At 44.8% G+C, this 59,485-nt stretch overlaps 1 long non-coding RNA gene and 2 other non-coding genes across 4 annotated transcripts; 2 read left to right on the plus strand and 1 right to left on the minus strand.

Moving 5' to 3' along the window:
• The first annotated feature begins 41,754 nt into the window (after positions 1-41,754).
• Positions 41,755-41,954, plus strand: LOC114018530. The gene has a single exon (XR_003563834.1). It is a non-coding gene; the product is annotated as a U2 spliceosomal RNA (small nuclear RNA).
• An 8,008-nt stretch (positions 41,955-49,962) lies between these two features.
• Positions 49,963-50,035, minus strand: TRNAT-UGU. The gene has a single exon. It is a non-coding gene; the product is annotated as a tRNA-Thr (tRNA).
• Positions 50,036-50,470: 435 nt separating this feature from the next.
• LOC119566219 lies at positions 50,471-57,990 on the plus strand. Of its 2 annotated transcripts, none has more exons than XR_005225300.2 (4): positions 50,471-50,993; positions 52,954-53,016; positions 55,310-55,495; positions 57,359-57,990. It is a non-coding gene; the product is annotated as an uncharacterized LOC119566219 (long non-coding RNA). The 2 variants fall into 2 exon arrangements; XR_005225301.2 differs by having other exon boundaries at positions 52,957-53,016; positions 57,359-57,876.
• The last annotated feature ends 1,495 nt before the right edge of the window (positions 57,991-59,485 follow it).

Consider the following 59,485-nt stretch of genomic DNA (forward strand, 5'->3'; position numbering starts at 1 on the left):
GCCTGATTTGCTTCAGTCTACACTAAAAAAAGATAAATTGTGACCAGATACTTGACACAATTAATATTAACAAGGGATTAGGAATGCAAGCCAAAATATGGAAAGAACAGTTTAAAGAATATTTAGATGTATTCAAGTCACCAGGGCCTGATGAAATTCACCCTAAGGAATTTAAGGAACTAGCTGAAGCAATCTTGGAATTGTTAGTAATTATCTTTGAGAATCCAAGAAGGATAAGTGGGGTCCCAAAGGACTAGAGAAGGGCAAACATAGTTTATCTCTAAATGGGGGGGGGGGGTTTGAAGAGGACCACTCAGCGTAACTTCAATACTGAGAAAGATCCTGGAACAAATTATTAAAGAATCAATTTGGCAAACATCTAGACAGTAACAGAATGATAAGTAATAGCTAACATGGATTTTTCAAGAACATTTCATGCCAAACCAACCTAATTTCCTTCTTTGACAGGGTTACTGTTCTAATAAATAAGGTGAAGCTAAACAAATGATATACTGATTTTTAGTAAAGCTTTTGACACAATCCTATGTGACATTCTCATAAGCAAATTAGGGAAATATGGTCTAGATTAAGTTACTATAAAGTGGGTGCAAAACTGGCGGAAAGACCACACTCAAAGAACTGATATCAATGGTTTGCTGTCAAACTGGGAGCGTATATCTAGTGGGTTACTGCAGGGGTCAGTCCTGTGTCCAATACTATTTAATATTTTCATTAAGGACTTGGATAATGGAGTGAAAACCATGCTTATAAAATTTGTCGATAACATCAAGCTAGAAAGGGTTGCAAGCACTTTGGAGGACAGGATTAGAATTCAAAATGACCTCAACAAGTTAGAGAATTGATCTGAAATCAACAAGATGAAATTCAATAAAGACAAGTGCAAAGTATTTCATCTAGGAAGCACAAGTCAAATGCATAAACTACAAAATGGGCTACATAACTGGCTAGGTAATATCTTGGGGTCATAATGGATCACAAATTGAATATGTCAGCATTGTGATGCAATTACTAAAAAGGCTAATATCATTCTGGGGTGTATTACCGGACTGTTGTATGTAAAACATGGGAGGTAACTGGACACAGTATTCCAGCTGAAGCCTCACCACAGCCGAGGTGAGGCCTCAGCTGGAGTACTGTGTTCAGTTCTGGGTGCCACACTTTAGGGAAGATGTGGACAAATTGGAGAGAGAGTTCAGAGGAGGGCAATAAAAATGATAAAAGTTTAGAAAACCTGACTGATGAGGAAAGGTTAAAAAAACTGGGCATGTTTAATCTTGAGAAAAGAAGACTGAAGGGGGAAACTGAAAATAGTCTTTGTATATGTGAAGGGCTGTTATAAAGAGGACAGGGATCAATTGTTCTATTCATTCACTGAAGGTAGATAAGAAGTAATGGGCTTAATCTGCAGCAATGATTATTTAGGTTAGATATTAGGAAAAAACTGTCTAACTATAAGATAGTTCCAAAGGAGGTTGTGGAATCACTATCATTGGAGGTTTTAAAAACAGGTTGGACAAACACCTTCTCAGGGATGGTCTAGGTTTACCTGGTCCTGCCAGGGGTCTTAAGGTCCCTTCCAGCCCTACATTTCTGATTCTGTAATTACAGTATTTCCAAATCCATCGTCAATTTGCTGTAAATTCTTAACAGCAGCTTCTACATCCTTTGCACAGAAACCAACCAACCAAACAAAATGAAACAGCCGAATGATCCTCTGAGTCTCTTTCTCTGACCATGGCCTATTCGAGATGCTTCAGGAGAAGGAAATTAAATTAAAAACACAAAATCAGACATACCTAGCCAATTGTACATAAGCAGGAATTTCTTTCTGACCCTAGCTGATCAGTTTATATCCTGAAACGTGAAGATCGATAACTCTAATTTTGATTCTACCTCCCCTAATAGCAGGCACTATTATTATTGATTTTAATGTCTTTTGAGCCTTACAGAGTTGTTTCCCTCACTAATATCTACAGTGGTGAGTTCTACAGATTAATTATATGTTGGATAAAAGTATTTATTTTTATCAGTTTTAAATGTGCTATCTATTAACAGTATGGTATACCTTTTAGTTTCTATATCACAGTGTGTGGTATTCTCTGATCAAGATTTTATTGATCGGAATTGGTTTAAATGGGCATAAATTGTTTCATTTTAACTCAGGATGGACCTAAACCAAAACTTCAGAACAAAAACTTCCCCAGATTTTGGTGGCATTGAAAATCCAAACTTGGATCTAGATTTTGCCAGTGCCTTCTGTCTTTATAATGGGCAAACCCAAATCTCTGCGTCTCAGCAATGCTGGGCATTCAAAATCCAGATTTTAACTTCTGAAGCTTGAGCCCCTTTCCGATTGTAACATAAATTGTATGTGCCCATTTAGTCAATGAGTCCAAATAAAAGTGCTCAGTCTTGAACACACATCAGAAGGTAGTGGCTAAGGCCACCCATGTACTTACTCACATTTCATCTAGGAGAATGAGGGTAGGGCCACAGATCAGTAATGCCACAGAAGCTGGCGGGTGAAGGAATGGAACCATAGCAGGTGGATAACAGGGGCATTTAAAGAATGGGTAGGAAGGACAAAATCATTGTCCTTGAGCAAATTCATCCCGAATGAATTTGTCCTCAGTTGCCTGATGTTGGAAATTTCTCTTACAAAGTAGAGAATAGAACAAAAATGATCAAAGTATGTGCAGCCTCTAGAGAGCTGAGGCTTCTACTAAAGAGAAATTGTCAATCGCTTTTCAAAATTCCATATAGTAATGGTATGTACTATGCACTAACAAGACAAGTGATATGACAGGGACTTTCCTAAGTGACATGCATCTAGGGTGACCAGATAGCAAGTGTGAAAAATCGAGACAGAGGTGGGGGGGGGGGGGTAATAGGTGTCTATATAAGAAAAAGCCCCAAGTATCGGGACTGTCCCTATAAAATTGGGACATCGGGTCAGAGCCGGATTAACTCTCCTTTGGGCCAGGGGCTATTAGATTTTGTGGGGCCCCTGGGGGTTTGGAGTGGGCTCAGGGCTGGGACAGGGGATTGGGATGCAGGAGGGGGTGCAGCTCCAGCTGCGGGGGTGGACTCTGGGGTGGAGCCAGGGGTGCAGGAGGAGGTTTGGAGTGCAGCCGCTCTGTGCGGTGCACGCTGCCAGTGCCCACAGGCGCCGCCCCCGCAGCTCCCATTGGCCACTCTACCTGGCCAATGGGAGCTGCAGAGCCAGTGCTGGGGGCAGGGCACAGAGATTCCCTGAACGCCCCTCACCTAGAGGCTGCAGGGGCACATTGGCGAGCCGGCACTCGTGGCTCCAGCCCTGGGGGGGGGGAGGGGGCGCCGAGACTCGGGGACTGGTGTGTGAAAAGCAGCAGGCCGCATCCTGCCAGCATGCCCTGGGCTGCAGCACCTAAAGCACCTGAATTAATCCAGCCCTGCATCTGGTCACACTACATGCATCTACAATAGCTATATATTTCTGGGTATTTACACTACACACCACCCACTGTACCGAAAGCATTTGCAGTATCCAAAGTTCAGTAGTTCTGAACATTCTCTGCTAAGACACAAGGACAAGGGACAAACAAGTACTTCCCATTCCCACTTTATCTTCTTAAATAGCCTCAGGTAAGTTTGCCCCACTGCCACATCTTCTGTAATGTCTACACAAGAGCGGGACCATATTTCACAGAGCTGAGAGCCATTTTAGGCTCCTGAGGAAAGTTTACTGCACAAGCTACACATTACACAGACTCTGCAGAAATAATTCTTTGACAATCAACAAATAAAAGAGCCCAATTCTGTAAGATGCTCATCGGCACTTCACAGGACCAGGTCCTAGATGCTATTTGATGATTAACAATTAATTTGTCTTTTCCCGACCTGCACTGAGCATGGTTAATTTACGCAGTGGTAAAAATGCTTGCACCTTGCCTACAGTAACACCCCAGAGGAAATGCAACAGTTTCCTGAGGATTGCCAGCATAGGAACAGTCTTTGGAGGCTGTTTAGAGGAGAAATCGTTGCACCTGAGGACATTACACAGCGACTCAGACTCCTAGGAGGGGGAACTCAAGTGCAGATTAAAATTGAGGTTCAAGGCATTTTCTCCCTGTATGATACCTGGCAAATTTCCAGAGAATGATATTCTCTAGCCCAGGCCTGCACAACATGCGGCCCCAGGGCGGCATGCGACTCCCGTGGGCTCACTGTGTGGCCCGCGGGGGGTGTAGGCAAGCGGCAGGGGGGAAGCCAATGGCTGGCCGGCCGGCGGGGGGTGAAGAGGCCAGTGACTGGGGGGCAGGTGAGCTGGTGGTGGGGGAAGGGGGCTGAGCAGGCGAGCCAGCGGCGGGAGGCGAGTCGGCGAGCTGGCGGGGTGAGGGGATGGCGAGCCAGGCGGGCAGTAGCGGCAATACCAGATTTACCATGGTGCCACTGGCGCCGGGCCCACAGGTCCAAAGGGGCCCCGGCCCGGCCCGCTCTTCTCCGTCCCCGCACTCTCTCCTGTTGGGGCAGAAGCTTGATGCTGCCGACAGCTGGGGCTCCTCCCCTGCCTCTTCCCCCCCGCGTGCTACGTTCCCTCCCCTCTCCCTGCCACCGCTTGCTGGGGGGGGGGGGAAGAGCGGAGCCTCAGCACGCTCGCTGCTCCGGGGAGGGAGAGGAGCGAGCGTGGCCTGGGGGAGGGGGCTGGAATCGGGGCATACCCCCTCCAGCCCCTGCCGTGAGCACCGCCACGCCCCCAGCCCTGATCCCTGCACCCCCCCCCCCCCCACACACACACACCTCCCCTGCCCTGACTCCTGCACACCCCTCCCCCCACCACATCTCCATCCCAATCCTGAGCACCAAACAGGAGATTCCCCAGGTCAGTGCTCCACACCCAGCCGGCGGGCAGGCGGGCTGGTGAAGAGGCCAGTGGCTAGGTGGCAGATGAGCTGGCAAGGGCGGAGGGGGGCTGAGGAGGCGAGCAGCAAGTCGGTGGCTAGAGGGGGGCATCCATTTTCAGTATTTTAAATTTTTTTGTTACTGTGTTGTACTTAAAGTACTGTACAGGATCTTTTCAGGGGGAATAAGGCAAAATGCCACATTTATTAATACTACATGTAATAATGATCTGGTCACCCTATGCACGCAGTTTCTTTCCCCCTCTATGGGCTTCCACACACCATCAGTGCCTTGTTAGTGTGCCATGCGCCGTGAGATATCTCTTCTCTGTGTGTGACTGAGTGTTTCCCTTGTGTGTGAATTTATTCAATACAATCTTGAGCTTCATAATGGATACCCTGAGTGAAAAGAAAAAATAGAATCAGAGCACAGAGTTTTCAACACTGAACGGACAAATAAATACTTAGGTACTGTTTCCAAAGACAAAATACTGTGCCTTGTGTGTTGCGAAACGTTAGCCGTTCCAAAAGACTACAACCTTCGGCGGCACTTTGAAACTAAACATCCCAATCTCACCAAATTGAACCCAAATGAAAAAAATAATTAAAGCAGCCAGTTTAGCGAAAAACCTTAGTGGAGAACAGCAAATTTTCGAGAAAGCGAACACTGAGAACGATACGGTTACTAAAATAAGCTTTCAAATTTCTAAGGAAATTGCTGCTGCTGGGAAATGCTTCACAGAAGGCGAATTTTTAAAAAAGTGTATGTTGATTGCTGTATCTGAGTTATGTCCAGAAAAAAGGGGAATATTTGAGAATGGCAGTCTATCACGCATGACTGTACAGAGAATAGCAGCTGACTTTTCTACGAATCTAAACGATCAGTTAAAGCAGAGAGTCAGTAAATTCTGCTTTTACTCCCTAGCTATGGATGAAAGCACTGATTTAAAAGACACCGCCCAACTTCTTATTTTTTATTACAGGTATTGATAAAAACTTTGAAATTACTGAAGAACTTTCTGGCATGTGCTCCATGACAGGTCACACAACCAGAAAAGAAATCTCCAGTGAAGTGATAAAGTACATGAATGATAAGTCGGGATTAGATTTCACAAACTTGGTGGCCATTTGTACTGATGGTGCTCCAGCTACGTGCAGAAAAAATGTTGGAGCGGTTACTCTTCTTGAAGAATTTATCGGGAGACAAATAACCAAACATCACTCCATTATATGTCAGCAGGTTTTTTGTAGCAAAGTCTTAAAATTTGAGCATGTAATGTCAGTGGTAGTTTCCATTGTAAACTACATCTGTTCTAGAGGACTAAAACATAGGACATTTTGAGCCTTTCTTGAAGGGGTAGACGCCAAGTGCAGCGACTTAATCTACCATACGGAAGTGAGGTGGCTGAGTCGAGGAAGAGTGCTCCAGTGTTTCGTTGCTTTGAAAGAGGAGGTAGCAAAATTCCTAGAAAATGGGCCAATAAAATTCCCAGAGCTTAAAAATGAGTCCTGGAATCAAGATCTCTTTTTCTTTTGTGATATTACAGCACACCTGAATGATCTCAACATTCAACTTCAGGGAAAAAATCATCTTATATTTCAAATGTGTGCAGCAGTGAAAGCTTTCAAAATGAAATTGAAACTTTTCAGAAGTCAGCTGTCAAAAGGCGAAATATGTCACTTTCCCACTTGTGCACAGCGTATTGCTCAGCACAAACACGCCAAGTTAGAAGAAAAATACACAAAGCACATTAATCTTTTGATTGAAGAATTTGATAGAAGACTTACTTTGTCTAAAGAAGACGACGTCCAGTTGAAGCTGACTGAAGATCCCTTTTCTGTGGATCCAGAGGAAGTGCCACTAGATTTGCAGTTGGAGGTTATTGAACTTCAATGTTTGGCAGTTTACCGAAATAAGCACAGAGAAAGCAGCCTGCAGGACTTCTACAAAAGTCTGGACAATGAAAAATACAAGACTCTTATTGAAGTTGCACTGAAAACGTTCAGCATTTTTGGAAGCACTTACATATGTGAACAAACATTTTCCATCATGAACATGAATAAAAACAAGCAACGTACTTCTCTGACTGACGACCATTTGGAAGACATTATGAAAATATCCACTTCAAATATGACCCCCGAATATGACAAGCTTGTTGCCGAAAAGAGATGTACTATCTCTCGTTAAATGTGCAAGGTAATTATGAAAAAGTACAAATGTTTTCTTTCAACGGAACAGATGTTTTTCATTTTTCCACGATCCATAAAAAAATTAAAATTAAAAAAGTTTGCTTTAACTGAAAAATTCTTAATAAAGTATTACTCCTCCCCCACACCTTCCTTTTCGGCCCACTGCTGTTTCAGCAGGGCAGCACTGGGGAAGGAGGGTTTGTTTTCATGGGGTGGGAGGGGTGTTGTTTCCACGGGGCCGGGCGGCGCTGGGGCGGAGGGGGGGGATGGTTTCGGCCCTCAGCTGTTTTCTCTGGAGTAATATGGCCCTTGCCGCTTTATGAGTTGTGCAGGCCTGCTCTAGCTGCTTGGAGTAAGACTAACAGCTTCTTAAAGGAGAACATGAAAGAGCGGCATTCAACAACTTAAAATAAAAATTAGAGGAAATATAGGGTATAAATCCAGGCACAGTGATGTCAACCCCACGCATAAAGCTAAATTGGAATATACCATTTCTTTTATAGGTTTGCAATATTTTCAAACAAACTTAATTGTGACTTTAGATTTCCAGCACCATATTTTATCTAGAGTTTAAAAACAGAAAATAGATTAAAGTCTTTAATATCAGCCCTAAATAGGATTTTAAAAGTTATTCCCTTTTGGGCAATAAATTTGCAGCAGTCTAGATATATATGCAGGATCTTTCAAAAACTGTCTGTGTGACAAAGTTCCAATCTGTGATGTGGGTTGTTTTTTTTGGTTGGGTTTTCCCCCCCCTCCCCCCTCAAAAAAGCTGACACTCAAGCTGCACAACATCTTGTCTTCCAGGATTTCTTGCTTAAAGATATCATTTTTATCATAATTATCTGGCACAGATGAGTGAAGGAAGTTTAAAAAAATCCTTTTTTGTTTTCCATTATCCTAGATTCTTATGTTTGTGATTAGTTTAACTTTCATTTTTTGTCCTCTGCTTTCAGAATTAACTCAGTTTTGGATGAAGATATATATCTTATTAGCTCTAGCCCTTTGGGGAATGCCTACAACAGCTGCAGCTGCCATTTCATTTCCCCTTAATACCCTTGTGTCCTAGAATCCAAATCAAACAAATGCGGATATCTCGTCCATCACACACGATGCATAATATTATTTTATATGTACTATACAGCCACGTATAATTCTCTGGAGAAGGCATTATTAGTAACTTTCAAAGAAACCATTAGAACAACAGTTTGTGCCTCAGTAATCCATGCTAGAGATAATGAAACTCCACACCAAACACTGATAAGTGATCTAAGATCTCATAAGCCTTCTTAACCCCGAACAGTGGAATATTAAAATGCTGCACAAACTGACAGTTGACATGTAGAGCCATCAGAAAAATGTATGTAAATCCTGCAGCTAATGACTCTGCATTAATTGAAGAGGTTTATATTTAATAACTTGCAGTGATTCAGTGTCTCATTATTCAGAAAACAAAAACATCCAACATTTCTGTTGAGAAGCAGCAGCTACAATATATTTAATCTCAGCTCTCTCCTGCCATGCACTGCACTCAAACCTGGGCAATGGACTTACCAACCTAATAATAGAAACCTCGGATATTGTTTATACTGTCCTTGTCTGGACAAGTCAGATTATATTTTTATAGTTTAGTTAGAGAAAAGAGACTAACATCTCATCTGTATTTAATTTTCCCCATCAGTGGCTGAAGGGTTGAAGATAAAATATTACAGAATAAAATCAAGCTGTTTTCTTGTCCTTGTCTGGTCTAGCTGGGAAGGAAAACTAGAAATTTCAGATTCTCTGGCTGATACTTTTTCCTTTGTTTGCTGTTTTTCTCCCCAATAACAGTGTGTCTCAGTGAAAGAGGGGACTATCCCCAGCATACTGGCTGAGGGAACTTAGTCAGCCAACCCCCATTAATATGTTGATATGTGGACAGAGTGGTAGGGCTCAAAGGCCACCATCCAGTTTTTGGCAAGTGCACATGCTTTGAGCACACAGATCAGTGTATGGTAAGGGAGGTTAAGTAAACAGCTGTGCTTTCCTTAGATACCTTAATACCATCTGTGCTTCCACTGCTTATTTGGCTGACTGTTTCAGATTCTATTTGGATAGAGAAGGACCCAAACCAAATCCCCAGATCACAATAAACCCCAACTTTGGAGGGCATTCAAAATTCCTGTCAGGACCCACATTTTCAAAGGCCTCATATATAAACCAAAATCAGAGCTCCCTAAAACTGAATCTGGACTTTATGATTTGGACCCATACATGAAAAGGAGGGGGAATTATGTGCGTTTACCCACCTAACATGCTGTTGTCAAACTTAATTCATTAAGCTATGCAACTGCAAAGTAGTATTATTTCCTTGGCAGATCTGGCTCAGTTCTACGGCTTTGTTATTATACATGTTAATTAAAAAACACTGAGGAAGTGCCCAGGTTCAAATGGTACAGAGATGGAAAGAAAATGGGCTCAATTCTTCACTACACCTGAGCTTTGCTCCTGATTTACACCAGTGTGAAATCAGATTCAGGCCCAAGAACTGAAAATACAATAAAAGCAAGCCACCGAGATGGTGAAATTGCTGATACAGCTGAAACGGTTACAGAATAATATGTTCTGTAAGAAAAAGAGGCACATTTAAACTTCACTTTCAAATACATTGGTGTCAAAAGCCTCTAAGTATACATTACTGTGAATCAAAAAGAATCGTTCATGAATCAAGAACTGCCAGATACATACACATATGATGGTTACGCTTGGTCAGTAGTTTGAGGATTTCAAATTTCTATGGGCTTTTGGTCTGGACAGGTGTGAATTTTATTGCTCATGAAAGGAAAATAATGTTTCCTGTTAATGCAGGGCCAGACTGTGACCCTTCCTGCATGCCCACACAGGGAAGTAAGGAGCCATAGGTGCCTCATGTGCCCCTGTGCTGGCTACATTCATCATAGGTAGTGGCTTCCCCAAGTGGGCAAGGAGCAGTCAGAACCTTGACTCTGTCCTACCAACGTGCTGGGTTGTGCTCACTGCACTAGGTACAGACCAGGTACAGGGTAGGTTTCCCTCCAGGCAGGGAGAAACCAGAAGCCAGAATGTGACTCCCAGTTGCAATCTGCTTCCTGGGCTGCTCCTGGGGCAGCGCAATAACATGCTGTTCCCTATGTCATGATCATGGCAAAGCCCCAACTGAGCCCCCAGCAAACAAGACAACATATGCAGCAGCAATGTGAGCTTCCTCACGCTGCCCGAGTGCTAATCTGGATGGGTTATCTTTAGGAATGAGAGGTGGCTGAATCTTTATGCCCATTCAGTCCTGGGTCTCTCCTCTGAGACTGCCAACAGAAGAACCAATTAGTGCCAGCTGTGGAAGTAGTATTTGTGATAAGGACCCCTGTCCACTGGGGACTGGACCACCAAACAGCCATCAGATGATAATGATTTTGGGTCACTGCTAACCCAGGCTAGAGTTAAAGCAGCAATCTAGAGGAGAAAGGCATGCATGGTCTTTTTTTCAGCAAAGTTTTATCCCCTTTGCCTCTGTAGTGCAGGGGTGCCCAACTTACAGCCTGCAGATGCACTACACAGCCCACCAGAGAATTTCATAAGGCCTGTGGCCTGCTTCACCACAGTATACTAACAGCCGGTTCATTAGCATTTTGTCATTATGCTTACCTTTATTTTATACAAGTGCATAAATAGACACTACTGTACATAGAAACAAGCTAACTAACTACATACGAAACAAGCTGAACTTAAAATATAAAATCAGTACAGATGACTTTAAATCTTATTAAAATAGGTAGAATCTGTTTGGCCCACACAAGGTTGTGCTTAGGTTTATGTGGCCCTCCTGTGTAAAAAAGCTGGGCACCACTGCTGTAGTGTAAGGGAATTCAGTAGTATCCTTTTAAATAATTTGGGAGCACTGTACTGTCCCTGTCTTCTGCTGCTGCAGTCACCAGAACCCTGCTAGAGCAGCAGCGTACACATATAGCTAGGCCTGTATCCTCGTATGAAGGTAGCTGTCCCAGGAAATCTGTAAGGATACTCAGTGCACACTGCCAGCTATCCAGCTCAGGATCACCCCATACTTCCCAGTTTTTGTGGCAATCCTACTAGCTGGGCATCTGTAGAGCTCCTGGGGGAAGTTAAAGCTTTCACTAAATCAGTGACACCCTAAGAGAAGGTGACAGTATAGACACTGCCTGTCCCTCCTGGACTGTGAATCTCCACCTGGGTGCAGTGCCCCTTCCTACAACAGTGGTAGTGAATCTAGTCCAGGGATCGGCAACCTTTGGCATGCAGTCCATCAGGGAAATCCGCTGGTGGGCCGGGACGGTTGTTTACCTGCAGCGTCCGCAGGTTCAGCCAATCGCAGCTCCCATTGGCTGCGGTTTGCCGTTCCAGGCCAATGGGGTCTGCAGGAAGCGGCAGCCAGCACAACCCTCGGCCCATGCTGCTTCCCACAGCCCCCTTTGGCCTGGAACAGCAAACTGTGGCCAGTGAGAGCTGCGATCGGCTAAACCTGCGGGCGCTGCAGGTAAACAAACTGTCCCAGTCTGCCAGGGGGCTTACCCTGATGGACCGCATGCCAAAGGTTGCCGATCCCTGATCTAGTCCATGTACTCTATGCCTGACTTGGATGCAAGTAACTATAAATGCCTGAAAATAATATGGTAATGTTTACATTGCCTTGGATTGAAGGCACAATGAACATTTATGAACATTAATGAACTAAGCTTCATAACACCTCTGTGAGTCAGGGAAGTCTTGTTAGTCCCAAATTCCAGATAAAGACACTTTGGCAGGAAAAAAAATTTGTGATTGTTCCAAGGCCACATAACTAGCCTGTGAAAAACCAGGAAGAAGACCCAGATTTCCTCATTTCCAGTCTTGGGCATTTCAGAATTGCTCTAAAATTGTATTCCTTAATTCTAACCATCTTTGTCCAAGTGCTAGTGCTTTTTCCTTGTCTCAGATTTTAATAGCGCACACAATGGTGATTGTAGACAAGGATTAGAAGGTCAATAATTTGAATAACATCAAGTCCACTTAAAACAGCAAAGTGAGCACTCAGAGCTCCTTTCAATCATCTAGCAGCATGTGAAATCAGGTAAACTGGCAATGTCCTCCAGTGTCACTAACAATTACTAACCCAGGGCCCTGACAAGGCTCACCAAATCGGAACACATTAAAATATAAAAGGTGGCTGCTGAGATTTCATTTGTGATAGACTGTGCAGACTTTTGATCAAGATCAGAGGTGGCTTCTCACCTCACCCTGAAATTCTACTCAAGATATTGTAAGAATGGAAATAAAATAGGATACATACAGGTACTATTTATTGTCAGTGTTGGTGGTTTGGGGATGTGTTGTAATAACCTCAAAATAATCTGAAGCATTTAGTGCTAGTTCTAGTGATGATTGTTGTGATGAATACACCTGTCTGACAGGGACTGGACTGAGTCCACCAAATTTGCACAGGTCACTGAACAAGCCAACAGATGACAATGAGTTTTACTCACCTAAACTGGAACTGAAGCAGTAATTTAGAGATGAAAAGATAATGATTCAGAGATGTACTCATGAGATGGTGTCAAACTAATGTACTCATGGCATGAAGTAGTGGAGTGTATGTAAGAAGCTAAGGGGATTCCGTTTTCTAGTCCCATCTCTGGGTCCTTGTCCCTGTTGCTCCCTATCAATGAAACAGCCTCATAATCCCCAGGGCAACAGGTCTCTAACTTTTCCTCATTCACATCCCAACTACAGACTACTTCTTCCATTGAATCCGCAAGCAAACACTTACAAACCTCAGTCAATTGACTTCTCCAAACAGAAATGGAAGAAAGAACATATTACAAATACATAAAATGTAACATTCCAGATTAATATTCCTCTGAGTCTCCCAGTGGGTCTAATTTATCATTGTCTCTTTTAAATCATAAACTATTAAAGGCAGAGGCTTGTCTTTATTTGTGACTTGTACATTGTTGCGAACATCACTGGTGCTTAACAAACAATAAGTAATCATTGGAATATTAATAAATCTAGTCACAGATAAGGCCAAAAACTGACAAAGGGGAATTCTGTATGGGGAATAAATGAGAATATGCCACAAATCTGCATTATGGGTAAAAGATCTACAATATTGACTAGAGAGGACAATTTTACTCTCAGCTGTATTTGCCAGCCTATGGTATGTGATGTTTTTATTATTTACCCAATGAATTATCTACTAATGAAGGAGCTGTATTTTTCCTTAGCAATATCTTTTTGGCCAAGGGTCTACTAAGACATTGTAATGGTACATCCATCTCAGGAATATAATCTTCTGCCTTACTTGAAATGAGCTTATTGCATTATTAGTATTATTATTTATTTGTTCTGATAGTATCTATAACATGCAAGGTGTTTTCCAAATGGAACAGAAGTCACAAGAGTTCACATGATAGATATGCAAAGTAAGTTAGGGAAACCAATAATTAAATACAGGAAATGGATGTGCAGTGCTTTCTGTAAAATATGCTCACATCCCAAGCAAGGAACTATTCTTTACATCAGAAATGACATATGGCACTTGCAAACAACTCTGTTTCATCCTGAATGGAAAAATGCCTGATGCAACGCAAGTTACTGCATCATGCCATGAAAAGCCGTTTCTGCTTAACAGAAACATGTTCACACTGGTTCCTGAGCTACATGGCAGGCCATAGGTGGCATATATAAAGGGAAAATCAAGTTTTAGGTTTAGCAGAGAAGAATAAAACATCACATGCCAACCATGTAAGAGACCAGTTACATTTTGCATGTAAAATACTTTGTAATTATATATAAGGCTGTGATTCTTTTACGGAAGTCAGGGATTCCATGACTTTCCATGACCTCCATGACTTCCACAGCGGCTGGTGTGGCTGACTTCAGAGCCATCCAAGCAGCTGCTGGAGCGATCTGGAGCCAGCTGATCCGGCGGTCCCAGGAGCCATCCACACCAGCCGTTGCTTGGAAGGCCCGGGGCCAGCTGGCTCTGGGAACTGCCAGAACAGCGGCTGGCTCCAGGAAGCACCTGAGCAGCAGGGGTCCCGGGGCGACTGAAGCAGCGGTCCCGAGGCTGCTGGAGCCGCAGCCTGGGACACCCAGAGGCCATCTGTAGAGTGGTCCTAGGGGGCAGCCAACCCCCAGCACTGGAACAGCGCCTCCCCAGAAGGGGCCCCCCTGAGCAGCAGCACCCCAGAAGTAGAGTTTTAGTCAGGAGTATTTATAGTAAAAGTCATGGACAGGTTACGGGCTGTGAATTGTTATTTATTGCCCATGACCGGTCCATGACTTTTACCAAAAATACCCGTAATTAAATCTTAGCCTTAGTCTTATAAGCCTTAGTCTTATAAACTTTATAAGCCTTAGTCTTATAAACATTAATGGTTTTAACCTCATATTACCTCTCTGAATAAGTATTATTAAAATGCCCAGTTTACAGATGGGGAAATGGGGCAAGAGATTAAATAACTCACTGTGTGTCACCAAGGAACTTTATGGCAGAGCTGGGACTAGAACCCAAATCTCTGGCCTGAGCTTTAACCACAAGACCATCCTTCCTCCCAGAAAGTCTCTCATAAGTAAAAGGCAGAATACTCCCAGCATATCTATTTCACTTATTTAAATAAAAGTCATTGCAGCAAAGGAGAAAAACACACCTTCTTCCTACCACTTGCTGCTTTTTATTTCAATTCCAACAATAATAGATTAAGAGCTAGTTATATGGCTATAGCCATCTGCCCGCTTTGTGTTCAGATCCGAAGATGCCTGTCTATCCCTGGAGTTAATTATAGGCCCTGCACAACTGAATTAAGTTTTATTCTGAATGCTTTAATTTATAATGTGTTGACGGTATTTCCTTATTTAAAACGTTCTGCTAGATTTCCTTCCGTGATTTCTAAGGACATTATAGCATAACAGCAGCAGGGTTCATACTTAGACCAAGAGCTTCAGCCCCTCATGTTTGCTGAAAAATCTTAGCACCACGTCCTTCCAACATCACCGCTTTCATAGCTATAGTTACTGTATTCAGTTCTTTCTACCATGTGCCACATTGTAGAAATAGCTCGTTTGAAATGCGCAGGCCTCCTACTCTGAACATTTTTGGCTGTCCTTGCGGAAATAAAGCTGTAAGTAATGTCTAGGCTGCTAGGCCACATGGCTGTCATTATCACTACATGAAACTAGCTAGAAAACACATCCCAGGCAGTGTTCCCTCTAAGCTGCGCAGCTGTGCAGAGTCAATCAAGTGCCATGCACTTGATTAGTAGAACCGTGCACATCTGGCAGCATCGTGGGTTCTGGTGCCCCTCCTCGCCGCTGCTCTGCTGCTCCTAGCCTGCCTTGGAGCCCCTGGCCAGCTGTTCCTGGGACCCTCCTGCTTGCCATGCAGAGTGTGGGGGGAGGAGGGATGTTGATGTCAGGGTGTCCCCCTTTCCCCATATATCCCCCACCCATGTACCCCACCTCTGCAGAGCGGGGGGGTGCAGGGACAGGGCTCAGAAGTTAGATGCAGTTGCTGCAGTCTGAACAAACCTTCAGACTGATGAGCGAGTGCCTCTCTGCTTAAAAAGACAGCACACCATCTCTCATACACTTTCCCAGCAGCTAGCACACACACACTGTCTCTCTTTCTCACACACGCACTCCCTCCATCTCTTTCACACTCACCTCCAAACACATACTTGTGTTAGTGTTGTTACTTCTTGGTACTTCCGGCAATGCACATATATTCTCTGTAATTTTATTCTTTCGAAGTAATGTTATTTTAGCATTTTGACTGGTTATGCATTTCATAATTTTATTTCTCTTACTCTTAAATTTAATTCTTTGAGTAGTGAGTTCTAAAACGCCTAACCTGTCCTGGCTATCATAACTTTTAAAAAAATATATATTATAGCTAGGTGTTTTTGTTTCTACTGGTGGTGCACATCACCTCGATATTGGTGCACATAAAATTCATTCCGCACATGGATGGAAAAAATTAGGAGGGAACATTGAGGGGAGTTCTCTTCTAAATGGACTGGGCTTGCTTCTACTGAATTTTTTCATCTCTGCAGCTCAAATTGTGCAGTGTAAAAAACATGCCTGGTGAAATGGAAGGAGGGTTTGGACAGGTGTCTGCAGCTTGATTATCTGGTATAATGGCAAAAAGAAAGTTGGACTTGCATTCAGACTCTCTCAGGTAAGTGATATGAGCCACATCTTTCCATTAGTCTTATTATAATTTTCACTACTATACTTTGGAATCTCTGGGTTCTGTAAAAGTCCATCAGACTGTCCTCTGAGCACCAATGGTTGTGATTCATCAATTATCTGGATTTCAAAGCTGGTTTAATATCTCTGCACTGAATAAACAAAATAAACTGTATGAAAGGTGTAGGAGAATAAGGGCCCAGTCTTATTCCTATTGAAGTCCATTGGACTGGATCAGCCACTTATATTTCTTATGAAAGTGCATTGTGAAGATATGTACATTTTCAGGAGGTCTCAGCCTCTTAGTTATGCAACACCATAGTTTTATAAGACAACAGTATTTAGCATTTTACATCTTCAATGCACTGTGCAAATATTACCTCAATAGCCCTCACAGATTTCGTGTTAGGTGGGTAGTATCATTATGCAGATAGAGAAACTGATGTAAAGAGATGTCAGCTGTCTCATTTTTAAATTAAGCTGCTGAACAAATGTAGCTTATTTGCTTCATGATTAAGATGTTTTTATTCCTTGTTTAAATATTACCTTATTTTGTTTCTCTTTCAAAGCTTCCAGAAATATTACAAGGTTTTTCCATTTAGAACCTGAGGTGAAGTACCTCATAAAAGCATTTGTAATACCTTCAAGACCACTTCTAAGGTGTCCATGAGCAGCAGAACTAAAGATATTAAATACTACTTTGCATATAATTAGCAACTTTCATCCATACAGCTCAAAGCACTTCACCAAGATGCATAAGTGCCATTATCCTCTTTTTACAGATAGAAAGAGGTGAAGTAACTTGCTGAGCAAGAGGCAAATGAAGCCCAGGTTTCCTGACTTCCAGCTCCCTGTTTAATCTACTAGGTATGAGCTGCCAGGTTTGAGTCCAGATCTGGCTCACAAGTTTGGGCATATTCAGAAGACTTTGAAGTTTAAAGTCTTTGTTGTTTAGATTTAAATATGCAACTAGTACCTAAAAAGCCACCCTTTACGTTGGTACCATTAATACTGCTCTCTGTTAAGCCTAAGTACATTTGAGGATTTCTAACACAAGTATCTCAACACAGCACATCCACAGGAGTGTTTTTTTAAATACAATTCTTTGAATACAAGAGATCGTGTTGTGAAGCTTTTAACTTATGATCTACCTGTTTGTCTGGTCCAGATTTAATGATCTCTGCAGTGAGACATCCTGGCACATGCGTAATCATCTGCCCTTGTAGATGCTGTACTGTAGGTTAACACAAACACACACAAGTCCCAGAAGATTGTAGCCAGTTAATTCAGTTTATCATCCATTTATCATTGTGTAATGTGGTATTATGGTCAATTCATATACTATTTCATACATAATCAATGTATGCTAAATAGATGTAAGTTGTAGGATTACAGAAGTATAAGACTGACCAGTATTTAGAATGATGAATGTGTATTAGTAAAACATGGCTGGAATGGAAGGCCTACAGACTGAGACCTGTAAGATTTTAGCTTAGCCAGACTTAGGGTGACCAGATAGCAAGTGTGAAAAATTGGGACAGGGGGTGGGGGGTAATAGGTGTCTATATAAGAAAAAGCCCCCCCAAAATTGGGACTGTCCCTATAAAAATCAGGACACCTGGTCACCCTAGCCAGACTAGGCCATAGACTTAAGAATGCTTGACATGAGTGGATGACCGAGGAATAACGCTATGCCAGTCAGGTCACAAGATTACTGTAAAAAATGTGCCAATAGATCAGGGGTGGGCAAACTTTTTGGACCGAGGGCCACATCAGGGTTGCGAAACTGTATGGAGGGCCGAGTAGGGAACGCTGTGCCTCCTGAAACAGCCTGGCCCCCCCCTCACACTTTCCACCCCCTGACTGCCCCCTTCAGAACCCCCAACCCATCCAACCCCCCCCAGCTCGTTGTCTCCTAACCACCTCCCCCATGACCCCATCCCCTATCCAACCCCCCACCCCGCTCTCTGCCCCCTGACTGCCCTGAACCCTATCCACCCTCCTGCCCGCCAACAGGCCCCCCAGGATTCCCATGCCTATCCAAACCCCCCCTGTTCCCCCCCGACCGCCCCCCCCAGAACCTCTGCCCCATCCAACCGCCCCCGCTCCTTGTCCTGATTGCCCCCAAGGACCCCACCCCCTTACCCTACTCCCCCACCCCCTTACCATGCCACTCAGCGTGGCAGGAGTTCACAGCCGAATGGCCCGGCCAGAGCCAGCCACGCCACCCAGAGTGCTGGCGGCACATTGCGCTGAGGCTGCAGGAGAGGAAGAACAGTGGGGGAGGGGCCGGAGGGGCTCAGGGGCCAGGCAGGACAGTCCTGTGGGCCGGATGTGGCCCATGGGCTGTACTTTGCCCACCTCTGCAATAGGTGATGTTATGGAAAAGTGGATTGCAATAGACTGCAATGTATTGTCCAAGACCACAAGATTCTAGGGTCTGATGGATCTTTCACTAGATAATCATCAATAGAGGGATGATTCCTGCTGGGGGTTTCCTGTGGCTCTTTCCTTGTTTCTTAGTTCCTCTTATTCTCAAGAACATCTCTCCCGAGCACAAGTTGCCATAGACACATGTTGTGCAGAGATGTTCTTGAGAATAAGAGGAACTAAGAAACAACCTATGAAAAATAGGGCACCCCAATATTTATGGGGTGTGGAAGTACAGATAAGGAAAAGTGTGATGAAATGTCATGCATATGCAAAAGGTATTAGGTGTGGTCAGAATTACAATATAAAAAGAAATTCCCTGGTTGGGTAAAACTGGGAAGACCCAAAGGAAGAGCCCTTGTAAATGTGGGATTGCCCCTTCAGAATTATCCCAGTCCAAGGCCAGGACAGACAGATTGTGTCCTGGGCCAGTGATGACAAAACATCATGACTCTAAAATCTAGTACACAAACTTGTCTTTGTGATGTGCAAACACCACCTTTTCTCCATGGATAGGAGTTTGTTTTCCATATTTTACTTATTCATACATAGGGCCCTACCAAATTCACAGCCATGAAAACACAGGTCATGGACCATGAAATCTGTGTACTTTTACACTATACTATACAGATTTCACAGGGGAGACCAGAGTTTCTCAAACTGGGGGTCTCGACCCAAAAGGGGGTCATTGGGAGGTTGCAAGGTTATTTGGGGGGGCATAGTATTGCCACCCTTACTTCTGTGTGGCCTTGAGAGCTGGGTGGCCAGAAAGTGGCATCTGCTGGGCAGGCACCCAGCTCTGAAGACAGCACTTCCAACAGCAGTGCAGAAGTGTGGCAATGGATAACTAGAGAGCGGCAGCTGCTGACCAAGGGCCCAGTTCTGAACGCACCAGCACAGAAGTAAGGGTAGGAATACCGTACCATGCCATCCTTACTTCTGCGCTGCTGCTGGCCACGGTCTTCAGAGCTGGGCTTCTGGCCAGCAGTTGCTGCTCTCTGGCCACCCAGGTCTGAAGGCAGCGCCACTGCCAGCAGCAGTGCAAAAGTAAGGATGGCAATACCGTGACGCCCCTACAATAACCTTGTGATGCCTCAATTACCCTCTTTTGGGTCAGGACCCCTACAATTACAACACCGTGAAATTTCAGATTTAAATATCTGAAATCATTAAATTTATTATTTTAAAAATCCTATGACCGTGAAATTGACCAAAATGGACTGAATTTAGTAGGTCCTTACTCATAAAATATGTAAGTAATCTTGACTCTTCGTTTCCTATTTAGTATAGGAAATAGAGTCGCTGTTTTGCGCAGGCTCTCTTGTCACTATGCTGCAAGGCAGAGGTGGTTCACAGAAACCTTTGTGAAATAATCACGGAAAGTTAGTGGGGTAGAAGGAAATGTTCTCAGCCATTATCTCTTGCTCCAGAGGATGTTAAAAGAACATAAATAAACCCACTAATAAATCACTGCAAATACTTTGCTGCAAGCAAGGCGATTAAAGTATCACAGATTCCTACAAGACTATTTAAAGCAACTTAAATCTCTTGGATGTCTAGAAATTTGGTACAGCCTCGCTGCTTGTATGGGCTTAGCCCTTGTAAAGCACTGCACAGAATTCTACAGAAAAGTGTGGCTTCCGCTCCATAGGGAATACTGATAGAAATGGGTCTTCTGAAAATGTTTTCTTTGCTGAAATAAGGTACTCATGAGGAACAGGTCACTGCTAGTATTTGTTTGCCCTAAATAATGTATTGGCTCCCATAGAGGGGTTAGCACTGCATTTCTTCCATACAGGTACTGTATCTCCAATGAGGTCAGTGAGAGTGCTATGTTTAGAAGGCCTTCAGGACAGGAGATGAATTTTGCCAGCATCACTCAGGTGCTGAGCACTTCAATCAAATAACCAACTGCCCCAAATTGAAAGGCAGGATCATTTGCAGAGGGAGGCCTGACAGATGTTGATTATTTCAACATTTGCTGATTATCTTACCACCCCTGTAGCTCTGCAACAGTCTGGCCAATCAGCAAGAGCAAGGGGGCTCTGGAACCCCTTTGCTGTCAGGACCCATGGAGCTTCTTATGGGAGTGTATCAGGAAACCATAGGAAACGGGAAATCAGCCCCTGTGCCCTAGAAAGAGAACCCTGCAATGTTAATGTCAGAGGGAAATGTTATTTGCTCTTATTGGGAGATACTGTAAAAGTGAGAGATTTTCTCTTCTCCCAGAGGATCCCAAAGCACTTTACAAACTATATACATACACCACCACTGAAGTGCAGCCAGCTGGTGGGTGGCAAGGCCCATAAGGTTTGGGACTACAGTGCAATGCTTTTGGAACTCTGATTTGGTGAGGCAGCAAGGCAGAACGATGGGGATGGGTGCAGGAGAAGCTACGGGAGCCAGATGACTGAGGGACCCGGAGGAAAGTTTTGCTAGCCACCATGTGCTTAGCAGCTGCCCTTGGTAGCCCAGGGGAGGAGCTGTGGCTAGGTACAGCAGAGGAGCAGTATGCCGGCAGGATGCAGCTGGGATAGGAAGCTTTGTGGGCAGTGGGGAGGAACTGCAGAGCTAATTGAGGGGAGACACTTCCAATAGAAGCAAAGGGAGGTGGGAGCAGCTGTTTGCTGAGCGGTTCCCAAAATGGCCCATGGAAACTAGATGACAACTCACCAAATATTAGGGCCTGGTAAGTGGATCAAGGCCACATGCCAGCTGGCATGTGGCATGTTACACTATAGTGGAGGGGAGAAGGAAGGAGAGAAATTTTTGCCAAGGACATGCACCCCTCCCCATAAACTATACAGTGACAGGGAGCCTGTGAATCATGCAGCCATTTTTAAGGTTCTAACAATCCTGATTGTCTTCCACCAGCAGCAGAGCAATGGCCCTGAAGCAAAATAACTTGATAAGCATGCTGGAGCATTCGCTCTGCACAGATTATAGAGAAAACTGCCATCGCTTGCAACACCAAGACACTTTCTGCAATGCCCTAGATTTTCCTTGGCACAGCCCAATCACGTGCTGAAGAGACTTGACCTCATTTAACCTAGAGAGATCTAACAAGAATACAGCTGAAACTGGTATAGCTTCAGCCCATCAGGAGGGGTAACAGATGTCATAGGCCACAACTCTGGCTTAGAGGGTAGGGAAGCTTTAAGGTGATCTAAAAAGAAAAGAAGAGGGCTTTTGCCCTTTTTTGTTTCTTTATGATATATAAAGAAAACATAGAATGTGTTGGGAAGGATAGTTTTTTCCTGGTTGTTACTTTAAAATATCAGGAATACCAAGTTTGTTTCCCTGATGGGAAGTTTGTCAAACCTTAATTTAAGGGGAGGAGGTTGGACATTTAACAATGAGATTTTTTTTTTCCTTTCAACTGTTTATGTATTTGAGATAAATAGAGGTTAACAAAAAAGCAAAAAAAAAAAAGTTAAACCAGTCTGAGTATAGATCTCTTCCCCTCTCAGCTGCTCAACTTTCATTTTCTTAGTATTGGTGAGGTCAAAAATCACAGTAGCTCTCCAGTCATACAGAGTCTTTTCCAGGTCAAGCATGGTAGACAAAACCTGAATTTCTAATGTATAAATGAAGAAAAAATCTGGGGAGAAAAGATTTCAGTCCTTTTTCGTAAGTCATAAAGAACCCAAAATGAGCATAAAGCCTTTTCCAGGTCATCTTAAATGCTCCCATCAAAACGCTTCCAGCTTGTGCTCGAAATAGAATCCTAAGAACAAGTTCTTTAATCCAGACTTTTCCAACCTTTCAGCTATAATTCTTATCAGATTGTGTTATACATAAACACCAAAAACCTGAAGACATACCCTGTGGCTAAAAAACCTCACACTGCCTTCTAACGTGATCAGGATCAATCAGATATAAACATAACGGTGCAATAATTTTTAGCGTGGGGGGAAGAATGAATAAAATAGACTTTTCTAAATAAAAAGAATAAATCCTTTAATTGCAGAATCCATCTGAAGTCAATTTTTATATACTGGGAAATTTAGGAGATGACAAATTAAGATGAGATATGGTAGAGTTCTATAAATAGTTAATTATATGACAAAGATCAGCCATGCACTCTTATTTACTCTCTCTCTCCTAATATTAGAGCAATGGCACATCGTGTTAAATTGAAACTGATTAAATATACTTTTTAAAAACAATGCATTAACTTGCAGAATTCATTGCCACAAGGTGTCATTTTGACTAAGAGGTAAATAGGTTTCACAGGAAGGATTGGACATCTGTATTCTTAATGAAAACATCCACAGCTACATGAAGCACTGAATTTTCAAAGTACTCAGAACCCAGTTGTTCCCATTGTTACACTTATGGCCCATTTTTCAAATGGGGCCATGACTCAATGTGCCAGCTCTTTTGAATATCCGGTCCATAAGGAGTGGAAGTTACATGCATTAACTTATCTTTACCCTCCTTCTAGAGCCTCTAGTTGCATTATGAAGTTGAATGTTTATGTTGCTTTTCAACATAAAATAGGATGTGGCCAAGAAAGCTACATGCAATGAAAGTTTAACTGCTACTGAGAGTGCAACCAAAACCCTGGGTCTGACCATCCTCAAATCTTGGAAAAGTTATCTCTGAATGCAGACTGAGCCAAGACCTGGGTCTAAAGACCCATGAATTTTTTAACCAGGTCTGAACTTGAGTTGGGCAAATTATTAATATTATTGATCATTTTGTAACTTCTAATGCACGTTAACTAATTTATTTCACATAATTTAGTATGTATTTTAAAAATATTCCATGTGAAACTGATCAAACTCCAGATAGACAAGCATAGAGCCTTGTTTTGTGCAACTCTTCTGCATCTGATTTTTGGGCGTTCAGCATTTAGATTCTGTGGAGACTGACTCTTTAGCTACCTAGCTAGAATTCTGTGTGAGAAATTTCACCCTGCTAGATTTGTCCACTACATTTCTCCTCCAGCTGGTCAATACCAGGGTCTATTTTACAGATCCAGCTTCCATTTGTTTGAAACTGTCTGCCCTGCTATACTGGGACAATAGTCTGGAGGAGCATCTCATGGTCAGCTCAAGGCCATTTGAAATGGACCCATGCTGATAAATACTAAATGTGGATTTCAGTAAACAATAGCATCATAGCTACACCCTCCAAGAAAGTGAGCTTCAAGATAACTCTGCAATCTACAAAACTAAGGAAGGCCTGTACAATCTTGAATTAAGGCACATGCTCAACATCTCACAGAACTGGACAACTCCCACCGACTTCAACAGAAGCAGTGGGCGTTCAGCACCAACAACAATCAGGCTAGAAAAGAGTGGCATGGAATTCTGACACAGAAAATATACCTGCATTAACTTATCATTTATGAAAACAGTCTCTTTCCCTCCCAAAAAGTCTTTTTAATCCCATACTCTCCTTATTCATTCAAGCTATAATAACCACCTGCTACTCCATCTTTGTTTTTAATTGTAGTGCTCTGTACTGTACCAGCTTGTGTCCTTAGACTCTAAGCCCAGACTATCAGCCTGTTAGAGCACAGCCCTTGTTATTTGTTCGGCACAGCTCTCCTGCTATTAGTGGCTTTTATATTTACTGTGCTCTGTAAATAGTTTGTTTTTAATAAGTAACATTTTGGGGGTGAAGTGTATGAAGACATCATAAGATCAATCCAATACAGCTAGGGAATGCCAAATAGCCAAGTCTGATAGCAAAGTTTACCTGGATAGTGTAGGGAGCTCCAGATCATTTTATTTTTTTAACTCTGAACTTTCAAGAAGTATTTCAACTGAGGTGTCAGCTGTTCTGAAGAACTCAGCTGAGTCCCATCTGGCTTGAGCTATGAGACAGTCTGATAGTCTCAGCTGCTTTGAGCTGTGAGCAGAGTCACAGCTGGTTTGAACTTCAGAGCTCAGACACACCAGACCATGTGCTATGATGGATGTCAGCATGCCTTAAGTGCAGTTGCAAGACACGAGGTAAGGCGGAGTGTCTGAATAAAAGAAGTACTCCCAGAAGTGACAATACCTATCATAACATGAGGCCTGGAATATCTTCTTGAATTTTCAAGAGGTTTTCCATATACTGAACACAATATTTTGCTAGTTCAATAGACTCCTTCCAAACATCTACTATTTTAAATTAGTGTTTGTGAAGTATAATGAAGATATAAATGACTGCTTCCTACCTGAATCAAGAATTACTAAGTTGGGCATCATTAATGATTATTGCTCATTATATGAAATGAAATTAAAAATAAATGTTAATTCTAATTAAAATAATGTTAGTGGTATAATTGTTGTTGCTTTAAGCATGCTATTCTGTTTGTTTGGAAGAATTAATTCCTGTTTACTTAAATATCAAACAGCTTGCTGAGCTCCAAGAAACAAGATTCTTCCTTTGATTCGACTCCAGGGATTTTTCTTTACAATTGTTCATATAGATCTCTCATAGAATTGTGACAGTTGGGGGCATCAGTCTATGTAAATTTATTAATTCCAATTTGATTTTATGAACTCTCTGTACGATGAGATCCTTAATGATGTCTTTCACAGCATGCTGTCCTGTTAGGTTACATCATCCCTCTTGTAGGATGAGGGGCTGGAACCTAGGCGTCCGTCACTGAATGGGAGTATGGAGTGTTGTAGCCATACTGGTCCCAGGATATGAGAGAGACAATGTGGCAACATCTTTTATTGGACCATCTTCTGTTGGTGAGAGAAGCAAGCTTTTGAGTTTATACAGAACTCTTCTTCAGGGGGAGCCATTAAGGACCATCAGCAAATGAAACACTTTGCCTTAACAGGCCAATGGAGACTATCAGCCTGTCACAGGGTCCACTAGGGGAGCCACCTCCTGGCTGCTCTGGGGATTAGCAGTTTACAGGTCTGAGGCCACAGTCTGCTGCTCACTACATGCCCAGCTGTCACTCTCTGTGACTCCTGGTTCCCCTTCTTTGTGACTTGGTTCTCCAGCCAAGTCAGTATATTTGTTTCCCCCTTCCAGGGTATCAAAGTCTCTTCTTATGAATGGACTGAGGCAGTCTTCCCATTCACTTTCCAGGTGGCTAGTAGGAGAGCCCAGGCCTACCCTCTACTTCAGGTTCCAGCTCAGGGACTCTTTAGTCAGGAGCCAAGGTCTGTTGCTTCCTGAACCTTACTGCCTTTCCCTGAGCCTCTTCCATACCTCTTGGATCTCCCCACTTCTTTGGGTTTGCCAGCCTCACAACTCCCTCCTCCACAAGCACCAGCTTCTTCCTTACCTCAGGGGTGGTCAACCCCTGCTCCACCCCAGACCACCCCAAGCCTCCACCCTCCCCCTGCCTCTTCCCACCCAGCTCCGCCTCCTTCCCAGAGCGCACCCCATCCCCACTCCTCTCCCTCCTTCCAGCACCTCCTGCATGACATGGAACAGCTGATTGTGGCAGGTGGGAAGGAGGGGGGAGAAGCTGATCAGTAGAACCACCAGCAGGCAGGAGAGATAGCTGCCAGTGGGTGCTAAGCACCCAGTGGTTTTTTTCCATGGGTGCTCCAGCCCTGGATCACCCATGGAGTCAGTACCTATGCCCTCCTCCCAGGGAGTAACTGTAGGCTACTTACCTTTATGCCCCCAAACACACCTCCCTTCTCCCATTGAGTGATTGCAGTCTACTTCCCTGCAGCCCCTTTCCATTGCCAGCTTCCTGCCTTTATAAACCCAGCCCAGCTCCTCCCACTGCTGGACTTCATCAGCAAATTAGGCCTTAGCACTTCCTGGGTTTCCTGCAGGTGTGACCTATAGGCCTAATTGGCCTAATTTACCCCTTCAGCCCTTGTGTGGGGTGAACACCCCACCACACAGCCAAAGCCTATTGACATTTAAGTACTTAATCCACTGTAAGGAACACAGAGGTTTGGCAGCAGCAGCCTACAGGATTTGAAAGTGGAAAAACAGAAAGAGACAAGGTGTTAGAAACTGCTGTTAAAAGGAGACTCTCTCTGGCAAGCAGAGCCCATAACCAGATAAGAAGGCTGGGGAGGTGGTGCACAAGGATCATGGACTCCCTGAAGGACACTGAGGCCTTATCTACCCTACAAAGTTAGGTTGACCTAAATCCACTTGTTTCAAAATAGTTTTGCAAGTGTCCACACCTAAATTTGTCTCCCAAAGATGTAAGCACCCCATTTCATCCACACAATAACACCACCTCCCCGAATGATGCAGAATCTCAGTTGACCTACTTTCATCAAAGTAGTACATGTGCAGATGCTGCACCGCATATGGCTACCTTAACAGTCCTCCAGCAGCTATCCCACAATGCTCCTATCCTCATGACAGTGGTTGCTCCAGTCACAATTTTGAACTCCACTGCCCAGAGTGTCATAGACACTGGAAACCTGCCTCCCTAAAACTCCCAGTGTGTTTTTGAAATGCCTTTTTCTGATTGCCCACCTTTGAAGCATCCAACCATGGTGGCTCTGCACATACACACAGAGCTACTAGAAGCATTCCTTTCTGGAGCACGAAAGAAGTAATAGATCTCCCTGGCCTGTGGGGAGAAAAGGCTGTGCAAGCCCAGAGGGCCAGCTGAAGAAATATAGACATCTACATCCAGATTGTGCAGGGGATACTGAAACTGGGGCACAACAGGGATGAGCAGCATTCATGCATGTAAGCAAAGAAACTTCACCAGGCATATAAGGCGGCAAGCTTACTGATCATCCAACCTAAAGATTCCATAAGTAATTAGGTAACATGAAAATGTCAAAAACAGAACACACAGTGAAATTAATGGTGGGAAAGTAATTTTCCCTTCATAAATTAATGTCTTTGTCTCACACACTCCCCCAATAAAAATACTGAGGATTTTGGAAGTGAGCTTGGGGACTGAAGACCCCTAGGGTCCCAGCAGTTATAGAGGAGAGAGAGAAACAGAGGCCAGCTCTTTACCTTACACCAAGTGTGGTGGAATAATAATAATATCTATTCTTTCTGTGTTCTATATACTGCTGTATTAATATTTGATTGATAATCTTTGATGAAATAATTCTGAGCCTGCTATTTGACAATCTTGAATCATTATTAAATCCAGACATGAAACATATGTATGGGTCACCCTCTTGCAGTGCTGCTAAGACGTTTTTAACTTGTGTATTTGCACTTTGTTTCCTGTTTATTTGTATATAATAAAGTTCTATTTTTTTAAACTTAGAGTACATTTATTAGTTTACAGCAAGCGTAAATGTCATATTACAAAACTGATAGCGGCAGTCAATAACCCATCCAGAATCAAGCTTTATATACATGATGACAGACTAGCTTACAAAAGCATCACACAACACTACAAGGGCTGACTGTTAAAAAGTTCTTTTAAGGCCTCCCTCTGCTGTATATCTCCACAGTTGTCTCTTCTATTAGCCCTTGTGTCTGGCTATTCAAATTCAGCAGACAGCTAGTCCACCTTGCTGCTCCATCCTGCCAGTAGCGTTTCCCCCTTTGCCTCACAGATATTATATAGTACACAATATGCAGCTATAATGAGATCCAATCTAGTCATTAAATATTGCCAGCAAGCTTTTAATCTACCAAAAGCACATTCAACAGTCATCCTGCACCTACTCAGCTGATAGTTGAATCTTTCCTCAGTGCTGTCGAGGTGGCCACGGTACAGTTTAATGAGCCAGTTGAGCAAGGGGTAGGCTGGGTCCACCAGAATCACTATTGGCATTTCAGCATCACCAGTAGGAATGTGTTGGTCAAGCAAGAATGTCCCCGCTTGCAGCTTTTGGAAAAGTCCTGTGTTCTTCAAGACAGAAGTGTTATGATACACTGTAGCTTCTGAGTTAACTAGGGTGCAAAAATGCCCTGGTTCAATATCTTAGGTGACTACTTAAAGGATTGTTTCAGAGGTTTGAGATTGGTGAGGCACACGTAGTGATAAAAATACTTTTATTAAATCCCAGATTAGTACAAGTATAATCATGACACTGCTAAGGTATGAAAAAATTCCAGAAGAATGTTCCGCAGTATGGATATTCACAAACTTTACAGGGAACACCTGCGGTAAGGAGCCCCTCTTCCCTGAGTTGGTTTCCACCACCTAACCATCCTGATTTCCCAACTAAAGGCTGGGCTACACCTCTTTAATACACCTTTCCCTTTTGCTCACACATGTCCAGGACCAAATCTGATTAAGTTTCAGCCCCCTGCCCAAGTTTCGTATTCCAGGAGACCAATTTGAGGGTTCTGGCAGCTTGCATGCCCAATTTGTGTTAATGCATTTCACAATGGGTTTGACATGTCAGTGTGGTTTCAGAATACCCAAAGAGTACGTTAAATATACTATTTTAAGCCCAAACTGTTATTATTGTGGTTTGTGTGTTTATCACAAGATACATATTGCTAAGTCTAATGACCCTTGTGTCATTCACTCATGCCAATTATTCAGGCCTTGTGCTAACTGCTAGACCTCAAACTTAAGTCTGTTTTAAGACAACCCTTCACTTTGTGTAAGGTAAGAGGGCAGCTGGCCACCTACAACCAGTTCTGTGGGTTGTACCTTTCTACCTGGCCCCACACAGGTTGATTACCTTATACTGACACACATAGAGCTAGCCCTTTGCAGAAGAACAGGTGGTGTGCAGAGCTTTCCACGTTTTGGTGTATACCACCACAGTAGGCAAGTTTAATTGTTCCTTGAAGACATCTTCTTCAGGTTGACCGACTGAATGGACAGCAGCCAATTTGTTAAAAACGTGTGCATCTGGGTTAAACCCTGGCGAAGATGCCATGAATAACATATATAAAGAATTGAACCCAAGTCAAGTTTGTCTTACATAACAGGAATTATGGGATGTTGTGGTACCTACCCCAAATTTCTAATTGCACTAAGTGGTTGTTGTTTTTTAAACGCATGTCCAAACATCCAGCTTCTTCCTTTTCCAACTTTAGATAACATTTTGGGAAATACCAATTTAAAAACTGTTTGTCTTTAATTAAATCTGGATTTTTTTCTAATTCTTAATCCTTTAGGGTTGGGGTGATGGTCTTTAAAACATATTTACCATAGGTTGAGCAGATAATTTTCTGGCCCATGTGTTTATGCTCTGCCTGTTTATTATAGTCCTTGATTAACTTATTTATTTGGGTTTCATTGAATAATTTGGCTATATTATGCATGTCAAGACAGTATTTTTTTCTGCTAACCTTTTTACTTCTGAAATTAAAGGGGTTACCCTTCTCTGACCACTCCACAGTGATATTAGTGAAGCATCTCTGATGATCCACCAATACTTGCATAACCATGGAAAAGTGCTCCTTTCTGTTTATGTGCTCACTGGCATGGTGGGGTGATTCCAGAATAGGGTTATGCATCCTATCACCCCACTACAATTCAGAAACCCCATTGTTTCAAATCCATTCACTATTTCCTGCACATTGCCAAGAGTCACACTTCTATGCAGCAGGATATGTTTAATGACCATACACACTTGGATGATAACAGCCCTCGCTGTGGATTTTCCAACCCCAAACTGATTGCACTCTGACCGGTAGCAATCTGGTGTTGCAAACTTCTACTAGAGCACGATTGCTACTTGTCTCCAAGTAAAAGGTTTGAATACACAGCGTGAAAGCCTGGCCTCATTGAAGTCAATGGCAAAACTTCAATTTGCACCCCAAGGCCATACTTGAAAGGCCACATGGAGTCTGAATGGATGTAATTAACAACACAATAAGATACATGGGTGAAATTGCTGATCATCCCATGTTGGGGTTGAAAAGAGGAATCTTGCAAAGTGTAACAGGTTGAAATGATTCCATCTTTGTTAGCAAGGCAACCCTGTGCACAGCATCACCTATTGTTTGGGGTGAGGCGGAGCGAGAAGGGAAGTACAGAGTCGGGACTAGCGATCAAGCCAGTTAATAACACCAAGGTGAGCTCTGGTCAAAATTATGCTCACCGGAGGGAAACAGAAGGCCAGTCTCGCTCTGTTGCCATAGTGCCTACCAATGAAAAACTGAATTAACTTTTTCCACACACTTTTGGAGAGGAGGGACTTACGTTCTAGTTTTTACAGCCTCATTTGTATGTGATCATGGCATTTTGCCAATAATTTTAGCGCAAGTTACACTAGAATTAGAGTATATAGGTTTGCTATTTGTGTTAGTACTTTAACAACAACAATAGGGCAATATTTTGAATAGCTCTATTGAACTAATTGGTTGGGTGACTTATGCTAAAGAGTTAATGTTAATGACAAAGCCAATAATTCTGCATGCAACTAACAATTTGGTTTAATTATATCCTTCTCTAATTCTTCAGTAGTCAAGTGTTACCAAGATTATAGCCCTGAAAACCCTTAGTATCAGCTTGCATGTCTTACTGTTGTAGTGCCTGTGAAATCTCAGAAGATTTTCAAAGCCAGCTTTGGAGGAACATGCCCTACAACCTATAAGGTTAAAAATATTAAGAAGTTCTCCCTTTCCTATTTCTTTGCCTTCACCTTCAGTTGCAACAACATTCTTTGGTGCAAACCCAATGCACACCAAAATACTTTAGTGCTAGTTCCAGTCAGAGACTGAACATTTTTCTTATGTTGACAAACCTGAGAAGTAAGCCTGCCAGGCCATGTGAAAAATATAGGCTCTGTCATGTCCCCAGAATGCAACAGCCCTCTGCAATTTAAAGGAATGCAACATGTGACCCGGTGTGCCTAGGGCAGCCCTCGCTGGAAATGCCAAGGTCAGGGCAGGCTGCAAAAGGGAGAACAGATACTCCCAAGACTGGTGGTTAACACCGAAGTTAAACTCCCCAACCAATCACAAACTGTGCTTCTGATTTCCCACACTGGTTATCAAGAAGCTAAAAAAGAAATCACACAGCCCCCTTTACTGTATTCCGGTTCTCTGGCTCCCAATCAGCACCTAGACTCGATATAGTGAGAAGTTATTTGAAAAGCTCTGCTCACTATACAAAATGTTCTTTTGATCCCCAAAGGGTCAGCCACATTGTCAGGTCAATATTAGGTTGGATCTTACCCAAAATACCATGCTGCCGGTGTCTAAAATGAAAGGTTTATTATAAAGAAAAAAGAAAGAACAAGAAGAGTTGTTAAATGGTAAAGCAATCAAATACATACAGAGACTATCAAAGACCATATATCAGGTTCTTAGCAGTATTGGTGAGTCTGCTAGCTGAAAAGTCCCTCTGGAACACATAACAGTTTGGATGGGTCATTCAGTCCTTTGTGTAGAGCTTCTGTTTGTAGAAAAGTTACTCCAGAGGTAAGAAGCAGAATTGAAGACAAAATGGAGTTGATGCAGCTGCCTTTTATATTCTTTTGCCATGAGGCTTGCACTTTCTGTGCTCCAAACACAAGCTTCACAGCATATGGCAAAGTCTTAGAGTTCTTTGTCCATAGGCATGCCCCGACATGGCTTGCTGACTCATCAGGTGTAGTTATGGGTGGCGGGTATAAAAGGCAAGGGAAGGCTCTGCCTTCCCTGCCTGGAGCCGCTGCTGTGGGATGCTGGGCTGGGACTGCTCTGGCCGACCGGCACAGTTGGGATGGCTCTGGCCGGATGGCCCATGGCTAGCCAGCATGGCTGGGGCTGGCTGGCCCAGGGTTCAGCCAGCCCAGGGATCAGTCGGCTGGGGCTGGCACAGGGCTCCTCTGGCGGCAGGGTGGGAGATGGGTCGGGGTTCCAGCTGGCCCAGGGCTTCTCTGGCCGCAGGAAGAGGGTGGAGGCAAGAGGGCTCAGGCTTCCTGCCATGGAGTGTGGGGCCTCATGAAGCAGGGGTGGGGCTACAGGGCTAGCCTTCCCAAAGTGGGAATCCATCCACTGCCCAACGATGTAGTTCCTGGCCTTTCAATGGATTTATTGTACTGCTGATGTCCCTTGATGGGCTATCAAGCAGGCTAGGCAGTGCTGATGCCAATCTGTCTGGAGGTGTCACCCAGATGCACAGCACAAGTTTGGAAATACAGATCTACCATACATATCTATAGCTCGCAATAGAAAGGTGATACAAACATATAAACAAGATTATCATACTCGGGAAATGATAACATTTTCACAGCATATCTGGCACAACTCAGTGCAACTTTACAATATTGGTGTTCACAATACCCTGAGGTTTCCCCCAGATTCCATACAGCATCACACAGTTGTGCTATGTACTGTATATAATTGTAGGATCAATTTACTATTTATTTCTATTTAGTAACCTTTAAAATGTAACTTGTGAGTGAGGACAGGCTGAATTTCACCCTGTAGAATTAGAACATGGAGCCTAAGGAGGAGGGTTTTTTGGTGTGTGGGGGAAAATTCAAGAAGCTGAGAGGCCATAGAAGGGAAATAGAAATTATGTCGCATGGTCCAATATTGAATTTGTTTTTACAAACTATACAGTGTCCTTGATATGAAAATAAAACTCCAGTTTAAATCATTTGACGGTGGTATGTGGTTCCTGAAAGTAACTTTTTGTTAGTGATTTTTAGAGGGTGAAACAGGAATAAACTGTGTGTTGTGGTAAAAACACCCGCCTTTGATAAAGCATCACTCCCTTTTGTAGCACTGATGTCAGAAACACAGATGTGAGGATCTGAAGTTAAGCATTTTCATTTGTATTATGACAGGACCCTCACTTCAGTGTTTCAGCCCAAAAGAGGCCCTACTCGCCTAGAGAAATAGCATTAGAGAAATTGCCCGGGCACTGTTCTGATTCCCATGCAACATCCTGAGCCAAATGGGCACAGCTGAGTGGTGCAAGGCCCAAGTCCTAATAGTCTAGTACAGGGGTGGCCAACCTGTGGCTCTGGAGCCACATGCAGCTCTTCAGAAGTTAATATGCGGCTCCTTGTATAGGCACCGACTTCAGGGCTGGAGCTACAGGCGCCAACTTTCTAATGTGCTGGGGGGTGCTCACTACTCAACCCCTGGCTCTGCCCCAAGCCCTGCCCCACTCCACCCCTTTCCACCCCCTCCCCGAGCCTGCCGTGCCCTCACTCCTCTCCCTCTCCCCCAGAGCTTCCTGCATGCCAGCGAACAGCTGATCAGGAGGTGCGGGAAAGGAGGGGGAGGGCTGATTGGGTGAGCAGGAGGTGCTGTGGACAGGGGACTGCTGACATATTACTGTGGCTCTTTGGCAATGTACAGTGGTAAATTCTGGCTCCTTCTCAGGCTCAGGTTGGCCACTCCTGGTCTAGTAGGTAATGAACACCCATTGGTGTTTAATGTCACATGATTTCTTTCCAGTTCCACCATTAAGTAATTTACATTGATGTCCCTTCATTCTGTGAATCTTAGTACAAATAAGTCACTTCGACAGACCTACATAGGACAGGGCAGTAATAAAGGAGAACAGCAGATTCTCATTTTCAGCCCCCACAGTCTGCAAATCTTTATGAGCAACAGCATTTACAAGTCTGAAGATTGCTATTAGGAGGACAGTCAGTGGGTGGCCACCCCCCGATGTGCCCTTTCATGGTCTCAAGATAGCCCTACAAGTACCCCCACTTTAGTTGCCTCCTACCAGGGGCTTCTTCAATAACTCATTTGTCCATTCGCAGCTCTTCTTGGGTTCTGGTTTATTAAATTAACAAAACATTCAAAATAAAGTTTTCAAGTCCTTCCATTTACCCTCTTCCTCCTCCAACCCTTTCTTGCCTGTTGGCTCACTCCCCAAGCACCAGGCTGAAGCCTGCTCACTCCCAACAGCCTCTATCCTCCACTCTGTTCTAAGAATACTCCTATGACTTCCTGCTGCTGTTTATAAGGGAACCGGGTGATCCCTGTTCAGGTCTGACTCCTTAGTAATCAGGGTTGGCTGGCCCTGGGCCTCTACCTTAAGAAGATAACCACCCTGTTACACAGACAGTATATATGGTTTAGGCGATTTTGTTTTTTAAAAAAGGCTGCCTCAGAAATTATTTAGGAGGACACAGATTATTCAGGAAACTGTTGAGATTGAATCTCAAATCTGCCACAAATCTGATGTTCATGGGGTCTACGCATCTCCCAGCCCTTTCGAAAGCTATTTATAGTGGCTAATTGTCCAGCTGCATTACATCTTCAGCTAGATCCTCCTTCCAAACCAAAATGAAATTAAAGCCCAGAGGAAGTCAAAAAGACACATTTAATATTAAACTTCAAATACAGGGATGGTGGGGAGAGAAATGTTTTCCAAACAGAAAAAGGCAAAACCAACAGAGAGACATTTTTCATTCTAAGGGGATATTTTTATTTTAAAAAGATTAACAGTATATATGTGAGACAGTGTAGGAAAACATCTGAAAGTGCTTCAGCTATCAGATTAAAGAACAAAGTGATACAGATGAGAGAGCAGCCTTTACAAAGCAGATTAGAACATAAGAGATGAATGCAAATGGAGGGTCAAGCAGCACGAATCCAAGAGAGCAAGGATTTGTGGAAAGCATAGGAGAGGATGGAGGGAGGGATTTAAGATGGACTGTAGCAGAGGCTGAAGCTGTTACAGCAGCATTGCAAGGAATGGATGATGTGCGGGCTCCTGTCAGTGGTGGTTTAGGAGAATTATGTTTGCCTGCTGATTCCTCAGATGTGTTTATCAACTGTGTACCAGGACAGATGGCCCCCAGCATTTTGCAGCTTTGGGAGAAGGACGCAGAATCACTAATATCCTCTACTGCTGCACGGCAACTTGCTGTTGTTCTTAGTGCCTTGGCTGGAGTGCAATCTGCCTAGGCTACTTAGCAGCTACAGCCTCACTTTAGAACAGGCTTTTGTAATTATCAAAGCAGCCAACTGTGACAACGACTGGCTGGAGGAGGATTCAGCAGTCCAGCTGTCATACTAAACGGGATATGTGCTGAGAGGCAGAGGGATGAGGAAGAGAGAAACGTGCTTAACCATAGCACTAGGAGGTACAAGGGGACTAGGCATGTTAAATGTTTTAATTTCAAGCTGAGCACAAGATTTTACCTACATAGTTCCCAGTTAAGGGCCAGGTTCATCCCTGATCTGGAGCAGGGACAGAACCGAGATTTGCATCTCCTATTCATGAGAAGCCTAGACTCATCTTGGCTTCTGGCATAGGTTAGGGCAGCTCTGAGGCTTTCCCTAACTCCTGAGGCAAATGGGCACTGCAGAGGCATGAAATTTCCATGCATAAGAACACCCTGGCCATCTGATCTCTTCCACCCCATTCCAAGTCTGCCTGGAGACCCCCTTGTGCCAGAGCAGGGGCCTCCTGTAAAGGCACGCAGAATCAGTGGCTCTGCACTTGCACTTGGGCCCCAAAGAAATGACGTGGGAGTAGCAGCTTTCATATCATACGTCCCTGTGGTGAAGCACAGGCTTAGATAGAATGCTTAGGACAGGATAGAGTCCCATCCTTAAGAGATGAGAGGTGCAGTACTGGGAGAGGAGACAACTTTATCCTCTCCAGTCAGAGCCAGTGTTAGGTATAAGCAGACAACTGCTTCAGCTCCAGGTGGCCCCCTATTAATTATTAGCATGTGTTGTTTTTTGGGGGGAAATATTCCTACTTAGGGCCCCAATGGGCTACTCGTGGCACTGCCTCCAGAACTCAGGGCAGTGGATAGAACACATGGCAAAAGGGTGGACTCAGACTGGTAATTAACCAAGTGATTTTTTGCAGGGGCCAACATATGACTTCAGGAAAGCCCTGACAGTGCAATTCAGTTCTATTGATCAATGCTTGTAGGTTTTTGATTGCCGTGTTCTGCAGGCAACAAATTTAATCAGCTTGTGGGAGTGCTACAGTGATTAGGCCCAACTGTAAAACTTGACTGAACTTCCTTTGCAATAAAAACACCTTGCTAATTCAAGATGCTTAGTAGAACTGGAACTACCTTTCCCTTGCAAAGCAAGGTGAACATTTTGCTGGCATGCATGTGTCTGATTCGGGCCACAGATCCACTGTACTTTCCTGGGGCTTTCCCCCTGGCAGACATCGTCCTCGTATCAAGAGATAGCCAACAACAGCTTTCATGGGGAAGGTCATTTTAAGTTTTACACAGAATACCAGTTCCTGTCACCATTCACTTAAACAGGATTCAAAGATACCAGCAATTCTGCTATCCTTGCAAAAGAACAGGTCTCAAGAGCCCTGGAAACCATTCCTGAAAATAAGGAAAAACATAAAGGCAGAAAAAAAGTAAATTAAAGTATTCAAAATAGCAAAGAGGGATGTTTATAAACTTTCTCCTACCTTTTATCTTATCTTTCTCCTACAACTATTTTTCACCGTGGAAACTTATGTTGCATAAGATCTCTCTGCACCAGATCTATCTATTTTAAAAATTTTGTTTGATTACATGAAATTTAAAATGTAAAGGAACAATAATCAGGCAACGAACAACTGAAATTTCCACTGAAATTTAACACCTCATCCCTCAACAGTGGATGCTTCTGGCAAGGGCCTAATGCACACATCCTGTTTTGTCTCTGTTTCTTTGCAAATTCAGTATTTAAGAAAAAAATCCTTCAACCATATTCCATATTCAGGGCCACCAGTTTCTCTTGTCACCATTAGAGCTCTTGTCCTCACCCACTTCTGAAAATGCTGCTGCCATTATTAATTCAGCCAATTGCTTGCCTTTTTTCCCCTCCCAGAGTTCCAGAACAAACAGGTGACAATTAGTGTCTGTGATGTATCCTGTTGCAAGCCACTTGTAATTCAATGGCAACACTGAATTCAGATATTATTGATCAACTTCTAAATGACAAGTCTAAACACTACTGAATACTTTAATAGGGCCCCAACTCCTATTTCTCAACCCACAAAAGTATACAGACAACTGTAAATAACTTCTAGTCTATAAGTCTCTGATGTTCTATATACCAGTGGCTTAAAGGTAAGCTGCCACTAATTATTTATTTAGTTTACAAATCCAAGCATTGATCCCTAGGTAAACTAAATCTGTAAATATTCCCTCCTCTTCTTACTGCCAGCTCAACAGGAGAATCCAGCACTGTCTAAATTAAAATCCACTTCTAGCATATCCCATTTCTGTGACCCTCTACTGCTCCTGTTATACTTTGTCAGGCTTTTTGCAGGTTACCAGTGATAGCTGTGTCTGTGCATTTACAATTGGTAGCTGGGGGAAGTAAACCATTGTATTGCTTCATTTTATTTATTTCTATTGCAGGTAGCTTTTGGCGTGGATTTCAATTTGCTAGATGGCAATTTGATGCCTTTTCTTCAAACAATACCAATAGTTCTGAAGGGAATGACGCATTATATTAAAAAGTCTTATTTGCAGATGAGAGCTTAGAGCATTCTGTGACTGTGTATACACAAACACACACCAGGGTCATTAGCTAACCACAAACACACAGCATGGGGATTAAAATTTACAGCTTCTGTGTCCAAAAAATAGTCAACCTGGTGAGTCAAAAGAATAGTTCCACTAACTCAACCTAGAAGGAATTAACATGCTTTACTTGTTAAAAGCTCTGACATGATCTTTCCAACAGAGGGCAGTGGGGTACATGTAACTTTAGCTAGTGTACTGCATGCTCTGAAGTCAGCAAAGCTGCTTACTGTGACTTGATGAATAAAGATATACACACACACAGTAATTCCAACTTGCTTTCTCTGTTTACAGTCCCCTATTAAATTTACACTCATATTAAAATTAACCTCTTAATTCCCTAAAGTAGTTTTTCTTGACCAAATTGCTTATCTTGCATAATTATTTCTGATGACTTGGAAACAAACTGTGACGACATCAAATACATGACTGGTTTGCTGAGTTCAGACACTAGTTATGACACTAGTTTTTATATTTAAAAGTATTTCCTTTGTTACAAGTGAACATTGATTCAGTTTTTCCAGAGTCAAACTTATGTGTATTTTGTTGCCTGCTTTCCTAAATCATACATATACAACACACACAACCCTAAAAAAAGCCCACATCTCATCTAACTTTCTAATTTTTGAATCTATGAATTGCACTCAGGCGGGCAACATTACAGCAGGGGCAGTTTACACGATTACGTACAACATTGGAGGCATGTTCAGGAGGTGCACTGACCTGATGAAGACAATTTGACAGGAAAGCATCTTAGGAAGGAACCAAGCAATTCAGAACGAAGAAGATATTGCAACTAAGATTTTGAGGAATGCAGGTAAGAACTAATTAATCATTCTTTACGCTTAAAGAGTTTGATCTTATTCCACTAAAATTCACCATGAATTAGCAAAAATGTCTAGTTGTCTCTGAAGCTGCATTTTTCATGGAAAAAGAGTTTCAGTCAAAGAAAATTCACACAGCTCTATTTGCACCAGCTGAGGATAGGGCCCTAACAGTTAAAAGCTAATAAAATAGACTAGTTATTAAAGGACAAACTCTGGCCTCACTTTTATAATTACCAAATAGTGCTGTTGAAGTCACTGGAGAAATACAAGTGCAAGTAGGGGCAGAATCTGGCTTATGATGTTTGGGAAAAATCCAAAGATCTTGCAAAGATTGTAATGATTCAAAAAGGACCTTAGAGGTCACAAAACTGTACTTAGGGGAAAAATAACGGTTGTCTTTTCTACAGATGGAAGCCAAAGCAGTGCTGACATAATTGTTTCAAATGTTTGGATGTAAGCTGGTTTCAAGAGATTCTTATAAAAGCAAAGATCCTGGGACTCTGACACCTCAAGAATGACATGGTGTACAATGTAAAACCAGATGGATCATGTCTCTCCATAAAGAGATAAACCCTAATTTTACAGTTATGCTTTCATTAGAAAATAAACTTTCATTTCAATCAGAATTTCACATACAGGACAAGATATGAATTTTGAATAATATGTAAAATTCACGTTTCCTATGTTCTGAAAGTGCATGTTTCATGAAGTATTCCAGTTATGAAGTCCATTGGGTCACACAGAGTGTATTGTGCATTTCAGTGTATTGTACCTGCTCATGCCTTTCGATTATAAATTCTTTCCCTGTTCTTTGTTTGGTACACTTCTGTTGTATAACACCAGGCACACCTATAGAATTATACAGATCATAAGACATTGCCTGAGATCAGAATAAATCTATTACATAGTCAATATACGGACTCTATCGTGGAGTCACAATAAAATACTGTCATTTCACTTTTTAATTTTTCTGCTTTGGTTTTTTTTTTCTTTTACTTTTCAGTTGTTTGGAAAACGTTCTTAAAATAGAAAAAATAACAGTATTTTCCCTTACCACACTTATTGTCTTTCTCCTGGCAAACCCTTTAGCTTGTCTACACTACACACGTATGTCGGTATATGAGCAACACAGTTATACCGACCGAACTATGTTATTGAGAGGGCATCTCCAGTTAACATAGCTACTGCCTCTTGAGGAGGTGGGGTACCTATGTCGATGAGAGACGCTCTCCTGTTGGTGTAAGTAGTTTCTTCACTAAGCGCTACAGTGGTGCAGCTGCATCCCCCTGCACCTTTGTATGCGTAGACAAGTCCTTTCTTATGGAGCAAAGTGTCAACATTTCTTTTGTTTTGTTTAACTTATTTATTCATATGCTAACATCACCATAGATGGCACCTATGGAATGAGACAACAGATTCATTAGTTAACTCAAGGACAGAAAGGCTGTCCTTGCTCCTTTCTCACTGGCAGTATGGCTGATTGGCTCTGTAGCCTGGTCTTCTTCCATAAACACCAACATTTTTTAGTACATTTCTCTGAAAGTGACAGATTTTTGGGTCAGGGGATAGGAAAGGAGAGGGGAAGATATTTTGGAAGTAATTCCATACCAGACTGTATCAGTTTGAAGGAAAGCGACATTTGGGGTCCAATGTCCCTTTAAACCCACTCTCAGATAATCATTGCATATCTCTTATTTGGAGTGAAGCCCTTTTAAACAAACACCTCACAGAATAGTGGGCCTGTTAAAGTTGGAGAACTAAGCACTTATCAGTGTATCTACACTGCAGTCACTGGGCATGATTGCAGCTGGAGCTATCATACCCGAGCTAGCTTTAATTTAGCTAGCTTGCATCCTGGAGCAAGGAAGACACTGTTAGGTTGAAATCTGTTTTGACATGGTTTCCCCAGTCTCCATCTTGGATTAGCTAAACAACAACTAGGACTCCATTTTGAACACCTTCCTTCATGGAGAGTTTGGCCCCCTTTTTCACATTAGCACGGAAAAAGGTTAGATCAGTTAGATCATGTGACAGCCTAGTCTGCTCAGCAACCACACGTTACTTAAGGGGTAGCTCAACTGTTACTCCGGGCTGTCCATCTGAGCGGCAGACAGTCTCTCACATTAGGAGCCAGTGGAGGTGAGCCTAGTGTGACCAGTTGTCCGGATTTTATAGGGACAGTCCCAATTGTTGAGTCTTTTTCTTATATAGGCTCCCATTACCTCTCACCCCCGTCCCGATTTTTCACATTTGCTGTCTGGTCACCCTAGGTGAGCCTGTAGCTAGACCAGGACTTGTAGTTAGTGATACCAAGTCTCATCCAGTTCCAGCTTCAAGACTTACCTGCATGCACCCGTTCTAACATCCACTGAGGAAGAGTCTGCATACTACCACGCAGGATGACACCTTCAAGAACGGAAGAAAGAAGAGTGTTATGTGAAGTGTTATTTGCTGCTGTAGGTTATTGAATCAAATACTGTGGCTGGATTTTTATAAGATGAATGATTTTAGGACTGTTAAAGGAACACCATCAACTTAAAATCACAGTAGTCTCTGGAATGCATTTCACCTACTATTTTTACAAGTACCAATTAAGTTTCCTGTAACTGAAATTCAAGAAAACATTATTATTTCTTTTAATTTTACAGTTTACTACTTTGGACCCTATGCAAAAAGCCATTCCTACTTAGCAAAGCACTTAACCACTTGCTTTAGTTAATGTCATTTGGAATTACTCATGTGCTTAAATGTGTTGCTGTATTGGGGCCTTTCTGCATTTGGCAACACTTTGTGTCTAGTCAGTTTCATGGTTTCCTCTGTAAAGTCAGTCAGGCAATCATGCAAATGTTTATGTATAAGACTTCAATGAGACTAGGCTTGTGAGTAAAGTTACTCATAGTCACAGGTTTTCGGCTCTATGAGCTAAGATCAAGTGTAGTATCTGTTCTTATCAGTTTAATCTCTTCTTATGAATACTTGCAACACCTGCACTGAAGATGGATTCTCCGGCTGCTATTTTTGAAAAACTGATGCTGCTTTGAAGGTGTATTCTGCTGCTGCTACCTTGGAAGGAAATTCTCTCTCTGCTCCTGAGACATCCCCAGCTGCACCGTGTACCACCACCACCACTGCTGCTGCTCCACAGAAGGTTTCTCGGACAATGACTACAAAGAAGGTCCTAGGTGCCTCCACAACATTACAGACCAGCAGCACGAAGGGGAAGAACAGTGGCTGCTCAAAGGACCCCCTCCGAGATGCTGTTCCAGGAAGATCCTGGATTCTGAGGCCGGCCTGTCGGGACATCACAACCAGAAGGAACATCCCCCCCGCCCCCCAGCAACACCAGCCGCCAATGGAGAGCCCCCCCACTCTGCAGCTGCAAGATTCTCTCAGGCGACCATCTCCCACCCCCGCAGCTGCCCAGGTCGCTGACGCTGGTGGTGCTCTCGCTGCTCTACACACCATCAAGAGAGGAATCTCCGTAGACTGGACCAGCATCTCTCCAAAGACCCCCCAAAGGGTCACCAACACCTCGCCGGATGCCTGCCCAGCCTCAGAAACCACCCAGAGGGACCCCAGGTCCCTGCTGGATGCCCGCCCAGCCGGACCTCTCGACCCTACCTGCCCACACTAGGATGAACCAGCCAGCGATACCGCTGATGCTGCTGGAACCCCCCCGCTGCAAGGGAATGAGGACACCATCTACCTGCAGTACCCCCTCGCTGCGGACGTGCTCACCTGCCCCATCTGCTCTCTGCCCCGAAGCTTCCACCTCCTCGGTGGCATCACCAGGCACCTGAAGAGATGCCACAGCAAGCGGGTCGCCTTCAGCTGTGTCCTCTGAGCCTGCCCTTCGAGACGCAGAAGCAACGCAAGACGCACCAAGTCGCCTGCAGGAAACGCCTCAAGGGAACAACACAGTCTCCTGCCCCGGCTCCCAGCCCTCCTGCTGCACGCCGGCCCGCTGCTCCTGAGCCTCAACAAAGAAAAGCGATTGTGCAAGCTGCCGTCAAGAAGCCTGCCCCCATCGCCAGACCAGCGCAACAGGGTGCTGCGATCCAGAAGGTACCTGCTGCCGCAGGGAACACCGCCCAGGTCCTCGCCAGCAGGAGGCCCATCTCACCCTCTCACGTCGCCAAGCAAATCTCCATATTGAGACGACTCAGTACTACCTTGCCCCCTGCCCAGCACGTCCCCGTCCCCAGAAGTATCAGCACCCCACTGCGCATAGCTGCTCGAGATCCTGTCGCCGGAAGAGCCAGCACCGCCCCTCAGACCACTCCGCGAACTCCAACCGCCGGAGGAGCCAGAACCTCACCTCAGACCGCCCTGCGAACTCCAACCGCCGGAGGAGCCAGTGCCAAGCCTCAGACCACCCTGCGAGCTCCCAGACCTCCAGACTGGAGGAACCAGCCCCGCAGCCACAGGAAAGCACTGGGCCCTCATCGCCAGACGGTCCACCACAGCCCCCCAGTCCATTCTGCGGGACACTGCCTATGGGAGATCTCACACTCCAGCAGCAACCGCCAAGGCAGCAGCCAGTCATAGAAGGACCAGCGGTGTCCCAGCAACCCCCAAGCCGGACCGCGTCTCTCCGACCACTAGCAACGCCAGCATCCCGCCAGAGATCCCGCCCCAGCACCCAACCGAAGGAAATCCTGACTCACGAGATAGACGGCAGGCCGACCATGCAGGCTTTGAGCCTGCACCAGAAGAGGTTGAGGACCATGAGGGCCAGCAGCCGATGGTGAGGGCTGCCGTGGCAGGCTGCCTAGACCGAGGAGCTACAAGCGACAGCTTCCTTTGACGACTTCGACCTCCTCGTAGACAGGCTCACCCAAGAACTGTCTGCAGAAACCGCTCCCAGGAGAAGTTCCAACCAGGAGGACGCCCCGCCTGCCCACAGAACGCCTGCTCCAAACCACGCCTGCTCCAAACGCCTACTCCAAACCACCAGGGGAGCCAGAAGTAGAGACGCCAGCCGCCGCTACGATCCAGCAGTGGCCTCAACATACCCCCATATCTCAATGTCATATCCAAAAGCTGTACCGGGCAAACCACTCCAAAGCCATGAGGGAGATCCTCGACGGGCCCTCGCCCTACTGCACGATCCCATCTGAGCGTCTCTACAGCTACTTCAAGGATGTATTCGACCGCACAGCCCAGAATGACGAGCAGCGCCCAGAGTGCCTCCGCCCCCTGCCCCGTGTCAACAAAGCAGGTGTCCTGGAAACTGACTTTACACCCAAGAAAGTGATGGCCAGACTCTCAAAAACAAAAAACACAGTTCCTGGGAAAGACGGCATCCCCTATAGCCTCCTGAAAAAGAGAGATCCCGGCTGCCTCGTCCTCAACACACTCTTCAACCAGTGCAAGCGATTCTACCGGACTCCCAGCTTCTGGAAGAAGGCCATGATGGTACTGGTGTACAAGAAGGGTGAGCGGGATGACCCCCGCAACTGGAGGCCCATCTTCCTCTGCTCCACGATGTACAAGCTCTATGCCAGCTGCCTGGCGTCGAGGATCACGGAGTGGTCAGTGAGCGGGGGAGCCATCAGCTCCACCCAGAAAGGCTTCATGTCCTGCAAGGGCTGCTATGAACACAACTTTGTCCTCCAAACCATCATCGAAATGGCCAGAAGGGCGTGGAGGCAGTGCACGGTAGCATGGCTCGACCTGGCTAACACCTTTGGGTCCATGCCCCACCACCACATCTTTGCCACGCTCCAGGAATTTGGGATGTCAGAGAACTTCCTCCGTGTGATCCGAGAGGTGTACGAGGGATGCAACACCCCCATTCGCTCGGTCGAAGGGGAGACCACCGAGATCCCGATCTGGAGTGGAGTTAAGCAGGGCTGTCCCCTCAGCCCCATCATCTTTAACCTCGCCATGGAGCCGTTGCTGTGAGCAATCTCCAATGGCGCAGACGGCTTCAACCTCCATGGTGAGAGGGTGAGCGTCCTGGCTTACGCAGATGACCTGGACCTGACCGCGGACGACCCAGAGAACCTCCAATGTATGCCAGATGCCACCAGTCAAGCTGCCGATTGGATGGGGCTCTGCTTCAATGCAAAGAAGTGCGCATCTCTCCACATTGACGGTAGCAAAAGGGACTCGGTGCAGACGACAGGGTTCCAGATCCAGGGCGAGCCCATCATCCCCCTGGCAGAGGCGCAGGCGTACCAGCACCTCGGCACGCCGACAGGTTTCCGTGTCCGGCAGACACCCGAGGACACCATCCAGGAGATCTTGCAGGATGCCGCCAAGATCAACGCCTCCCTGCTAGCACCGTGGCAGAAGATAAACGCCCTGAATACCTTCCTGATCCCCCGCATCTCATTCGTCCTAAGGGGATCCGCCGTGGTGAAGGTACCCCTCAACAAGGCAGACAAGATCGTCTAGCAGCTGGTGAAGAAGTGGCTGTTCCTTCCCCAGAGAGCCAGCAATGAGCTGGTCTACATTGCCCACAGGCATGGTGGTGCCAACGTCCCCTGCATGGGCGACCTGTGTGACATTGCGATGATCCTTCCGCCTGCTGATGTGTCCCGATGCCATGGTAAGGAACATCGTGGCAAACGCCCTCCATGATGCAACAAAGAAGCGGATCGGCAGAGCCCCTCCAACCAAGACACCGCCAGCTTCCTGAGTGGTTCCCTGGATGGCGAATTCGGATGGGATGGGCGCGATATCGCTTCACTGTGGTACCGCGCTCGCAATGCCACGCAATGCCATGCGTCGCCTGGGGAAGCGCATCGGCGGCTGCTGGGAATGGTGCGAAGAATGCCAGGAGCTGGGAGTCCTGGTGCCGCAGATCAGGTCCGAGGACAACAACAGAGGCATGCTGGAGAGGACCCTGAAGGCAGCCATCCACTCACTGTACGTGGAAACCCTGAAGCGTAAACCGGACCAGGGTAAAGCCTTCGAACTGACCAGCAAGTAGGACGCCAGCAACCACTTCCTCGCTGGGGGCGGCTTCACCCGTTTCGCCGACTGGCGGTTCATCCACTGTGCCCCGCTCAACTGCGTCCCACTCAACGGAGCCGTCCGCCACGGGATCCGAGACAAGCGTTGCAGGAAGTGCGGCTACTCCAACGAGACCCTGCCCCACGTCCTGTGCAGCTGCAAGCCCCACTCCAGAGCCTGGCAGCTGTGCCACAATGCCATCCAGAACCGCATAGAATCATAGAATATCAGGGCTGGAAGGGACCTCAGGAGGTCATCTAGTCCAACCCCCTGCTCAAAGCAGGACCAATCCCCAATTAAATCCCCAATTAAATGGCATGGTGAAAGCCATCGCACCACGCCTGGGGGAGGTGTCCGTGAACTGCGCCATCCCCGGTATTGACAGCCAGTTGTGACCTGACATGGTAGTCACCGACGAAGCCCAGAAAAAAATCATCCTCGTCGACGTCATGGTCTCCTTTGAGAACAGGACCCCGGTCTTCCGCGAAGCCCGAGCTCGTAAGCTGGAAAAATACGTCCTTCTGGCTGACACCCTGAGAGCAAAGAGCTATGAGGTGCAGATGGATGCCCTGATCGTCGGAGCCCTGGGCGCTTGGGACCCCTGTAATGAGCGTGTGCTGTGGACCTGTGGGATCGGTAGACGCTATACACGGATAATGCGGCGCCTCATGGTCTCGGACACCATCTGATGGTCCAGGGACATCTAGATCGAACACATCACCGACCACCGACAGTACCAGGAGATGTGAGCCGGTATGACAATGTGCATCAACTATGGGAAAGGGACTCAGAGACTTTTTCCATTGGACCATATGAACTGGAACCTTAAACTCACTGAACATTAAATCCCACCAAATGAGGGTAAATCCATCCTCATCATCGTATCCACTCATTATACTCCACGCCTGAACATAGCCATTATATGAACAACATACCCCCATATCTCAATGTCTGTACTTTGACCGGTTAAACTTTTACCCCAAATCGGGGAGATTGCAGATTATGTATTCCTTATGCCACCCATTCCTAAACCGAATTTCGCACCCCTTGATAATCTGTACCTTATTCCCTGATAACCAGAAACTTCTATGCTTAAACTCTGTACCTTTTTACTTCAACATCATCTTAATAAAATTATTAAATCTGTTATCAGGGGCTTAGTCAGTTCTGCCTCTTGTTTGTGTGTAAGAGTCCTTCACCCAGCAAGAAATAAATTGTTTAAAAACAGGACAGGACTCAGGAAGTGCTGTACTACCTGGAACTAGTTTTGTCTCATTTGGAATGGACTGGATTTCAAGTTAATGATGTCTTTTTCCATAACTTTTGTCATTATTCAAGTTATGTATGTAGTTAGATTTTTATGTGTCCAACTAGTGTTCTGCTAAAAAGCAAAAAAAGGGTAGTCACAAATAGCATGCTTCTTGGCACAAAATGACCGTCAGGAATCAGGCAGAAATTCCCCCCAACCATGTACCTTATATCACATCCTTGCACAGGAGCATTATTTCAGGCATAAGGAGAGAGTTCACCTTCCTATTGGAATTGATGGGCCACGCCTGCTTGACAACACTTGTATTGATATGGCATAACTCAAACTCTGATTGCAAGATGTTATTAGCTCATTTTAGTGATACAGATAGATAATATAGGATCACCCTGTCACCACAGAGGTAAAGCTAATTACCAGCACAAGTTTTAGGAAAATCTTATAAACAGTTACATTCATTTTCTTTATTAACTGAATATGGCTCTGAACTTCCATGTAACAGGGCCTCCTTGCTCCTGTCCCAGTCTACAAACTACTCAGAGACCTTTGTGCTGGTCCAACACCTTGTGCAGTTTATTTACAAATGGATTCCCATCACCTTCATAACATATACAGCTCCTGTAACGAGCAGGGGAGAGCACGCACATGCCCATACTGCTTCCCCCTTCCACTTCCTTCCTGTGCCTATTTGTGGGCTCTGCCTAATGGCTTAATTCGCTTTTCTGCCCTGCCCCACCCACAAATTAGGCAGAGCCTGCCTTGCTTGATTGGAGCGGCTGTGAACAGAATGCTGACTCAGCCTTTCTTGCCTAGCACTCTGTCACATTTCATCTATAGATATTTGTTTTACAGGTTAATTTTTGGTTTTTGGAGAAACTCCTTGGGATGCTCAAAAGTCTCTTCCCTACATATCACTGCCATCCCATCAGGGCGGTGAGTTGTATGGGCCTGTGGTGCCCGGGCTCCATGAATATTCAGGGCCCAGGCACCGGCTCCACCAATGTTCGGGGCCCTGCCCTGCCTGTTTCCCCTGTGTGCCTCCTGGCCCCTCCTGCTGCCCCTGGGTGATTTACAAGGGCCGCGGGCCCCCAGCCACCACCACAGGCAGCACAGTAGGACTGCCTATGTTACAGCACGGCCCCGGCAGCTGTGACATGGGCAGTGTAGTCACGCTTTATCGCCGGGGGAGAGCTCTCTCGGAGATAAAAAATAACCACCTTGAATGAGGGGTGGTAGCTTTATGATAAAGTACAGTCTATACTGGTGCTTTTCAGTGCTAAAACTTTTGTCGCTCGGGGGGGGGGTGTTTTTTCACACCCCTGAACGACTAAAGTTTTAGCACTGAAAGACACAGCCTAAGGCGGCTTCCTGTCTGCCTGCTCCATGCTGCTCCGGGAAGTGGCCGGCACGTCCCTGTGACCGCGGGGGTCGGTGTCGCCATGCGCTGCCCCCTCCCCAAGCGCCGAGCTGCTGCCAGAGGGGTGTGCGGGTCGCTTTTGGGAGCTGGCATAGCCTGAGGTAAGCACCGACCCCGTCCTGTACCCCAACCCCCTGCCCCATCCCAGAGTCTGCACCCCACACCCAAACTCCCTCCCAGAGCCCAACCCCTCATCCCTCCTGCTCCCAAACTCCCTCCCAGAGCCTGCACCCCTTCCTGCCCCAGCCCAGAGCATGCACCCAGCACCCAAACTCCCTCTCAGAGCCCAAACTCCACTGGGGGCAGTACTTGGACCTGTTTTGGGCACCACCAAAAATTATCCAAACCTGCCGCCTCTCATTGCTAGTGGACTTTTAATATCAAAAATACACAGAGTTAGGCAGGCTGACTGGCAGGAGAGCTGACCATCATTCATTCACCTGAATTAAAACTTCAGCCAATCAGAAAATGTTGTAGCCATAAAAGTAATATATACTATAAATAAATTCACATGTACTTTTCTGAATATGGAAGTTTTTGATTGGTGCAGAAATCAGAGATCTCTTTAGGCCAATTAGAATCAAACAAATCAGTCATAATTATTTTTTATTACATTACATTTGTAAGTAGACCACACTAAGCCTGTGGTCATGCCCTGGTCCTTCCGTTTGTCAAAAAGTGAATGAAAGAAAGAAGCTTCCATGTTTGCATTCTCCCCCTCTTCACATTGTTAATGGTAGTTGTATTATTTTAAATATTTTTCTTCTTGTATTTTTTACTTTTTGATTTCTTGAAAAATGGATAAAAAATTTGTAAAGTCAATGCAGAAGTGGATTTTTGTCTGGGGCTTTAATTCTTCTCAAGCCAACCTACCCAGGCCACGGAAAAGCAAAAATAGACAAGTGAATTCTCAGAAGTGCAGCTTCTGACATAGAAATAAAACCCGCAGCCCTGGGTCAGTGCAAAGCTGTGAAGAGGCAGATAATCCTGTCCAGCTGGCACACACTCCCTTCATGCCACTTATTCCCCACCTCGGGGCAATTTGCTCCCTTAATCTCTTAATAACAACATTTCACAGCACCTCCCATCAGGGGAATTGTAAAGAGTGCTTTACAAACATTTACTCGCTAGTTCCCCACAATGCACTCAAAAGATGCTATTATCCCCCTTGGGAAAACAGAGCCAAAGAAAGCTAATTATATTAATGTTAAAGTAATATTTTATATTTATTATTCATATATTGATATTAATTGATATTATTAATAGAACTGAGTGATCATTAATATACTCAGACCATTATATTTCCCCAAATACTGCACTTATATCTGTAACACCCACTGAAGCTGCGTGGAATTTAGGATTGTCACTATAACTATAAAACCCTTACATACCAAAATGAGCTGGGTTGCATTTAATGCAAAGACACGCACTCCCTCCAAACGAGGCAGCCAAAAGCAAGCGGAGGCCCCAGCGAGGATCGAACTCGCGACCCCTGGTTTACAAGACCAGTGCTCTAACCACTGAGCTATGGAGCCACCATTTACAAATCTGCCGCAGTCGCACTAAGATGCCAGGCGACCTTGAGGTAACAGCTGAGTTAACCTCCAGCTCCCCACCCCCGGGCGCCTTCTCTCAGCCCCGCGGCGGGGCTCGCTCGGAGCCCGCATGGGCAGGGGCGAGCTCGCCTTGCGCGTGCGAGCCACAGCGGCCCCCGCCGGCGCTGCTTGATTTCCACGGGAAAAGCGCAGTCCGGGCCGGCTGGTACCAGCGCGGACCGCCCCGCGGCTGCCGGGCTGGAGCACTTACAGCGGCGCCCGCCGCGGGGCACGAGGCGGTAGCGCCGCCCGTGCTTGGGGGCCGCGGGGGAGGCGTGGCGCGCGCCGGCCCCGGGCGCCGGTTCGCCTCGGGCTGCGTTAATGAGCGTTGGCCACCAGGTGTCGCTGCTGCATCAGCGGAACAGGCGGAAAGGCCGCCGCCGGCGGGGCGGTGCCGATCAGCCCTTCCCGGGCCGGCCCCTGCGCTGCGCCCCGGTTCCGCTGCGGAGCGGGGGGCTGCTTTGCGGGGCTGCGACTGCGCACCCCCCCGGCCCCGCCCGCTCATTACAACCCCAGCCTGCAAAGGGCTCCCGGGGACACCAGCGGCGGCCGCGGCTGCTCCCTGAGTTCCCGCGGAGCAAGCGGCTGCAAGGAGGAGGCTTGTCCTGCAAGCCTGAGAGACGATGCTCCGGGATCGAGAGTTGTCAAGAGTCTCACCGATTTCTTCTGAGGCGGAGTAACGCCGCAGACCTTCCTGTAACACGGCCTGGGGCCCTGGCAGCACAGCTCCGTCGCGTCTCTCACCGCTAAATCGCCCGCGCAAAAGGGGAGCGCCAAACAACGGCTCGACTATTGCATTCCTTTTAGCCCTTCGCTACTCTGTATAACACGCACAACAACCGGAATAGCTCCCCTCTGCATCTAAAAGATGGGGGGGGCCCCCCCCCGCAGGTCTCAGGTACAGTAACAGTCAGGTGCCCTCCTGGGGTAGCATAGGGCTGTCAGTCACCTCTGAGGTTCAAAAAACCAGGCCATCCGTGATGCTCCTGAGCTCACACAACTGGACAGTGGCCACTGAGCACCCTCACAGATTTCCCAGCGGGAGAGCTGGGAAAAAGCTAGGACCCCGTGAGATTCCAGCAGTGAGTGGCAGGCTCTTGTGTCTTACTCCAGTGGGCGGCTGGAGGACAGGAAGTCCTTGGCTTAGGCTCTGGGAGGGTAAGTGACGCCTGTTCACCCTGCTACTTGATCCACCAGGTAGCTCTGGACATCAGCTTTAGAAGAAGCTTCTTGCCCATTCTCCCAACGGTTGGCCACCTTCTTAGAAATTGATGGTTTTCAAGGTTAACAGGTCGTTCTTACAATGGAGAGTAAAAGTTCCTCAGGACGCATCTGAAGTAATCCCACATCAAGTACTGCTATTACCACCACTAAAAACCAGATTAAAGCAGATGCTTTTCTAAAAGCTTCGTTTAGATGGTGCTGGACTAGGATTTTTATAGTACTGTACAGTCTGAATACAAATATATTATTTACCAAGCCACCACTCAGGCCTTCCATATATTGATATCTTCTGCTCCCTTCCTGGTTTCTTGTACTTCTAGTTTTATAGCATTTAGATAGGGGAAAATGGGGGATGTCATAACCCTGGTTTGGATTAGAGCATTTTAAAGATGACTATTATTTATTGCAGTTACATCCAGAAGCCCCCAAGCAGAATCAGTGCCCTTAGTGGTCTCGGCATTATACTCACATATGAAGATGGTTCCTGCCCTGAAGAGCTTCACCACCAAAGAAATCTCTCATGTTCATCCCGTGATAATTTAAAATAAATAATGGAAGTAGATTATGGAAGTAAATACTAAACAAATAGCTATGGCTATTGGGAAAGGAAGATTCACCAGGCAGTTAGATAGTAAAAACCATGCACTAAACAAAGCAGTAGGGGCAAGTCTGTTTTCTGCTCTGCTTGACATTCATTACATCCGTTTGAATTCAAACTACTCTGAAAACAAATTCTGTAAAGAAAATTGTTTAAAATTCATCATGAATTTCTCCTTAATTCTGCTGTAACCTTGTAAGAAATGAAACTTTGAACTTTGTTTTACTTTTGCTTTGAGTTTCCTAGTCATCATAAGAGAGGTAGAAAATTAATGTTAAAATCTCATCTACATTCTAATAATCACCCCCTGCTTGTTTATTACAGGAGACAGTTCTCCTCTGCATGATTTATAGATTGCAAGGCCAGAAGGGACCATTGTGATCACCTAATCCAACCCTCCTGTATACATAAGCCATAGCACTTCACCCAAATAATTCTTAATGCATATCTTTTAAAAAAACATCCAGTCTTGGTACATGATGATATGCTGGACTACCTGCTTATTGGTCTTGAGAGGTACCTAGTACCCATAAGAAAGACAGTCATCAAGAAATAATGGGCCCTTCCATCACTTAAATTAACCATGCTGAAAGAAGTAATACAGAACACAAAAGATACCTTTTTAGGACATACAGAATCACAAAGAAAAAAAAGTTTAAAAGCTAGTAGCATGGCCAAGAGATCTGACACTTAAGTTCCCACACCAACAGTGACTAAATGCAGGAGTAAAAGATATTCAGCCTTTTCCCCAAAACCATAAAAAAGGAACATTTCTGCCATAATACTTCAGGGGGCTGGAACTGAAAGCAGTACCAAATGCCAATGGCAGAAATATATTTTCTGTGCCCTTTAAAAGGAACACTGTCAAGAGAAAATACGTAATAATTAATACTAACTTCTTATGTCTCTTGCTACCTACTGAAATGATTAAAACTAAGTATTTAAAACATTGATTCATTTTTCTCCAGTCATGCTTATTATTTAGTTTTTGTGCCTCTAGGACAGTAAAACGAGACTGATCTTTGTATGTTTCTAGAAGAGATGGGCCTGCTCAAGCCACAGAATTCGGATCTTGATCCAGAGATTCCACAATCCAGAGGTGAGTCTCAAGTAGCCAGGAAGTTTGGAGGTTTCTGAATCCAGGATTTTGGAATAGAATAATTTCTAATTTATAGCCAGGTTTGCTTTCCGGTTCTCATGAACTAGCACATTGTTACTGAGCTGGGATTCATACCACTGCAGGGAATGTTTAAATCCCCTCCAAAAAAATCCTGATTTTCATTGAAATTTAAAAATCAATACAACATTTATATTCATAGGAATATTTTATAAGCACCACTATCAACTCCCCCTCTACCATACCCCACAAACATCTTTCAAACAAATTCTCATTTTCGATCTAAAACAAATTGGCAGGGTCCCTTTAAAGAACAAATCATTGTTCCTGTCTTAACTAAACGTTATAAAGTATCCCATCTTTTTATTACAGGACTAGGGTGACCAGACATCCCGATAAAATCTGGACTGTCCTGATATTTAGTTGTTTGTCCCGCGTCCCAACTAATGTATGGTCGAGACGCCATTTCTCCTGATATTTTGCTTCGGAGGCGCTCTGGCTTTTTTTTTTTGGGTTGGGGCAGCAAAACACCTAGAGCCGGCCCTAGTGTAGGGGGGAGGGTGAGCCTGTGGCTGCTCCCCCATGTGTCCCAATATTTTGTTCTTGTCATATGGTCACCCTATATAGGACAAAGTCCTCCACATGAAAAGCAACAATTCTGCTTGCCTGGGTTAAGCTACAGAAGTCAATTACAGTAATTACTCCATCACTGGCTGAACTGGGAAACACCCTCGGTTTCCTCAATGCATTTGTATTGACAAGGCTAGTCCCTCAAATGCATTTTTAATCACCTTTTTATATGATGCAATCTCACTGAAAGTTCATTGCATTTATTTTTGTCAGTTCGTAATGGTGGGATTTATGTGAAAGGATTGAGGAGATTTTTCTATTAGCACACTTCATTTTAAGGGCCCCAATATATTAATGCTGTGAATGTTAATATCCTGGCCTGTAAGAGTAATTTGGATCTGCACATACTGGGCAAAGATTGCAGTTAGGCTAATGGAAGAAACTAGGAAAGTAGCTTTACGGATCAGAAGCCCAGCTAAACTGCAGGGATCTCATTTCCAGCTGATGATTTATCACTTGGTTTTGATCTTTTATGTCACTGTACAGAACAGGAATTGTACTGCATGTTGCCTCTTAATTAGTCTGAACTATCAAGAGAGATTTAGGCCCTGATTCTCCACTACTTTGTACCTGCTACAGTCATTTACACCTGTGCAAAATCAGTGCAAAGTGACTGTAAAATACCACCAAGTAAAAATAGCATTTTTCGAGCTTGATTCTCCTGCTGCTTACACCAGTTTTACACATGGACAGCTTAGCCTCATTCCAGGAAGTCACCCCTTAGTTACTCCATTATAAGTGAGAGGAGGATCAGGCCCTCAATGTAATGAGTTTGTGGTCTCAGTTCCAATGGACTATTATAGAGAGCTTGGAAACCACCACGACAACTGACACTACTGAAACCCTTGCTGCCAGTCTCAGCAGAGAAGCCATAGATTCAATTGGTTATGGACACTGCATTTACAACATTGCTCACAGACTTGGTCCCTTAGCCAGGGCTGAGATACTTGGAAGACAGTGTGTCTGTTCTGTGAATCAAGAGAGGATTTTGGTATCATGCAGCATCTTTCAAGAGCATGAAATTAATTTCCCTTCCATTACTCATAATTAATCTATGTATCTATCCAGAGAGATATAATTAATGCTCTTGCATTATACAGCTATAAAGATCCCAAGAGGACATCACCTGTATTCTTATTTTGCCAGTCTTTTTTCTGATATAAAAGAATTTCCCATGAGCAGATCAAGACTGATTCTTTCAAAGGGAATGCCACAATCTCTGTTTTCTATCAGGATAATAAAATCACCCGATCACATTTCCCACTCTTTATTTTCGTCTGTATTCACTTTCCTTATTGTTTTATGCTTTCATTAGGGAGCATGGCCAGGAGGAAGGCTCGGTGGGCAATCACTTGGTATATATTTAATAATATCCTATAAAAAGAAAATGCCAAAACCAGTTGTTCCTTATGAGCAAGCTGATAGAAAATGAGTTCCCTATGGGATAGGGCTGTTCATAAGAGATTTTCCACATCATTTCATAGCTATTCAGTTAAGAACAGGCATCACCCTTCATCTAGGGTCAACAGGTAATTTTCTCTGACACGGGGTGCATGCTGCTCTTGCCATTAAACCGTGTCAAGGAAATGCAGGGAATATTATACTGACTTGCAAAACTGCATTAACCACAATGGTTTCTCTCCAGGAGAAGGTGATGCCTACTGGAATAATAGCCATGTGAGCTGTTGTGAAGTCTGACCGAATATTAACGTCCTTGCAAAGACTGAGTTTCTTCTGCCTGCTGAAGCAGAAAAATATTCTGAAGAAAAACACACCATAACCTTAATATGAAAGATAAAATTAGCAATTCCAAGGGAACATTAGAAGGAAGGTAAATCAAATACAGTATCACAGCAATACCTTTATGTTACAACATGGCAGGACTCAATTTTCTTGGATAGTCTCCAAAAAAAAAGCCCATGGGGGGAAAATAATTGAAAATACTTTCAGGCAAACCCTACTTTGGAATAAATGTAGGAACGTATTGCCATATATGTATATTACAGGGTAAAGTATTTTAAAGAGTAAAAGCAAGTGCCTTTCCTAAGGCTTGGTCTACACTATGTGGTTGGGTCAATGTAAGCCGCCTTGCATCAACCTAGTTGTACAAGTCTCTACACAAATTTGTCTCGCACCAATGTAAGCGCCCTGTTACGGCGATGCAGTAACACCCCCTCCCCAAGCGACACTGAGCCGTGGCCAATGTACTGAGGTTGACAGCATGAGTGTAGACACTGCATTACTTATGGCAACCCTAACAGTCCTTCAGCAGCCATCCCGCAATGCCTGACACTGCTCACAACTGGGAACTCCAGAAGAGCCCCCCACCCCTTTAATGCCCTGCACATTTTTGAAATGCCTTTTCCTGATTGCTCAGCTTGGCAAGCACACCTAGCAGCTCTCCACTGCTGTGTGCACCTGCCCAGCTGACTATGCTGACTGTGTCCTCAAGACGCAATTCGGCTTGGACTAGATAAGAGAGATTGGCTCTCCTGGACCCATGGGGAGAAGATGCTGTGCGCACACACCTACGAACCAGCCACAGAAATGTGGACATCTACGAACAGATTGTTTGGGGGATGCAGGAAAAAGGGTATGACAGCGACCAGCATCAGTGCTGTGTGAAAGCAAAGGAACTGCGTCAGGCATATCAAAAGGCTAGGGAGGCCAACAGTTGATCTGGTGCCAAACCACAAACCTGCATTCCACACTTGGTGGAGACCCCATCACCACCCCATACACCACCGTGGGTACTGCTGAGGAGCCCAAGCCATAGGCCCCTGGCATGAACAGCGAGGATAAGGGCGAGGTGGAGGAGGAAGACAAGGAGTACTAGAGACATACAACTGGGGGGTCCAGCTATGCCATGAGCCAGGACCTGTTTGAGACTCCGCTGCAGTCCTGGCAGGCAAGCACAGGAGAGCCTGATGGAAGGGAAGGAACCTCAGATACATGTGTAATTGTATTTCCCATTGCAATGAGATACTGATGGTGCCCCCAACTTAACAGGACATAGCTATCAACTTTTCATTAATTTACTCATACTAGAAGTGGTAGTGGTACAACAAAGAAAGGTAACGTTATCTGCTTTTTATTCCCCTCTAGAGTTACCCAAGGGGCCATGCAGAGCAGTTTGTTTATGTACACAGGGTTGTCCCTTGACTCCTCCTGAGAGATCTCAATGAAACTTTCATGGAGGTACTCTGCAATCCTCACTGGAAGGTGTCTAGGGATGGCAGCCTTAGTTCTTCCTCCCCAAACACTTTCCCACGCCAGTCAGTGATAACTTTGGCAGGCACCATTGTAGTACACAGGCTAGCAACATATGGGCCTGTGTGACTTTGGGATCCAGCAGCAGCTGTGTTCTCTGTAACTTTGTTAACCTCAGGAGTGAGATATCAGCTAAAATCACCACCACCTGTGGAAAATGGTGCCCGTATTCAGTGCCATTGCCCTATACTTATAGTTCCATGCAACTGTGCAATTCTATCTTCCTTTCCCTCACCTCTGCTGGGCCATATTTACCATATCTGGTGCTGTGAGTGGGGCCATGCACAAGCACTCTGAAGCAGAGGTGTCAGTAAGCATGTCTTGTTTAAAACTTTAGGGGAGCAAGGGAAGAGAGTTCCGAATCTTAACTTTCTATTTCCATTGTGACTATACTGACAGTGGTGCCTGTGTGTTTTATCTGCAGCTGCTGCCATTGCTGCCTTGAGGTATTCCCCCTCCACACCCTTGGAATACATGAACCAGATAAGGAGGAGAAAGAAGATGACTCAGGAAGACACGGTCTGCGAAATTTTGCCAGTGCTGCATCAGACTGTGAGCAAAGGGTGTGGAGGGTGAACATTGTAGACCGCCTGTAGAAGGAAAGAGCTTTCAGGAGAAAGGCCCAGGAGTCCCACCAGGAAAAGGAGAGTGAAATGCACCGGGACATAATGGGACTTCACTGTCAGCAAACACAGATGCTACAGACTCTTGTGGACCAACAGTTGAGCAATCACAGGCTTGCCTCCCTTGGCAGTCCATGGAGAACTCCATTGCAGCACCTCCCTCCACCACACCCCAACATTCCACATGGTATCAGGGGCACATCCCTTCCGCTATCACTCCACCCTGGTGGACATTAAGGATAGCCACAGCTTCACATACACTGATCCTTGAAAGCCACAGTTGCTGTATGTGTAGGCAAAATGGACATGAATGTTCTTTCCCTTTAGTAAGTTCTTTTCCATTAACTTATTAAGTTCTTAATGTATTTGATTTTCAGTTGCACAGATTTTTCTTTGCACAGATTTTGTTACTGAATAAAATTACATTATTTGGAAAAAATTCATATTTTTTAGTTACAAAATACACTGCAGACTGTCTAGCAATTCTGAAACCACCCCCTTACTTATTATTGTACAGTGTGACACAATGCATAGGATCAGTGACAAACATAGCGAGCACCACAAAAATAGGTGCAGTGACAGTGTTATATTGATTGATGTACACCAAGCACAACACAATTCCTAACAGACCCCAAAACAGCAGGGCCAGGCTGAGCACAATACATTACTGTGGCTCGCTGTTAAAGTGCTCTTTCAAAGCCTCCCTGAGCCATATAGCTCCACATTGAGCTCTCCTAATAAATCCTGTGTCTGGCTGTTCAAATTTACCAGGCAGCCACTCCACCTCTGCCCTCCATCCTGGTGGCAACTTTCCCCTCCCACTCCCTTTGCTTCACAGATATTATGCAGGACACAGCAGGCAGCTATAACCATAAGGATATTTTTTTCACTGAGAGACAATCTTGTTAGTAAACAACTCCAGATTCCCTTCAATCTACAAAAAGCACATTCAACTGTCATTCTGCACCTACTCAACTGGTAGTTGAATCTTTCCTTGGTGCTGTCGGGGTGGCTGGTGTTCAGCTTAATGAGCTAGAGGAACTAGGGTTCCTCGAGATCACTAATTGCATTTCAACATCACCAATGGTAATCTGCTTGTCTAGAAAAAAAGTCCCTGCTTGTAGCTTTCTGAACTGTCCTGTGTTCTTAAATATGTGAACCTTGTGCACCTTTCCTGATCAACCAACAATGGTGTCAGTGAAACATCCCCGCTAATAACCATAGAAAAGTAGTCCTTTCTATGGATGTACTCTGTGGCAAGGTGCTCTGGTGCCAAAATAGGGCTATGCGTGCTATTACTCCACCGCAGTTTGGGAACCCCAATGTTGCAAGTCCATCCACTATGTCCTGCATGTTGCCCAGAGACACAGTCTGCATAGCAGGAGACGATTAGTGGCCCTGCACACTTGCATGACAATGGCCCCCACAGTGGATTTTCCAACTCCAGAATGATTTCCCACTCACCAGGAGCAATCCAGTATTGCAAGTTTCCACAGAGTGATCACCACTTGCTTCTCCACTGTCAGTGCAGTTCTCATTTTGGTGTCCCTGCGCTGGAGAGCTGGGGCAAGTTTGACACACAGATCCAGGAATGTGGCCTTGTGCATCCAAAAGTTCTGCAGCCACCGCTCCTCATCCCAAGCCTGCATTATGATGCGATCCCACCAGTCAGTGCTTGTTTCTTGAGCCCAGAAACGGCTCTCCAACATCTGCAACTGCACCAATGACCTTGAAGTGGTTCTCAATATGTCCCACAGCAATCTGTCCTCCAAGAAATTGCCATGTCTCCTGCCGATTTGTTTTTTCTTATGGCTCTGCAAATAGCAGAGGATTGTGCGTCCTGTGCTTGCAATGCTTATGACAATACTGCAGAACTATGCAGGCTCCATGCTTCTGTCACAGATGGCAGACAACGAGAAGGTCCGTGT

Source organism: Chelonia mydas, chromosome 6 (assembly GCF_015237465.2).
Source record: "Chelonia mydas isolate rCheMyd1 chromosome 6, rCheMyd1.pri.v2, whole genome shotgun sequence".
In the NCBI taxonomy this organism is placed as follows: Eukaryota; Metazoa; Chordata; order Testudines; family Cheloniidae; genus Chelonia; species Chelonia mydas.